Below are 71,479 nucleotides of genomic sequence, written 5' to 3'. Positions count from 1 at the left end.
CAGCATGCATGTAGTTCCTACAGCTAAGTATAAAAGGTGGCCTATATGTCTTCTGCTTTGAAAGAATGCTGTAACATACCACTGACTGGTGTTATCTCACACAGTGCATGTCTCTGTGAACATACAGTGACTAAAAAGAAATGTAGGCTAATAATTCACCACACTTTCCAGTGCCTGTTGGGTGCAGACTGATCCAGTGCTGAAGGAAAAGAAAATCTTTAAACTGACTCTGGTCCAGAGATTTAAGGAGCTTACGGAGGAATCTAGCTGGTATTCTATTGTTTCACATTATGTGAGCTTGGGGATTATGGGGAACATTTTAGATTGCTAAACAATAATCAAGCTTTTATTTGTAACACCCTGCGGGAAAAAAGAACTTACACACAAATAAAGGTCATCCTGAGAGACTGGTTATATGTTCGCTCCTTTTTCACACTCTCACACACAAGACTCTTATTGCCTAACTATTTTGAGGCAGATGATTAGAAACTGCACACCTAATGGAATTTTAGGTTTTGTCCAGTATTCAGTTATATAACTTGTTTTTTTGTTTTTTTTTTAACTTTTCACCTCACATTCTAGTTAATATTAATAATAATATAGGCTAATGATGGCCTATACTCATTTTACAGCTTAGCTTCACTGTAGTTGTTCTTAACGTTGAAAGAAGATTTGAGGCCAGTGTAGTTGAGTTTAAGATGTAGTATGAAGACTTTCCCTGGCTGGGAAATAATAATAGTAACAGTAATAATAATTATAACATTTTTTTTTTTAAATTTCATATGCCTTTCTGTCACTCAAGGACACCTTACAATGAATAAAAGAAAGTGCAGTGAAACAGTGAAAAACACAAGAGGTCGCCACACAACATTAAAAACTGGTTAATACACTACTCAAAAAGTTAGGGATATTCGGCTTTCAGGTGAAATTTCAGGGTGAAGCTAAAATGCATTCTAACCTTTACAGATGAACTTAATGTGACCTTCTCTAAACTTTTGAATGCACAGGTCCAACTGTTCAATGTTTCAGTAATTTTTGCACAAGTTGCTGTTCTCTGACAAGGAGCTTAATGGCAAAATTCACAACAGGTGTCCATGAATCAACCAATAAATCATGAGACCAAGACGACACTTAACAATATTATTGTTCAATCAATCAGCCGTGTAGAGGCTGGTAACTCTGTAACCCAGAACCTCAATGACCTTTGGTTGCCCTTCAAGAAGAGTGGGACATTTCAGCAGACAAGAAGTCCACCTGTGGACAGCATGAGACGTCGTTGTCAAGCTGTACAGTAGTAGCCTAATTGAAGCTCAAGGGCACATGACAAGTTATTGAGACATTTTTTGTTGTGGTGTACCCACCACTGTTGTCGGCTTTTGTTTCAATAAATTGTTTGAAATGAGGAAATAACCAGTGCATGCTTCTACTGAAAGGCTCTACTTAGTAGCGTGAACTTTTCACATTTTCCATAAATTTCACCCGAAAGCCAAATATCCCTTTTGTGAGTAGGCTATATGTATTTAAAAAACGCGCTGCAAACTCCACAACACAACACATTAAGAAAAACGCACTGCAAATGTCACAACACAACACAACGGAAGTGTTTTCCAGGGGGACCATAATCAGAGACGGACCCACATCCTGTTGCCGGTCTGAATCAGAATGTTCAAACTGTATGTAAAATAAGTTCAAACCAAATGTATTAGGACCATAGAGGACGAGTTTTTTTCAAAGAGGTAATATATATATTTTATTAATTATTTAGATATTATTAAATGCTTTACAGAATGAGACAGTATGCACGGACGCTTTTTAATATATCAGGAGGAACTAGTGATCGGCTGCTGTTTCCGCCGGAATTTAAACACTGACGGGACAAACAAATGCAGGGAGTTTCAAAATCGTTCCGCCTGAAGCCGAAGAGCACAACACCTCACACACCTTACGTCTTGACTCGCCGCCACGACTAAACATGAAGTTCCGAGGGAAGATTATAGACGTGGCCTGTCTCAACCACTTCACCCGTGAGTGGCGTTAGCTGTTAGCTGTTAGCTGTTAGCTGAACTAGCTCCAGTCTGTCTGACTGACGCTGCTAGCCTGTTAGCTTCCACCAGCTCACACGGAAACTTTCATGTTAGAGCAGAGAGGGAAATCATATGAAAGTCCGTTGGACCTGTAGTCAGGCTGACATCCTGGTTTAGCTTTTCGTTAATGGCTGTTTCGTTTTAATGTCAAGATATGTTAATATTTGCCAGTCGACTAGTTCTACATCCACTACTAACTAACGATGATAAACGTGAAAAGAAATGAAGGACAGTTTTGAGGACCATGTATCCAGCTGTCCAAAGAGACTCTGTGAAATGATAGAAGACAGTGTATAATAAAAGGACAAAACTAACATTAACTTAAATATTAAATTCAGTGCCTCTCCATCACGTCGGCTGTCTGTCATTTTGTTGATTGAATGAGTGAGTTTTTCAGGCTGTCCTTCTTCATCCTCACCAGGGGTCATCACCACTATCTCCAAGCTGACCAAGATGTGCGTCCTGAGACTGACTCCAGACAACCTGTTCTTTGTTCTGTCTGGTAAAGTGGCCAATGGAGGGGTCAGCATGTGGTGTGAGCTGTCACAGGTAAATACAGTAGCAGCAAAGTCCAATACCAGTAGTGTCAATGAGGAGGTCAAAGTAAATAAGATCAGTGCATGCATGACCCAACTCCCCCTTATAGTATACTGTATATACAGCTCTGGAAAAAATTAAGAGACCACTCCCAAAATGATCAGTTTGTCTGGTTTTACTATTTATAGGTATGTGTTTGAGTAAAATTAATTTACATTTTTTTTGTTTTATTCTATCAACTACCAACAACATTTAGAGTTTTTATTGGCTAATGACTAAACTAGTCTAAATAACAAAAATATCAAGTCTTTTCAGACCTTGAATAATAATAATAATGCAAAGAAATCATGTTCATATTTATTCCTAAAGAACACAGCAAGAATATTTTAACTCGGGAAAAGAAAAGAATGACTGTCGTACATGTAGAGATGCTTTTAAGAAACATTTTGTGAAAGTGGTCTCTTATTTGTTTCGGAAAAAAATAAGAGACCACTTTCATAAAATGTTTCTTAAAAGCATCTGTACATGTACGACAGTCATTCTTTTCTTTTCTTTTTTAAATACCAACACAAACACAACTCATTCTACTTAATGAGACACTGATGAGGTCATCACCTGAACCACATCTGGTTTTATATAAAAACCACTGCTGGGATGAAACATTGACATTATCCCACAAAAACTGATTTATAAACTCTTCCTGAGTTCAAATATTCTTGCTGTGTTCTTTAGGAATAAATATATATAAATATATATAAACATGTTTTCTTTGCATTATTATTATTATTCAAGGTCTGAAAAGACTTGATATTTTTGTTATTTAGACTAGTTTAGTCATTAGCCAATAAAAGCTCTCAATGACATTTTTTTTTTTTCAATTTTGGGAGAAATGTTGTCGGTAGTTGACAGAATAAAACAAAAAAAATGTATTTAATTTTACTCAAACACATACCTATAAATAGTAAAACCAGACAAACTGATCATTTTGGGAGTGGTCTCTTAATTCTTTCCAGAGCTGTATATATACACAGTGCCATGAAAGAATATTTACTCCCTTTTGTTTGTCACACTTATACACTTAAATGTTTAAGATCATCAAACAAATTTTAATATTAGACCAAAATAACCCAAGTAAATATAAAATGCAGTTAAAAAAAAGATTATTAAAAGCAATCCAAACCTACCTGTCCCTGTGTGAAAAAGTAATTTCCCCCCATGTTAAATCATGAACTAACTGCGATAAACCTATTTTTTTAAAGGCTGAGTTCAATTTCACAGTCCACACCCAAGCCTGATCACTGTCAGACCTGTTGAATCAAGAAATCACTTCAATAGATCCTGTTTGAGTGAAGGGAAGTAGGCTAAGAGATCTCAAAAACCAAAACATCATGCCACTCTATGGCTGATTTAGTCTAATATTAAAATCTGTTTAATGATCTTAAACATTTAAGTGTGACGACGAACATGCAAAAAAGTAAGAAATCAGGAAGTATGGCCTTCTCCTCTTTGTCCTGTGGCCTGGGCAGTGAAGGCAGCATCCTGAAGGGAGGGAATAGAGTGTGTGACGGGGTCCTGTAGAAACATGCCGGCTGTCAGTGGGTTCTTCCTGTCATTAGACAGAGAAGAAGCTCATCCTCAGTGTCTGTTCTCCCTGCAGGCCAACTTCTTTGACGAGTACCAGATGGAAGGTGTGTCCTCTGAAGACAACGAGATTTGTTTGGAGGTGACTCCAGAGAACCTTTCAAGAGCCCTGAAGACAGTCCAGAATGCCAAGGCGGTCAAAATGAAGCTGACCAAGAAGCACTGTCCCTGTCTCACCATCGCCGCAGAGCTGGTGAGACTGAAAAAATAAGCTCGGAACTAATGTCACCCCAAAACAACTCTGAGCAATTCTCCTGCAGGACAGTTGAAATGAATCAGTTATATTGAAGTGTTTTTTGTAACACTGATACTGGTAATATCATTTATCTCCACTGTCATGTAGCTCTGGCAGCAGCTTTGTCTAGAACTCTACTGGTGTGTTCTGTTCGCTCTCTTCCTCTTGTAGCGTGGTTTTCAGCCACAGCAGTTGAGTGCCTGTAGAAAACCTCTGTAGGTCAGGTCACACTAGACTAGACTTAAAGGGATAGTTCAGCTTTTTTGAAGTGGGGATGTTTGAGGTACAAATGCCCATTAAGTACACTATCTGCAGTAGAAAGGTCTCTGCCCTAACTAACTTACATACTCACTCAATATTCCTCCACATAGGCAGGCTGTGCGACGCACTGTACTATATCACTATCAGCTGTTTGGATCAGCAGTGTGTGGAAGTGGCGGAGTGATACAGTGCGTCACCCAGCCTGTCGATGTGGAGGAATACTGAGTGAGTTGATTAGTTCCAGATAAACAAACTTTTTTCAGATCAGCTGATGCACTGTGAGTTTTACTTTCTATCCTACTCTTGAACTAGTGTATTATTTTGAGACAGGACTTCTCGTAGGCAGTGAAAATACGCTGATTAATTGTCCTTCGGCGGGAGACCTTTCTACTGCAGATAGTGTTCTTAAAGGGATAGTTCAACATTTTGGCAAATTGGACCATTGCCATAATCGCTATAGTCATAGCAGTAGGTTTGTTACCTTTAATTGTCGGTGCAAGCTATTTTTAGAACGGCGGAGCAGAGCCGTGAGCTGCTCAGAGCTACGCTACGGAGGCTAAAGGAATTTCTTGGTTTCCCTCATCAAACTCATCAAATACACAACCCAACAACTCCAAAACGCTGTCGTGGACAAGTTGTGAGCTGCACAATCACCACGCTATGAGATAATAACACAACGTTACCAGACAGAGTTGTTTTAGAGGGAAATACATGCAAAACCGCTGATGCGTGTTGCCTTCAGGGGCAGTTTTTCAGCAAGCAGTCTCTGTATTACACTGTATTTACCTCGAAAACGGCTCCGTTTCGTAACGTTCCGTTGTCTCATAGTGTTGTGAATGTTCAGGTCACAACTTGTCCACCAGAGCGTTTTGGAGTTTTTGGATTGTGTATTTGATGAGTTTGATGAGGGAAACCAAGAAATCCCATTAGCCTCCATAGCATAGCCCTGAGCAGCTCACGGCTCCGCTCCGCCGTTCTAAAAATAGCTTGCACCAACAAATAAAGGTAACGAACCTACTGCTATGACTATAGGGATTATGGCAATGGGCCAATTTGCCAAAATGTTGAACTATCCCTTTAACTGGCATTTGTAGCTCATACAACCCCACTTCAAAAAAGCTGAACTATCCCTTTAAATTCAACGGATGACCATAACACCCCTCCATCATGTCAATCTGTGACTGCTGGAGATGGAAATCAGCAGCTGTTCGGTGATGATGTGTTACCATGGTCACCACTATTCCAGATGAAAACACATGTCCCCTCTTCGTTCTGTCCAGCCCACCTTATCCAGTGTCAGTCGAGTCGTGACCCACGATGTCCCGGTTGACGTCATCCCCCGGAAACTCTGGCATGAGTTCAAAGAACCAAGCATGCCAGACTTTGATGTAAGTGACAGCTCCAGGAAGTCCCTTCCATGTCTGTGTACATGAACCTACAGACTGGACCTTTAAGAGACGTCTGTTATGTGTCTGTCCCTGCAGGTCAGCGTCTACCTGCCTCCACTGAAGACCATGAAGAATGTTGTGGACAGAATGAAGAATCTCTCCAACTTCCTGGTAGGGTCACATTCCTCGTGTAGCTTTGCAATGGAAAATATAACATTGACATAATTTTTTAGGCCTTAAAGGGATACTTCACCCAAAATTGATAATTCACAAATTGTCTACTCACCGTCATGGCCAAGGAAGGGTTTGGAGAACTTTCAGAGTTATCAAAACGCTTCAGGAGTTCCAGGGGGGGTCCGGCTGGTGACGGATTTTCATATAATGGCGGCGGACAGAGTTCACTTTAGAATCATCCAAAACACACACTATGAAACATCCAGATACCTCCATACTGCTCGTCTGTACTGACCCAAGTGTCCTGGATACCTGATCAATGCTAATGAGCTCGCGTTTCACAACTTCAACAGGCTGAAAAAAGCCTCGAATCTGGATTGAAAACTTTGTTTTCAGGCAAACACATTTACCAAAAATAATGCTTATTACACGTTAGAATATTTAGAGCTGCCTTAATATTCGTTCGAATATCACTTTTTTTTTAAACATTCAAATTATATTTGAATAACGAAGTTCGATGTCAAAGCCCTAATCGAAGGTTTGGAGAGTTTGGAGTCCTGCAGAATTGTAAGGTGATATGTGTAAGATCTCAGTCTTATGTAAAGTGTGTGTGTGTGTGTTTGTATTTCTATCAGGTAATCGAGGCCAACCTGAACGGAGAGATGAACCTGAAGATCGAGACTGATCTGGTCTCTGTGACAACGCACTTCAAAGACCTGGGGAACCCTCCATGGGGTAAAAACAGTGGTTGTGTTATTGTCCCAACGTTTAATGGACAGATTGACATTACATTTAGGAAAATCCCACAGACTTGACCCACAGATCTGCCAAGAGAACTGTCTTCATTCCAGCAAAAGCAGTCAGCTAATACAAGCAGACTGAGATGGTGAACATCAGCATTATTATCATTAGGATGTTAGCCTGCTTAGATCAGATAGGTCCAAACTCTGTCAGAGCTTTTCTTCTGTGAGGAGCAGACAGGTGGTGGAGGAAGAGAGCCAGAGGAGAGACGTGGAAGGATTGTGTCAGTACTGACTGTGCTGAGGTTTAATTAAGAAGGAGGAGGTTACACTTTGTTCAAGCAGTGCTGGTCTGACCTTACTGTCTTTGTTGTCTCAGGATCAGTATATTATATATGATCAAAAGGCATTTCTAATGAGCCAATGGAAGAGCTCATGGTGGTTTACATTCAGTGTTGAGGGAAACGTTTCATGTCCCCCGTCCCCTCCAGGTGATGAGGCCTCGCAGGGCGGCGGTGTGTCTCAGAGCAGGGACCCAGAGGACATGGCCGAGGCCAGAGTGGACATCAGGAAGCTGCAGCAGTTCCTCATGGGACAGCAGGTCAACCCCAGCAAGGCAATATGCAGTAAGTCAGCCCACTGCTCCTCATCCAGATGTACAGCTGGAAACACTCAATGGAAAAGTTTGATCTTGTCATGTTTCCCACTAGGGCTGACGATCTTCCCCCAAATCAGATTCAGATTTCTAATGTTTCTTGTCTTAAATATATATATTTTTTATTATTATTTTAGCTCATTATATAGCCTACACCTATATCATCTTATTATTACATCCCATATCCACTAAAGGGCATTCCAACCAAATCTGTTATGTAACATTTAACACAGTTAAGTTTTACCAACTCAATATAAAACTTCAAGAAGGAAAATCAAAATATTATAAGTAGTGGTGCAACGGATCACAGTTGATCCGTGATCTGGTCCGATCGCTCTCCATCAGCAGGCTAGTGCTCCGCGGATTGATTGATCCAAAAAAAAAAGTAGGTGTGTGTGGTGTGGGAACACGTAGGCGCTGTGTGCCGAATAAACAGACAATTCAACTCAACAAAAACTCTGCTTGTAAATTTGAAGCTGCAGTTCTACGTCACACACAACAACAGAAGAATAGTTTGTTTTATCAACATGTTTACTTCCCCGAACATTAATTTATGGAAGTTGTGGAAGGAACCTGTTGGAACATCAGTTTAAAATGATTTGAATTCTGTTTGAATAGCAAAGTTCCTTCTGACAGCTCTATACTTTATGACATAAGAAATGTATGAAACACCAGAAAGGTCTGATGAAAGTTAATGACAAATGTGGACAGATAGTTTGATCATAGTTATTATGATTAAATCATCTGTGTTCACAATCAGTCTTCACAGAATGTTCCATTGTTATATTTTATTTCCCCACAACTGTGTTCAGGAGAAAGTGGGTACGTACAGATCAATATTGGGCTGATTTGTCAAAAAACACTAAAAAGCCCATTCTTCAAAAGTACAAAGTTGGGGTTTGGATGTTTTCCTGTGCCTGTGAGTTCTCTCCTGGCTCTGACTTGATGGTTAATCTGGAAGGGAGAAAATGGAGCCAGTCCTCTGTTGGAATATCAAGACTGGTAATATTAAAAACAGGAATCAGATCTGAAAATGGATCTTTGCACACTTAAAATCTGTTCTGAATAGTAAGAATGACTTTGCTCTGTGATGTATGCTTAGTAAAGTAAAGGATGAGACTCTTTGCTCCTTCACTCGGCTAACAATGTCCTCTTTGTCCCACAGATATTGTCCATCAGAGAGTCCTCCACCTGATTCTGCTGCATGAAGACGTATCGCTCCAGTATTTTATCCCGGCTGTGGCGTAGACTCTGCAGACCACATGAGCTGTGTCTGCTTGGTGTGAAGGAGAAAAACTGAAAACCTGTTTAAGGTGTTGTCACACAAAGGAATCTTACTTTCTGTGGAACGTAGAATGAGACAAAACCCCTAATGTGTGGACGTCTGTCCTGCTTTTTAAAGAGACTGAGCTTGTTTTCAGTCCTGGCAGTGGACACTAGGAAGACGTCAGCCCCTGACCTGTGGTGAGAGGAAGAACCAGCAGGTACATACACTTTTGTGAAGGAGGATGATGCAAGAGAGACATTTGAACACTTCAGATCCTAAACATACTGAACAAAACTTTTCACAATTGTTGGTTTAAATGTTCAGACTGTCATGTGTTTTGCATTAAAAGTGCTGAAAATATAAATGCATTTCGATTTAAATTCTTTAAAATACCTGAATCACACAGACATATTTCTACACATGTAGTTCAGTTAAGATTGGCTTAAAATATTTTGTTTTAGTTTTTTATTTGTCTTCATCAGTTTCACTTTTGGTGCTTGAAACCTTCAGAGATTGACTTTAAAGGGATAGTTCAACATTTTGGCAAATTGGCCCATTGCCATAATCCCCATAGTCTTAGCAGTAGGATTGTTACCTTTAATTGTTGGTGCAAGCTATTTTTAGAACTGCGGAGCTACGCTACGGAGGCTCATGGGATTTCTTGGTTTCCCTCATCAAACTCATCAAATACACATTCCAACAACTCCACAACGCTCTGGTGGACAAGTTGTGACCTGCACATTCACCACGCTATGAGATAATAAGGGAACGTTACCAGACAGAGTTGTTTTAGAGGCACATGCAGAGACTGTTTGCTGAAAAACTGCCCCTGAAGGCAACACACATCAGTGGTTTTGCATGAATTTACCTCAAAAACAACTCTGTCTGGTAACGTTCTATTATCTCATAGCGTGGTGAATGTGCAGGTCACAACCTGTCCACCAGAGCGTTGTGGAGTTGTTGGATTGTGTATTTGATGAGTTTGATGAGGGAAACCAAGAAATCCCATTAGCCTCTGTAGCGTAGCTCTGTGCAGCTCACGGCTCAATTAAAGGTAACAAACCTACTGCTATGACTATAGGGATTATGGCAATGGGCCAATTTGCCAAAACATTGAACTATCCCTTTAAAAAAATTAAAAGTTTAACTAAGTTCATCTTGTCTATTTCATTGATAATACTGAGTGTTGTTTTCTTTTTAAAGTATATTTTTGGGCTTTTTGCCTTTTTATTTGATAGCTCAGTGAGACAGACAGGAAAGGGGGAGGCAGAGAGAGGGGGAAAAATGATATACCCAACGCCAGTGTTGATGTTTAGCCAACATTGGTAGAAGTGGGGACGGCAGTGGCTCAGGAGGTGGAGTGGGTCCTCCAATCATCAGACTCCCAGAATCCCACTCTCCCCCTGTCTCTGTTGTAGTCCTGTAGTCCCCCAGTCTTTTGCCTTTGGGCAAAACACCTTACCCACCTTGCCCCGTGTGAGTGTGGTATGAATGAATAATGGTTTCTGTACGCTTTGGGTATCGGGTTTAAATAGAAAAACACAATATAAATGTAAACCATTATGGTTCACTAAATGACTAAGAGTTTCCTCCCCTGTCCTGGACCATTACTCCAACCTATCTTTGTTTTTACAGAACGCTTAACTTATATGTAACGCACACAAAAGGGAAGAGTCATGATGAGTCACTATGGAAGAGGGGAGGAACTGAAACTCAACATGTTCAGTCAGTTACTCTGCCTCACTCGGAATTTCAAGTGGACAAAGCAAGATTGGGAGTGGAGGCTGTGGCAGGTGAGTGTTAATACAACATAACTGTCATTATTTTACTGTCGTTAGTAACGTTACTGTCAGTTTTCTCCCTGTGGACTGTGGAGGGAAGAAAAATTAACTCGTATTTACACAGACAGAGAGAACAGGAGGGCTGGTCATCCCTGGCCTCAACAGTTTAACAGTTTGCAGAATAACACATGTGAAATCTACAACTACCCCAAGAACTGACCAGAGGGGTATTCCAATCCAGAAAGGAGGTTCTTTACTAGGTTAGGTTCAGACTCTGAGTGTCTCCCTGAACTGCCAGTTGACTTAATCTGAGAAGTGAAACTCTTGAGTTCCAGAACAGCTGATCTGAGTTAGTTCAGTCGACTTTCAGTAGGCTATAGTTAAGCTTCAGTCTTGTGATTGCTCCTCACTTTGGTTTGATCCATATTCCTCATATTAAACAAAGTTTAAGCTTCTGTCTACACACATCTGTCTCGAGATGCAGCCACAATCCAGCTACGGTGGGTCACAGGTCTCTGAACTCTCTTGAAGTTATCTTACATACGTGTTGTTAATGTAGACCCTGATCCAGTCTTCCAGTCTTCCATCCATCTTTAGGACAACACCCTCAGAAGAACATGTTTACTACCCTACAGATCTTTTCTAACACTGATGGCATGGAGACTGATTCTCATGCAGTGGAAGTCAGTACGACCTCCTCCCTAATTCAAACACTGACTGGGTTAAGGAGGTGCTCTCTATGATTCCACTGGAGAAGCTGAAATATAGTTGTAACAGTAGCAAAAACAGACTTATTAAAACCTGGACCTTTATAGAGTTTATTGAGAACATATCTTTCACCTGACATTGCTCTGTGGTAGCACTGGTACATAGAATGACCAGCTACATGGGATTGGAGTGTCCCCAGCATGTCTTTTGTGCAGGATTGTACTTCAGCCTGCACGTATGGGTGTATCATGTGCGTGAGTTTGAGTGCATCCACATAGTTACGAGTGTGAATATGTTTTTCCCTTTAGGTTGTGAGTGTACATTTATAAGTAGGCCTAGATATGATATACTATTGCTCTTTTTTTTTTCTTTTTTTTTTAATTTAGGCTGCCTACTTATTTATTTTCTCTTTGGCCTTGTGGGGAGTGGGTGGGTGGGGTTAATCTGTTTTTTTATGTTCTGTAACCTGAAAAGGGTGCTTAAAGAAGAAGGGTTAGGGTAGGGGTGGGCAATATGGGCAAAAAAAAAAATCTCAATAATTTTTTTCAATTATCTGATAACGATAATCTGACGATATCCTTGAAAATGTGATTTGTTTTTTTTGTTTTTTACAAAGCATGTTGTAAAACTCTTGTTACTTGCCATCTATGGATAGACACAGCTTTTCAGAACAACAGCTCTTGTTTATTTTCTGTTAACTTAAGCATTCAAGAGACTCCCAGTTAAAGCAGAAGTAAGTAATATATTTGTGTTAATATAAGTCTTAAATAGTTATATCTTCCGACAGCAATCACTTACATAGAGTGTTTGGTCTGAAACACGGGTCTGTCAGTCACTCTGCTCTGCTCTGAGCCGAGGAGAAAACATTTATCGTATCCTACAGTTTTTATCCAATGAGGAGAGAGAACGGCATGCAGGGCTGTGTGTGCAGCCAAGGGACGCCGTGAATGTGGCGACGTAGCGACGAGGACTGTTATGGTGCGTTCAAGGAAACTCGTATTTTTCCGACCGTGAAGTCGTACCAGTTCGATCTGGTACGAGTTCACCGGTCGGAAGTTACGAGTGGCCGTTATAGTGACTTTCACCGGTAAAACAGGTCGGAAAAACACGAGTGGGTTGCCTGGAACGCTACAAAGTCGTAAGTTGTGACTTGAAGCTGTAATTTACGATTTCAAAAGCCTGCCTGGAACGCAGCATTAGCGAAAACGACCGGACCACTTACTTATGCTTTAAATTCCAGTGTGGAGACATTAAATGAGTAAGGTTCTCTGCTCTTAGGTGAATTGTACAGCATAAGCATGAGCAAATAGATGACACATTGTTTCTTAGTGTTAACAAAGTGCAGTAGGTTTTCCCTGTTTTTTTTTGTTTTGTTTTGTTTTTTAGACAAAGGTTGCACATCCTGACAGCTGAGATTATTACTCTAGGTATTGTCCCTCCTCCAGAGGTAGATTAAGTAGATTTTTCAGGTATCTGTACTTAACTTGAGTAATTATTTTTCTGACGACTTTTTACTTTTACTCCCTACATTTATACGCAAAAATACCTACTTTCTACTCCTTACATTGTAAAAACAGGCTCGTTACTTTTTTTTTTTGACACGACGTAAAAGCATACTGGTAAAAGACGTGACGAACTAGAGAGGGAAAGAGGGAGAAGAAGAGGGAGGAGGGGTGGGGGGGGCGCGGTAGAGAGAGAACCGAGTTACCAACTTGTATTGTAGCCTACTGTAGCATGTTGGAGGCAGCTTGCATGGAGGAAGGATGGTGGTCGGACTATCCGAAGGGGGGGGGCGGCTAGATCCGGCCCACCTGTCAATTGGACCGGCCCCCGGCCCATCAACCAATGATAGGTAATAAGAAGAAGAATCATTATCATAAGAATACGAAAAATAAAAACTGCCCGTGCAATTTTTTTTTTTTCATAAAACCCAACATTAAATGTGAGGAGCTAAGAAATTGTGCAATATGGGCTATATGCCAAAAGAAATGTCTGACGCTCCTAAACAATACATTCACACACACACTGCCGACAGCAGACCAGAGAGAGTCTGGCCAGAAGTGTAAATGTCGCTTTCAAATTTTGTCTGCTCCGCTTTGATCTCCATGGTCCTCTCAGCTCCTCTCAGCTCCTCTCACACACACTAGGCCTACACATCCTCATCCTCCTCCCTGCCTCACCTCCGCCATCCTCCCACCGCATGAGTGTTTCCCATAAGTTCATTTATTGATTTATAAATAAATTACGTCCGCCAGGAATAGATTTTTCGGCTTTTGGCTCAACAAACGCAATATCGTTCCATTCATTGATGTCCGCATAGCGCTCTTTCTCCGTTATTAGCGTTCACACACACACATGCATGAGAGCAGTGAGCGGTAAAAGCTAAACTCATACAGTCCGATCTCTCGCCCCCCCACCCCCACCCCCCACCTCCGCTCCTCCGCTCCCGCCCAGTCTCTCTTCTCCTCTCTCCCAAACTGAAGCACCAGTCCTGGGCTACACAGTGTCGACCTGCTCCGCTGTCCTACTAGAGTTTTTCTTTTTTTTTTAGCCAATTTATTTATTTTTAGGGGATGGTACTAGTACCCTACTGCTAATCTAACTAATTACCTTTGAAATAAAGTAATAAGAACTGTAATGTGAGGAGGATTTAGGAGCAGTAGCCTAATCTAATTACCTTTCAAATTTGCCCAACACTGCTGTCAATGAAACGGTAACAAAAAATAGCTCAGAAGAATGACCGGCCCCTGGGCCACAGCCCTCCAACAAAAATATAGTTGAATAGCCCTGCTTGTAAAATCAGCGCAATTAGCGCATTCACCGTTTACAACCTGTCCATGTGCCAGTGTCTGTGTGTTTGTGTGTGTGTGTGTGCGTGCGTGCGTGTGTGTGTGTGTGCGTGCGCGCGCGCGCGCGTGCGTGTGTGTCCATGCGGTGCGACCACATGCGAGGGAGACGGCAGGTGGACTGACTGGCAGAGATGAGAGGTGATGAAACGCTGTTTAAAAATTATTATTATTTTGTGAGAGTCTGCGGCCCAAACGTCGGGAAACACTGTCACACATTATTCTGTCTGAACTTTTTTGTTTAACAAAATTATCAAATGATGTAGGCCTATAGGTTTAATTAACGGCAAAAATTCATTTTTACTTTTTACTTTTTACTTTGAAAGTACATTTCAGAGCCTGTACTTTCTTACTTTTACTTGAGTAAAGGAGTTGAATCAGTACTTCTACTTTTACCAGAGTATTTTATTTACACATGTATCTGTAGGCTACTTCTACTTAAGTACAGAATATGAGTACTTTTGCCACCTCTGCCCTCCTCTGTTAAATATTGTTATGGGATTGGTGTGTGTATCCCTTTAAGAGCGAGTGCAGGGGGGTGACGTGAGTGTGTGCGTATGTGTGTTCAGTGAAGAGAGGAGGAAGAGCGGTAGTTTTGGTGTAAGTGCATGAGAATAACAAGAGGAGAGAGAGGAAAAAGTGTATTCCAACGTGCATATGGTTGAAAATAAAGCTGCTGTTCAAAAGTCAAGCCGAGTCCTGTTGCTTCCACTGCTGTGAGGGAGTTAACCCCGACGACGTCGGCCCTGCAGGAGATCTCCCCTGCGCCCCCGACTACGGTCAGGACGAGCCGAGCAGGAAAGGTTAACACTGGCGACCACGAAGGGACTTTGCAACGTTCCAGGAAGAGAAAAGCAGTGGTGAGCGGACAATGGTGAAATAAACCGGGACAGTTAAGCTAGGCTGAAGTTGACTGTTTGCTATAACCGGCTGTGCAGCTAATATGGCAGCCCACAGCCAATTCCCGGCTGTCGCAGATGTGTGTGGACAAGTCACTAGCCACTTGAACCCGTCCATGATGCTAACGGCAGCTAACGAGAATATAATAGAAGTACAAACAGAAAATGTGAGCAAGAGAAGACATGCTAACCCCTTTATCTGTGAAGAGGAGCCAGTTAACATGTGGCAAAGAGAGACTGAGTCACAGCATGAGCCCCCACACCTCAAGTGGTCGAGCACCAACCCCTTCCTGAAATACATTGAGGCCAGCCACAGCTATGACGGTGCGGATAATGCACAAGACCACTGTTCCCCATGCAGAGTCAACAAGCTCACAGCCAACCATTAAAGCAACAAGGTGTAATTTTGCCCCCTTCTGCCACTGTTATAGCCCCTCACACCAATCCATTTTCCCCTGTGCACCAAAGCAGTTTCGCCCAAAGCACCCCTGTCCCTAGTCACCCCCCAAGTTACACCAGCACCAGACTGCACACCCCCAGCTACAACCCACCAGAAACTGTGCAATTAAAGGGCCCTTCCACTGAAATTGTCCAGCCCAGGTCACATCCATGGCAGCCTCACAGCACATACCAGCCTTCATCTGAGAGTGAGGATGATTATGATCACAGAGAGAGAGTCCCCACCTTACGCCCTGGTCAGTACGACGGCACAACTCCGTGGAATGAATTCCTACACAGGTTCGAGAGCTGTGCAAAAGCAAATCGTTGGTCGGAGAGGACGATGGTGATCCAGTTAAAGTTCTGCCTGGTGGGAGCTGCAGGGGCCATTATTCACAGGAACCCTCGGTCTTCACGGTGGGATTATTGCCGCTTGGTGGAGGAAATGGAAACTGCATACGGCCACTCATCGGAGAATGCAGCTGCAGTGGCTATTGAACTGAGACAGCGTGTCCGCCAAGTGGGCGAGGCTCTTCATGTGTTGAGAGACGACATATATGGTAAAGTGTCTATAGCTTACAGTGACAGAACAGAGGCTGAACAAGACGCCATAGGCGTTGAAGTGTTCACTAATGCTGTGGGGGACGCAGAGATCGTACAGAGACTATTAGAACAGCGGCCCCGCACACTAGCCCAAGCCTATGACATTGCCCGCCGCCACGAAACCACCAAGCGGGCGGCGTCATATGTGACCAGCCTCATGCACACAGGGGCACGCAATATGGCTGAACGGCGGCCCCGAGCAGCTGTAATCAGAGCAGGCATCGAGATGGAGGAACCAGAGCCAACTGCTGCATCCCCGGTAGCCAGCTGGAAGCCTCAATCTCATTCACACAGCCCCAATTATCCAACACGCCGGGGGAAGGGGCGTAGAGAACTTCAATGGGAGGAAGTGCGTTGCCACAACTGCTCAGGCTTGGGCCACATGAAGAGGAACTGCCCATCGCCAAAGCAGAGCACCAAAGCCCAAGCTCCACCAGCCTCCCCTGAAATCCCAGAGCCCGCTGTACTTCACCTTAAACCCCAAGGTCAGGAAATGAGCATTTACATGCTGGTGCATGAACTGGAAGTATGTGCTGTCTTGGACAGTGGGGCAAGGAAGAGTGTGCTACAATACTATTAACCCAGATGTTCGCCCTTCCCTTCAACCATCTGGGGTAAAGACTCTGCTTGGTGTTGGCCCTGGTGACATACCTGTCCTTGGCGAAGCTTATGTTCTTGCTCAGATTAACAACCGACAGGTCAGCGTGCATTTCCTGGTTGCTGATATAGCTGGTGATGAAGTGCTCCTTGGCCATCCATTCCTGGTTCAAGCCCATGCACGCCTTGATTTTGGAAACCATCGTATCGTGTTGTTCGGGGAGGAGGTGCCATACTTCCAGTCACAAAGCAAGCCTAGGACACTGGCAGTGAGAGTGGCCCGGACTGTGCTGCTGGAGGCCGGTGAGGAGTATGTGGTACCAGGCCACACCCACTGTGGGAGACTGGTCAAAGGCGAGGTGTTACTAAGGCCCCGTCCAGACGAATCCGTTTTTTTCGAATCCGGATAAATACTTTATCGGATCGGCCTCGCGTCCACACGAATCAGGGGGGGTGAAAACGGGTCCCAGAGTGGGAAAATTTGAAAACGCCGCCCCAGCGTATCCGTCTGGACGGCCAATACGGATTTTTTCTGAAACGATGATGTCATGCCCCCCGCCGCTCTACCTGTAACCTGAGACACACACACACACACACCGCTGCAGCAGCTGCTGCACACTGACAGTCTATGCACGTAACAACAACAACGGCCGACTAACGTCGCGTCGCTCAGACGCTGCGGCTGAATCACGTCTGTTTAATCATCACTGATCGTAATATTTACTCTGACACGACTCCCTGTCAACATTTAATCCCATGTTTGAGTTTGAATACAGCGGGGGACTTCTTCTATTGAATTACAGCGGGGACTTCCCGTCTTCTTCAGCTGTGTTTATGTGTGGCAGGCAGCGCCGCAGCGCCACACACGCTCCACACACACGCCTGCAGTATGTAGGTACTACAGCGTTTTGGGTCGTTTTCAGGTGATCGTGTAGACACAGATATTTCTGAAAACGATGCCGTGTTTACGGAGATTTTTTTCAAACCGATTAAGAAAGAGATCGGATTCGGTGAAGCCGCGTATTCGTCTGGACGGGGCCTAAGCCCCACCAAAGGTTTTGTGGAAAAACACAAGGTGCTGGTTGCCCGTGCAGTGGTGGAAGCTCAGGCCCTTAAGGTTGTGCCCCTCCGCATCTTCAATCCTGGGAACACTGCCGTAACCATCAAAAAGGGGGCCATTGCTGGGGTCCTTCAGCCTGCTAAAGTCTTTCCTTCAGCGACCACAGCCCAATCTGAACAGACTGTAGAAAATTCCCCCGTCGTCCCCCAGCACCTGCAGGAGCTCTATGCCCAGAGCTCCACTGAGCTCAATGCCGAGGAGCAACTCCAACTGGCACAGCTGCTGTCCACCTATGGCAGTATATTTTCCACGGGCCCCAATGATCTTGGCCGCACCAGCCTGGTGCAGCATGACATCATAACCCGACCAGGCGCTCCAGTCAAGCAGCCACCACGCAGGATGGCGTGGGATAAACAACAGAGTGCTGATCAACAGATTGAACAGAGCCTGGAGACAGGGCTGGCCTGCAGCAGTCACAGCAGCTGGGCGTCGCCTATAGTTATGGTACGTAAAAAGGATGGAACGTATCGCCTCTACATAGATTATAGGGCCCTGAATGACTGTACTATTAAGGATGCGTACCCATTACCGCGCATCCAAGACACATTGGACACCCTCTCTACTGCCAAGTGGTTCAGTACGCTGGACCTCGCGTCTGGCTACTGGCAAGTTGAACTGACCCCCAGAGCACGCAAGGCAGCTGCTTTCTGCACCAGAAATGGACTGTTCGAGTGGAATGTAATGCCCTTCGGACTGTCTAACGCTCCGGCGACATTCCAGCGACTGATGGATCGTGTGCTGGCGGGCATGCAGTGGGAGACATGCCTGGTCTATCTGGACGACATCATCGTGCTGGGCAGGGATGTGCCAGAGATGTTAAAGCGCCTGGGCCTGGTCTTCGACAGGCTACACCAAGCCAACCTGAAACTCAAGCCTGTTAAATGCTGCCTCTTCCACCGCCAAGTTGCCTACCTGGGCCACATCGTCTCGGAGGGTGGTGTGGCCACTGACCCCAGCAAAGTTCAAAAAGTGCAGGAGTGGCCCACACCCACGTCAGTTCAGGAGGTCCGACGCTTCATTGGCCTTGCATCATATTATCGGCGGTTTGTGAGAGACTTTGCCACCATAGCTGAACCACTCCACGCCCTGACCAAGAAATACGCCCGGTTTCAGTGGACTGAACAGTGCCAGGCCGCATTCAACGAACTCAAGCGCCTGCTAACCACAGCCTGAAGGACAGCTTGCTAGGTGGCTTGAGAGACTCGGCGAGTACAACTTTGAGATAATCCACCGCCCCGGTCGGCTGCACAGCAACGCAGACAGCCTCTCCAGGAGACCTTGCCACCAATCCTGTCTGTGTAAGCTGCCAAGTCCCCCTCCCCATCCTGCAACCTTCAGTCACCAGGCCGTGCTGTGTGATTTGGACTCTGATGTCGACCAGGTAGTGCAGAGTCCAGTGGGGGTAGAGAGACACTCTGATTCTGCAGCAGTCAGTCTAGTGGGGGTAGATGAAGCTCCACCTGCTAGCACTGACACGCTAAGCTCCCCAGAGAAAATTTATCTGACGAGAGCTAATGAGACTGAAACTGAGCTGTTTTGTGGTTGGTCGTTAGAGGAGCTGCACCAGGCTCAGGAAACTGACCCAGATATTGCCCCCATCAGAACATGGATGGAGGCCAGTGGAGAGCGCCCTCCATGGGTAACAGTTTCACCACATAGCCCAGCCACAAAAACATATTGGAGCCAGTGGAAACGGCTTTACATCCGGGATGGAATCCTGGTTAGGCGGTATTACTGCCTCAATGACACTCAGTTTTACCCCCAAATTGTGCTGCCTCGTGTCTTCCGGCCTGATGTCATGAGGCAGATGCATGAAGGACAGGTTGGTGGGCATTTTGGGGTAGAGCGCACTGTGGCCCGGCTGCAGACACGATACTTCTGGTACCGGATGAGAGAGGATGTCGCCCTCTGGTGTGGCACCTGTACCAGCTGTGCATCCAAGGCCAGGCCCCTCAAAACACCACAAGCACCTATGGGCACTGTTCGTGTGGGAGCCCCGATGGAGCGCATTGCACTGGATATTATGGGCCCACTGAATGAGACAGAGCGCCACAACATCTACGTGCTCGTCATTCAGGACTATTTCACGAAATGGGTGGAAGCTTTTCCTCTACCCAATGAAAAGGCTGTAACTGTGGCTGAAGTGCTTTCTTCACAATGGGTGTGTCGTTATGGGGCACCACAGTCGCTGCACAGCGATCAAGGACGGAACTTTGAGTCTGAAGTGTTCCAGAAAATGTGCACACTGTTAAGTATCGAGAAAACACACACTACACCCTTCCGGCCCCAGTCTGACGGCCAAGTTGAACGGTTCAATGCTACGTTACAGAAGATCCTGGCCACTACAGCAGAGCGTTGTCACTGGGACTGGGACCTCATGATCCCTTATGCTGTCATGGCATACAGGGCGACAAAGCACAGCGTGACAGGGTTCACTCCCAACTTCATGATGTTCAGCAGGGAGGTGAGTGAACCGGTGGACTTGGTAGCTGGCCTGCCGCTGGACCCTGATGAAACTCCCTCGGCCCCTGAGTACATCCAGCACCTCAGAGAGCGCTTGGAGCTGGCACATCAAATTGCCAGGGATGCTCTTGGAGAGTCCGTGAAACGGGCTAAGAGGCAATATGATAAGAACTGTTGCCGCACACAGCATCGGGTAGGCGATGCTGTGTGGTACCTCATCAAAGGCACAAAGAAAGTCAAGAACAAAGTCAAAAAGTTCCTCCCATCATATGAAGGACCGTTCTTCATCCTGGGGCAGTTGGATGATCTGGTGTATCGTATTCAGAGGAGCCCCAAGACTAAAGTCAAAGTGGTTCATCATGACCAGCTGAAGCCCTATCGCTCCCGCGATCCCCTGGACAACGTCTGGGTCTTCCAGCAGGCTGAGAACTGGACGCCGACGGAGGTGCCACCCCCTGCATTGGACGCAGATCCCGTGGACCCCGGCCTGGGTCTGTTCTCTCTCGCTGACACTGACGGAGTCTCCAGCTACAGCCCATCAGAAGCAGCAGCGGATGTCCTCACAGCTACAGCCATACAGCCCCCTCTCCCTCCTTGCCTAGACTCTCCGGTAGGGCTGGGCGATAAAACGATAACGATATATATCGCGATATAACTTTACTCAATAGCAATATGAAACGTGGTCGATAGAAAGTCGATAGGTTTCATTCATTCATGTTTTGAAACAGCCAATGAAAACGAGAGTTGCGCCGCGCTGAACCAATGGCTGAGCCAGCAGGTTAGGTTGAAACAGCACAGGAAGACTGTACACAGCACAACAACACATGGTAATGTTTGGGCTGCTGCAGCCTGGCGTCAGCAGCGGGATATCGCCAGTAAAAAAGAGAGAGAGAGGAGTGTTGCCCATACATCCATGGTGTTGCCTCGAAAGAAAAAATGGAGGAGAACTAGGACGAGTGACCGCGAAAAGACGTGGTACGTCATGTTTACATTAACCCCGATTGATGGAACTCTGATACAGTACTGTAACAACACTAAACTTTAACCACAGAGGATTAAACTGCAGGCAGTCGGAGCGGCTCGCCGTCACACATCAAAGGGAGCGCAGTCACGGCGTGGCCGCTCTGCTGCTGCTGCCGCTGCCGCAGTTGGAGCGGCTCGCCGTCACACATCAAAGGGAGCGCAGTCACGGCGTGGCCGCTCTGCTGCTGCTGCTGCTGCCGCCGCCGCCGCTGCCGCCGCTGCTGCTGCTCCTCACACCAGAGCGACACTGTTCAACTGTGCTGACCTAAACACTGGCAACTTGCGAAGCAAGCGCTAACCGTGGCGATTTCTCTTCCTTTTTCTTTTTCAGCCGGGTTTAGGCTGAGAATGATCGCTAATTAGACGGGCCACGTCAGGTCCGGGTTTTAATGTTCACGTCCGTTTATAACTGTAGCAGCAGCAGAGAGGTGGAGCAGCTCCTGTATGGGGAGCCTGGCTCTAGTCTGACCTAACTCCTGTCTGATGTAATGTTAAAGAACGCCTGAACAGCGGAGTGATAATGTCTGTAAAAAGACCCAGTGCTGCTGTACTGTATATCAGCACTCATGTATGTCTCTTGTCCAATCAAATTATTTGGTTGAAACTAACTGTATATAATACCAGTTTTATTTATCTGAAACTGTTATTAGGCTACTCATTGCTTTTATATGTTAATCATTACATCTGAAATGTTAAATATTTGACGAAAAATAAATATTTAAATCAGAAATAACCTTCTGATATCTTCAAATCTCACTTGTGAGTATGATGGAACATTTAGGCTTGACAAAAACAGTGACTTGAGTCCTATCGTGATATCGATATCGACTGATATGAAAAAAATTATCGTGATAGGATTTTTTCTCATATCGCCCAGCCCTACTCTCCGGTTCCCGAGGACGCTCCCAATGGCGGGAGTGGTGTGGTGGTGGGACATCAGCAGAACCCACGCCCTCAAAGGCCGAATCGGCAGCGGAGACCACCGGTCAGGTTGGGTGAGTGGGTGGTTCAGTGAGCAGAAGAATTCATGGACAGTTTTCAGAGTTAAAGGACTGTTTCTAAGAGTTAAGATTTAAGGAGATTAGGTTTGTTTCAGTTGGAGTAAAGACAATTGTTGTATACTGTTTGTGCTGTTAAGCTGAGATAGTTTATTAATGTTCAATTCAAAAACTTAACTTAAAACTAAAACTTAAGTTGCAGCTAATTACTGTATACTGTACCCGTCCCATTTTCTGGTAGGGAGTGGTGTGGTGAGTTATACATGCTTTAAGTCAGTGCTCTTGTCAGAATGATGTTTGCACCACCTTGATAAGTACACAGTCACAAGATGAACTGCTTCCTCGCAAGCACCAGGACACTTTTCACCCACACACACGAGCAAATGGACTTGGAAAAATGGAAAATCTGCCTGTTATATTGCTATATTACTGTATTTTTGCATAAATATGTGCTGGATTAGAATTCTATAATAATGTCCATCCAGAGTGGGGGTAGTGTTATGGGATTGGTGTGTGTATCCCTTTAAGAGCGAGTGCAGGGGGGTGACGTGAGTGTGTGCGTATGTGTGTTCAGTGAAGAGAGGAGGAAGAGCTGTAGTTTTGGTGTGAGTGCATGAGAATAACAAGAGGAGAGAGAGGAAAAAGTGTATTCCGACGTGCATATGGTTGAAAATAAAGCTGCTGTTCAAAAGTCAAGCCGAGTCCTGTTGCTTCCACTGCTGTGAGGGAGTTAACCCCGACTACGTCGGCCCTGCAGGAGATCTCCCCTGCGCCCCCGACTGCGGTCAGGACGAGCCGAGCAGGAAAGGTTAACACTATGAAAGGAGGCTGGAAATCACAGGACATGTCTGTTCTGTCCTGAAATGTGTGCTACTGCTATAAAACACATTCTACATCTCGGAGGCAACGTCTTTACACACACAGCTTCCTTCACCTTTGGGGCAGAGCTCCGTGTGAAACAGTAGGAGAGACACAGCCCGAGGGGAAACCGGGACACAACGGGAGAAGCAGGTCCGAGCTGTGCACTGCTGCGGCGGGGTTGTCGTTTTGGGTTGACGCCGTAACGGTGCGCATTCGGTTGGAGAAGCGGCGCACAGCTCGGACCTGCTTCTCCCACCGAGTGCGCACCGTATCAACCCAAAACGCCGCCATAGCGGTGCGGAGCACAGTTGTGGCTCCGCCGCGGCGCACAGCTCGGACCTGCATCTCTCGTTATGTCCCGGTCTCCCCTCGGGCTGTGTCTCTCCTACTGTTTCACACGGAGCTTTGTATGACGCGCGTCCGCATCAAAAGCAATGGGTCATATTTCCTCGGTGCCAGAAGATGTTGGCCCAATTCCAATCCGCCCCCTGAAGACTCAGGCCCTGAGCCCTCACTGACTAAAGTGACGTCAGCTCTAAGTGAGAGAGTCTGTGAGGGTCCAGATGCAGTAAACATGAATGGAACAGCACTTACCCACTCTCACGACACGTTAACTTGACAACAACATGTTGTTGACTCCGGTCTTGGACCGATAATTTACCGTAGCCTACTTTCAATACGCACAAGGTGCGAGGGGGACGGACTCAAAACAAAATGTTCCTGGATCAGATCTGATCAAATCATCATCAATAATCACAAACTGCACATTAATACTGACAGTAAACTTCTTCTTTTTTTTCTTTCTTTCTTTTTTTGGTTGTTGCTGTCCATTAACAATAAAGAGACTGGCGGAGCTCTCTCTGTCTACGTGTGTTACTTTTTTTTTTTTTTTTTTTTTAACACTTGTGTTCCGACGGCATCTCATGTGTTTGACTCAAGGGGGCAGTTGTCGGTCTGAGAAGTGAAGCTCACTTCCGCGTTCAAAAAACTGCAATCCCCTCGGCTGTCGCTGGGGGCTGGCTCCAGAAGGGAGCAACTCCAATTGAGCCCCATGTTAAAATAGCCGACTTTACAGCTTAAAAAAACATATTTACAGCCTGGTACATTTTATTTTTTTGGTCTCAATCGATAGTTTCTACCCCCGCACACACTCTGAGGGGGGTGCATTTTTTTTAACTCTACCGTTTTACTGTTATTAGGTTAAAAGTTCTGGCCAATTAGGGCGCGGAAACGTTGAGTGACAGGTCCGGAGACCGCTGCTTCGAGGCCAGTGGGCGGGCCCTCGGCCGGCTAACCACCGCACCTCTCCAAATATGGCAAGTAGAATCCAACATGGTGCAGCTCAAACCCCCGTAGTAGTGGCACAAAACAGACTCCCCCAAACCAATGGGTGACGTCACGGGTGCTACGTCCATTCTTTTTACAGTCTATGGTTTGACTTCACAACGCTATGAACTGTGGGTAATTCCCCTACCCAAAGTCAGCATCGGTGCTGACTTACGGTAAGGGGGCAGTAAGGGCTCATTCACTGACTCTGACTTGATGATCTGACAATGGAACAGCCCTCACACACTCACGGACTTCCCGTGAACGCGCCTCAGTGAGTCCGTGAGGGGTCGGATTGGAATTGGGCCGTTGCCACCAGACTGTTTGTGGGAGATCACGTGACCACCACGTGACTGAATCCTGGCCACTGATTGGCTTCTCAGGCATGACTCTGGCGAATGAGGATTGCCTCTCCTTTACCGTCTATTGTTTTTTTTTCTAGATAGTATAAATACTCGATAATGGAAAATCGCTCATCGTCAAAACGGCATTTACGATAATATCGTAGACGATATCGCCCACCTCTAGGTTAGGGTAAGAAAAAGCCAATTGGGGGCGGTGCGTGGCGCAGTGGGTAGAGCGGCCGCCCCATGTAGAGGCTACAGTCCTCGCCGCAGGCGTCCCCGGTTCGAATCCCGCGTCGGGCAGACCTTTCCTGCGTGTCGTTCCCCCTCTCTCTGCCTCCCCATTTCCTGTCTATCTCTACTGTCATCACTATCAAATAAAGGCAAAAAGCCGAAAAATATACTTTAAAAAAAAAAAAAAGAAAAAGCCAATTGAAATGTGAATGATTTTCTTCTTTTTCTGACTACTAGAAGGTGATTGATTAACCTGCTGCAAAGTGATAAAAACAAAGTGAGAGCATGTCAGCGGTGATGTGTGGTCTGATATTTGACTGGAGAATATTTGACAGACTGTGATGAGAAGTGGTACCGTTCAGTTCAGTCTTCGTCAGGGAATGAGAGCTCTTGTAAACGGGGATGAATCCTCCTCCCAGGTGTAAACTAGGCCTATGCAAATTATTAGTGAATTATTTCTGCTTCAACATGATTAGATTGAGAAGGAAGGGACAGCCCCTGTCAGACAGCTCAGTTACAATGGTGTGGGTGTGTTATTTCCTGTTCTGTTTTGTCTGCGACTCTTGCTTATGAGTCACAGTCAGTGCTGGTTTCTCTTTCAGACTGACTGGAGATGACTGATTGTGTGAAGGAAGAGGATAACGGAGGAGAGTCTTCAAGATCCACTTCTTGGACCACTGAAGGCCCTGGAGATGATGATGATGGAGATGAAGTCCTCAGTCTTAAATATAATCCTTCAGCTAGGTTTTTAAAGTAAAACAGACTTTTAATGTATTTGTGTGACATTTTGTCTGCTTTGATTGTTGACTGTAAAGAAATAGGTACTCTCCTGTATGAAAGCTCATGTACGCAACTAAAGCCTAGTCACTTGCTATCTAATTATTTGAAAAGAGTTGCTTGAAATAATCTGTCAAAGAAATCTGTTCATGTGCCCACAGATTAGAGAGCAGGAAGCCGGTCTTCTGTCAGAGGCAGCTGTCATGCTGTGCTCTGTGTCAGTACCTCCTAAAGGATCCAGTCTTTACAAGCTGTGGACACGGGTTCTGCAGACAGTGCATCACTTCACACTGGGACCAGTCTGGTCCATCAAGAGACTCCTCCTGTCCCCAGTGTGGACAAGGATCAGCCAGATGGACAGCCAGTAAGTGCAGCACTGTAGAAAGTAAGATCCCTCCGCCAATGTCCTCATTTCTGAAACCAGAACCTGTTTTTTTATACAGTGTTATCAGTCTGAGGTTGTCTCTTGTCTTTCAGCAGGTAGTGGTCTGCAGGAGGTTTTAGATCAACATAAGACCAGTCTGAGGAACAGATGTGAACATGTTATTGAAGGAACTGATGGAACAGGAAGTGGAACCCTCCTCAACAGGATCTACACAGAGCTCTACATCACAGAGGGACAGAGTGAAGAGGTCAACACCCAACATGAGGCCAGGCAGCTGGAGACAGCTTCGATGATGAGGAACCTCCATGAAACTCCAATCAGGTGTCACGACATCTTTAAAGACTTACCTGACCAACAGAGAGAGGACGTTTCTACGGTCTCACCTGTCCAACAGAGCCAGCACATCAGAGTGGTTCTGACCAACGGCGTCGCTGGCGTTGGAAAAACCTTCTCGGTGCAGAAGTTCACTCTGGACTGGGCCGAGGGCTTGGAGAACCAAGATGTCAGTCTGCTGGTTCTGCTTTCGTTCAGGGAGCTGAACCTGATCAGAGATCAGCAGTTGAGTCTTCTCGGGCTGCTCCATGTTTTCCATCCAACATTACAGAAGGTCACAGCAGAGCAGCTGGCTGTCTGTAAACTCCTCTTCATCTTTGACGGCCTGGATGAAAGCCGACTGTCACTGGACTTCAACAACAGGGAGGTTGTGTCTGATGTCACACAGACGTCATCAGTCAACGTGCTGCTGACAAACCTCATCCAGGGGAATCTGCTTCCCTCGGCTCTGGTCTGGATCACCTCCAGACCTGCAGCAGCCAATCAGATCCCTCCTACGTATGTTGACAGGGTGACAGAGGTCCGAGGCTTCACTGACGCCCAGATGGAGGAGTACTTCAGGAGGAGGTCCAGTGATGAAGATCTGTCCAGCAGAATCATCTCACACATGAAGATGTCTGGAAGCTTTCACATTATGTGTAAAATCCCAGTCTTCTGCTGGATCAGTGCTACAGTTCTGGAGCACATGTTGACCACAGACCAGAAAGAAGAGCTGCCCAAGACCACGACTGACTTGTTCTCACACTTCCTGCTGGTCCAGACAAAGAGGAAGAAGAACAAGTATGATGGGGGACAAGAGATGAATCCACAGGAGCTGATGGAGGCCGACAGGGAAGTTCTTCTGAAGCTGGGGAGGCTGGCCTTTGAACATCTGGAGGAAGGAAACATCATGTTCTACCAAGAAGACCTGGAGCAGTGTGGTCTGGATGTCACAGAGGCCTTGGTGAACTCAGGACTCTGTACTGAGATCTTCAAAAGAGAGAGTGTGATCTTCCAGAAAACAGTCTACTGCTTTGTTCATCTGAGTGTTCAGGAGTTTCTGGCTGCAGTCTACATGTTCCACTGTTTCACCAACAGGAACACACAGGTTCTGGAGAACTTCCTGGGAGAAAACTACAAGTACCAGGACCGACATCCAGCTTTTTATACAAGAAATTTAACTATTATAGGAAGGAATGATGGCTATGAACCATCTCTGGATGTCTTTCTGAGGAGCACCATGAAGAAATCCCTTCAGAGTAGAAATGGTCATCTGGACCTGTTTGTTCGCTTCCTTCATGGCCTCTCTCTGGAGTCCAACCAGAGACTCTTAGGAGGTCTGCTGGGTCAGACAAAGAACAATCACGAGATCATCCAGAGAGCTATAAACAACCTGATGGAGATAAGCACTGATGATATCTCTCCTGACAGAAGCATCAATATCTTCCACTGTCTGATGGAGCTGAAAGACCAGTCAGTACATCGGGAGATCCAGGAGTTTCTGGAATCAGAGAACAGATCAGAGAGGAAACTCTCTGTGATCCACTGCTCAGCTCTGGCCTACATGCTGCAGATGTCAGAGGAGGTTCTGGATGAGTTGGACCTGGACAAGTACAACACATCAGAGGAGGGACAACGAAGACTGATCCCAGCTGTGAGGAACTGCAGGAAGGCTGTGTAAGTTCAGACATGATCACTGACAAGAGGTCTGAACATTGACGTTGATAAGATTGTTGACATCGAGTTATCAGATCATTACTGTTTGAATAGCATAACATTAACAGAGCATAGTATAAAAAGACAGGTCCATCTACAGCGATTGAGTTACAATAACACCTGCACAGTCCAGCCCTCTTGGATTATTTAGAGTCAGATCTCAACATACAGGCCCCAACTTTTGTTTGTTGATTGTGTTCATTGACAGCAAATATCATAAAATCATCTGTTATGTAAGACTGACGTTATAATTATATCATTTTAAAGATTTCATGGGTATAATTTTTTCCCAAATTACAGGCTTTCTGGCTGTCAAATCAACGAGGTTCACTGTGAAGTTGTGGCCTCAGCTCTGAAGTCCAACCCCTCTCATCTTAGAGATCTGGACCTGAGCTACAACTGTCTGCAGGATTTAGGAGTGACGGAGCTGTGTGTTGGACTGGAGAGTCTACACTGTGGCCTGGAAACTCTGAGGTCAGTTCACTGCCTGGAGCTTGTCGACTTTAATACTTTACACTTTATAAATTAAATCATGGTCAATATAACTTAGCTTAAAAAAACTCTTTAATCTCAAAGTGAAGCCGTATTTTTTTTACAAAGAAACGTCAATTAATTATTACTATATAATGTGAAATAAATGACTGCATATTAACCCACTATAAAGGGACTGACCTCATTCAATTGAAATCCAGCTACTTAATGCTAGTAATCTCGCAATTAGTGAAATGGAGATCACCTGAGTGCAGGTAATGTGTCTCAAATGATTGTAGTATAAAGACACCTGTGTCTGGAAGGTCCAGTCATTGGTTCATCAATATTACTGCTACAATTCCACAATGAAGATAAAAGAAGACTCCATGCAACTTAGAGAAAAGATTATTGAAAAGTGTAAGTCAAAGGATGGTTACAAAAAATGTCCAACTCACTGAACATCCCCTGGATGATTAATTAACTGTTCTCCTTTGATGTTGATGTTGAATTTAAGAGCAAGTTATACCTTAAAACTGAAACAAATAAAGGATACATACCCCAAATCAGTTATAATGTTCCCTTATGATAATGATGATAACTTATTCTACCAACTGTACATGTAACGTGAAATACTATATAATAACGTTACCACAAATCAAATTCCTTCAATATTTATATTACAAAATAAATATTAAGACTATGAACAAATCTATTTACCGTGCCAATGCCACGCAAAGAGAAGTGATACTGGATGTAGATGGATTGCTCTCTTTTTACTATGCATACTGAAAAAACTGGCAACATCAGGTCTAGTATATCAGTTCCTTCTCCACTACCAAAATAAAAGCTTACATTTCAAAATAAATTTAAGTGTCTCCAATTGCATATTTTTGGACTATGGGAGGAACATGGAGAACCCAGAGAGAAACCACACAGAAGTCACTGTGTGCAGGCAGAGCATGCAAACTACACTAACAAGGCCCCAGAACCTTCTTGCTGAGAGTCAACAATGCGAAGCACTCCATGTTGGTTTTCATTTCACCCATGTTATTTTTCAAACATGATGTGCTCAGATACCTACCGCCATTACATCAAACTGACACCTGTTTCAATGTCTATGCTGAATCTGAATATATGACACAGATATGAAAAAAATAAATGTTACATTTTAGCAGCTGCATGTGGAGACCACATGTTCTACATAGTCATACCACAAACACAGTGTCTGCCAAAAATATCACATTTTCTGTGTAATAGGGGTTAAGCCTGCTCTCTCTGTTTGTTTTCTCTGTAGTGGTTCAGTAATGCAATTGCTAAGTTGCAAATTGCAAATCCAACGTATCCAGCTGTAGTAAGGATGGGGTGTGTGGACTTTTGTGTGAATCTGTGTCCATTTGAGAATCAAGATGGAGTATAAAGCAGGCGAGGCAGGAGTGATGGGCCCAATCCCAAACCATTCCCTATCCACTTGTACTACACTCCCTCTGTCACTCCACATTAGGTTACAGTTACAGCTATGGAGGACGCTCCTGATCAAGTAAGAAGGTATAAAAGAGAAGCCATGTATGGGATGCCTGCACTCTTCCTGAATTTAGCGACCCTTCCTCTTACCAATACGAAAATATATGGGCTGGTTGAGCAGGGGTTTGATGATGCAAGCAGAAATGAAACAAGTTTCCAGAAGAAGTTTCTAACAATGACTAAGATTTACTTTCTTTTTCTCTCTTTGTTGTTACTTTTAATAACAAAAACTAAATCCTTTGCAACAAAAGCCACCTATATTGTCCAATAACCTTAAAAGAATAGTTCGACATTTTAGTAAATTCGTCTATTGCCATAATACCTATAGTCATAGAGGTAGGTTCATTACCTTTAATTATCAGTGCATGTTGTTTTGAGATGCGCGGGGCAGAGACACGAGCTGCTCAGCTAACACGGTACATGATCCCCTGTCCCTCAAAACTCATCAAATACACAATCCAACAACTCCAAAACACTCTGGTGTTGTGACCTGCACTTTCACACGCTATGAAATAATAATGTAACATTATGAGACTGAGTTGTTTTCGAGGCAAATGCATAGCCTTTAACTAATTTGTAGACATACGCATAACTGTTTTCTTGTCTGTAACAACATCTATTGCACGTCTGTCCATCCTGGGTGAGGGATCCCTCCTCTGTTGCTCACCCTGAGGTTTCTCCATTTTTTCCCTGTTAAAAGGGTTTTCTATGGAGTTTTTCCTCAGTGGATGTGAGGGTCTAAGGGCAGAGGATGTTATGATGCCATGTAAAGCCCTTTGAGACAAACTGTTTGTAAAAATGGGCTATACAAATAAAATTGCCTTGCCTTGCTGCAACACAAAATACTATGTAAAGACTAGGGGAGTGGAAATGACAGTTGTTTGGTATGAAGCAAAAGAGTTTGACTCAGTTGGTTGTACACACACACACACAGATAAAAATGGAAGGAAATGAAGAAAAGGGAAGAACAAAAAGTGGAGGCATGGTCTCCATGGTCATGTGACGGTTCACCAAGTTGCCAGGAGGGTGAAAGGAAAACAAAGCTCACGGATAAAAATGTGACCTGAAGGCCCTGACTTGTTTTGCAATAATGAATTCCTGAACTAATTTGTTTTATTTACAGCTTCCTGTACAGACTGTAGTGTTGGTGTCTATGTGTAAAAAAAAAAGAGCCACTACAAGTAGACCAATCAAATTGCATATGAGAAAGAGAACTGAAAAAACAGAGATCTGAAACTCTGTCCTGAACGAGTGTTTGTTTCTGGTTTGTAAAGCCAGAGGTGAGGAATCAGAACATCATCATATGACATAATGACATTGTACATCATATGAGACAGACTTTCTAACTGGTCGCAGTGTTATTTCAAACGCACCTATTGATTACAGATTTGACCGAGCTCAGCAGCATGTGATGAATATTTGTTGATATGAACCAGTGTCTGAATGCTGCGCTGACATCTGGATGATGCACAAAGTCACTTTTCATGTTTTAGAGAGAAGTTTATTGTTTAGATTACTAATCGTTTTATCTGCATGTTTTATTCTTTATACAGACTGAAATCCTGCAATCTGTCAGCGATCAGCTGTTCTTCTCTGGCTTCAGCTCTGAGGTCCAACCCCTCTCATCTGAGACACCTGGACCTGAGCCACAACAAGCTGCAGGATTCAGGAGTGAAGGAGCTGTGTTCTTTTCTTGAATGTCGAGACTGTAGACTGGAGACTCTCAGGTCAGACACCACCTTTAAGTTCTGTGTTATGGCTCATGTTGTACCACTCCACACTTGGAACTATGATGTTTTCTGAATTTTTTTTATTTTGATGCTACCCAGCTAAAAGCTTTCAATTGCCTGGTGAAATCTACTTTTATTACCATGGGGCCCATTACTGTTCATAACACTGTGAGCTACTCCACAAAAAACTTAATGGAGCTAATGCATCCTGATACACAGTTGGACACTTTCATAACATAACATTTTCATAACAGTTACATGTTTCTCCACAGGCGACTCATCCTCTCACAGTCTATCAGTGCATATTATGTTTGTAGATCTGTGATGTTTAAAGATCCTGTAAAGCAAATTTGAAGTTTTGTTTGCACTATTCCTTAAAGCAGAAGTAAGCGGAATATTTTTGTTAATATAAGTCTTAAATAGTTCTATCTTCCGACAGCAATCACTTCTATAGAGTGTTTGGTCTGAAACACGGGTCTGTCAGTCACTCTGCTCTGCTGTAAGCCCAGGAGAAAACTTTCCTTGTATCCTACAACCTTTATCCAATGAGGAGAGAGAACGGCATGAAGGGCTGTGTGTGCAGCCAAGGGATGCGCATGAATGTGGTGACGTGGGGATGAGGGCGGAGACTGCTAACTCCATCTGCTGACAGAAAGTTAGCCAAAACGACCGGATCGCTTACTTCTGCTTTAAGCATTAAATACTGAATTCATCATAACACATGAATACTCATTAGTATGTAGTTTATAAACAAAGTTAAAATGTTTTACTCATTATTGATCAACTGTATTTATAAACTACATACTAATGAGTATTTGTGCGTTATAAATGAAGAATTCAGTATTTATTAATGCTTAATTAATGCTTAATAGTGTGTACTTATTATAAAGTGTTACCGAGAAACTTATCAATCTGTTGCTGCCTGATTCCATTCTTCCATTATTTCTATTCATTTTGTCAGAAGTTGTCATAAAGAATGGTTGTCATGAATATTGTTGTGTGAAGTCTGCTGCAGACTGTTAGGTAACTGTATTTGCAGCAGTTCTCTCCACATTTCTGACATTTCCTCTCTCTGGAAAGTTAACCGGGTAGTGATGTATCCTTGTTTTATGCTCCAGCTCACAAAGGAAGATCAAGGCAAGGCAATTTTATTTGTATAGCCCGTTTTTACAAACAAGATCAAGTCTGTTCATTTTCTCATTCAAGATCAGACTCAGACAGGCAAGTTGACCAATCAATCAGAGTACACTGTTTTCTGCTTGGTCAACCTCAGAAGTCTGAGGACTTATTTGAATGTCTTTAAGAGGCATCCTGTTGGTTCAAGTGTTGGTGTTTCCATTTTAACCCATGTCTTTAAAATCTTCTAAAACCCTTAACAGATCATGAATAATTGATTGTTTCAAGCAGGAACGTTGTCTCTTCAAGTCACATCTTTTATCCTTCATTCAGATTGGTGGACTGCAGGTTGTCAGACATCAGCTGTGTTTCTCTGGCCTCAGCCCTGATGTCCAACCCCTCTCATCTGAAAGAACTGGACCTGAGTGAAAACTGGGACCTGCAGGATTCAGGAATGCACGAGTTGCATGTTTTTCTGGAGAGTCCAGACTGTAGAATGGAGACTCTGAGGTCAGACACCATGCTTTATTTCTGTGCCAAGATTTATCTGATGTGACAGTTGTGTTGACACTTAAAGGGATAGTTCACCCAAAATTCAAATTTCACTCATTATCTACTCACCCTCATGTCGACTAAGAGCTTTGAGAATTTTCAGAGTTCTTGATGCCTTCTCTGAGTTACGGGGGGGGGGGGGGACCGCGCAGCAGTATTTGTCCATATAATGGTTGTCAATGGATACCAACTTTCTTTGTCCAAAAAGACACACCAAAAAACATCCAAATACCTCCATACTGCTCGTCTGTAATGTCCCTCTTGTATTGAAGCCCCGACATGAGAAATTGTTCCGCCGTCAGGAAGAGCAGTGAACTGAGACACTGGGAGCTTCCGCTACAAACAAGCTTAAAATATAGATTTTTTAAATTTTTTTCGGAACAATTTCTCATGTCGGGGCTTCAATACAAGAGGGACATTACAGACGAGCAGTATGGAGGTATTTGGATGTTTTTTGGTGTGTCTTTTTGGACGAAGAAAGTTGGTATCCATTGACAACCATTATATGGACAAATACTGCTGCGCGGACCCCCCCCCCCCGTAACTCAGGGAAGGAACAGAGGACTCTGAAAATTCTCACAGATCTTAGTTGACGAAGGTGAGTAGATAATGAGTGAAATTTGAATTTTAGGTTATCCCTTTAACCCTACCATATATATATATATATATATATATATATATATATATAGAGAGAGAGAGAGAGAGAGAGAGAGAGAGAGAGAGACTGTTGATGCTGATTACTGTTCATTGGATTAAATCATTGAAGACGTAGAAGTTTTACCAGAAAGAATAAACATCATATTTTGATAATTTGTCAATCAATATATCAATGTTATGCTTAAAGTTGAATTTGAATTGGTATCCACATGAATTTGTCAATTTGGATACCAAGAAATTACGAGAATTTATTCTCTCAATTTTTGGCTCATTAATGTTAATGTGGATATGATCTGTATTACTTTGATTTCTGATTGAATGTATTCTTTTTCATTGATGTTGAGTGATGATTTGTTGCATTTGAACCAAGTATCCACTTTCTCTAGCTCCATGTTTGCTACTTCCTGAAGCACAATTATACTGTAACAATGTCAATGTAGCTGAGAAAAGGGATTCTGGGGCTCAATGGTAGATCTGTTGCCCCGGTGACCCAAACTCAGATAAGTAGTTGAAGATGGATGGATGGATGGACAATAAGACTCTTGTGGGACAGGAGCTTGAGTTTGTGTCATCAGCAAATAGGACAATATACGATGTCAGACACATTCACAAAATCATTTTCAATATAAGGGACCCCAGAATAGAGCCCTGGGGAACCCCGTGTTTAATTAATTTATGCTGGGATTCCTGACCGTTTATGTAGACATACTGTGCTCTGTCCTTTGAATAAGTTCTGAACGAACTCAGAGTAATGCCTCTAACACGTATGCAACATGCTGAGCAAAATCAGTGCTGACAAATGCTTTTGACAGGTTAATATATTCCAATCTCATGTTCACCGTTGTCTATAGCGTCATAGATTTTTTTGATCAAGTCAAGAACCGCCATGGAAGTAGTATTGTTTTTCCTTAAGCCATATTGCGATGTGACAAGAATCCCTAGTTTTTCTAGGTATACTACAGTACATACACCACGGAACCGGGGGGGCCAGGGGGGCCATGGCCCGGGTAACTTTTGTGCTCTGATTATTTTATGAAGCTGTAGTAAAAAGTTGTATCAGTGTTTTTAAGAGCCAAGTCACCACCACCACACACCTTCACTGCTGCCGATAAAAAAACTGTCACCGAGTGCTGCATTTTGATTTGAATTTGTGAGTCTATGAAGTGCATTGTTTATCAATACAGCATGCGTGAGTGTCTGAGGCGTATCACGAAGCGAGCTCAGCCTACCCGGGGTTACTGTCAGCCTATCCAGCTGAACCTATCCACAACACTGTCACTCCTGATCAGCGGTACCACGACGCTGGTTATCAACTCGGTAACTCAACCCCGGCTTGTCTTGCTGTGAATCTGTGAACGTGCACGTATAAAGGGCGGATTCAAGGCAGCAGACAAATCACAAACAGAGCACCGATGCGTCAGAGAGAAGTGAGGTGAGCGCAGCGCAGCGCACACCTCATTTCTCCTGTGAGGAAGAAAGAAAAAAAGAAGCCTGTGGTCCGACCTGACCCAGTTATTGAATGTTTATGTTTATTTAGAAGAAGTTTAATTGGTTCTGATTAAACTTGTAAATGAATGCTGCTCTGGATCGATCAGATTCTTTTCTCTAACAACAGAACCATTTTATTATATTAGACTATATATTTTCCATCTTTGCTGAGCATAAGTTTTGTTCTAAATTAAATAAAAGCCTGTCTCATATAGACGCATGTCTCTCTAGACGGGTCCGCTCGGCACACACACACACACACCCTCCCCCAAAAAAAAAAAACTATTACTACTACTACTACTATATCCGAAGTCCGGGCCGTGACAACCGGCAGCCTACCTCTGGTATGGATAATCAGCGTGATGATCCAACGGATTTGATCGATCCCAGAAAATCCATTGTTGTGATATACTCATGTGTTTTCATAATGTTTCATAAACTGGATACAATCACCGCAACTCTGTCCGGAGCTTCGCTACTTTTATTTCCTTATCCTTGGTAACAAGCCCCCCCCCCCCCCCCTCCCCGCTTAACTTGAAATTATGGCCCCCCCTTGTCCAGATGCGTTCCGCGGTCCATGCTACAGTATACAGTCCTTTTCAGTACCTTGGAGAGTGTAGGCAGTATGGATATAGGTCTGTAGTTGTTTCAATCGTTTTTGTCACCGGACTTATTGATTGGGAGAATTCTTGCGACTTGTCATTTTTGGTACCCTCCCAGAGATTAAGGATATCTTTGTGGTTCCAGGATTCATTCACAATGGCCGTTACGATCATTCATCAGATTTCATCTGAACCAGCCGTATGTGAGCTTTTCATGTTCATGATGATTTTATAGAGCTTGTCATCATCAGTAGTCCTCAGGAAAGATGAGTTGGAATAATTCCCTTAGGTATCCTCGTGTGTTGTTCCAGGTCATTTATCCTTCTCTCAGGAACTGTGATTTGGATATCCCTGTCTTTATTCAGATGTTTAACTTCATTCATCAGTTCCATTAGCGTCTTCTGCTGTCCTGCAATCCTGGCCAGCTACTCCAACTTGAAGTTCAGAGAGTTGCGTATCTCCTCCATGTTGTCATCCACTTGTGGATTATTGAAAGCTTTCGTTGGCTGCATTGTAATTTCTTTTCAGTCTTATTCTCATAGAGAATCATAACCAAGCAAGTGGAAAAAAGAGGCTTGAGATGTTTTTTGTGCTACTGCATAAAAGAAACATGTCTGGCCTGAAAGATGTTCCTGTCACTTTCTCCTGAAAATCTACCCACATATCTTAGTCTGATGCCCAATGTTTGGTCAGGTGTTTGAGTTTCCATTTGCTAAACTTTCTGTCTTTTTCAGCTCTGAACAGATGATGAAACACTGTACACTTCCAAGCAGGAACTCTGTCTATTAAATCATATTTTTTATTCTTCACTTAGACTGAAGAACTGCCAGTTTTCAGAGAACGGCTGTGCTTCTCTGGCCTTGGCTCTGAAGGCCAACCCTTCCCATCTGAGAGAACTGGACCTGAGTGACAACAACAAGGTGCAGGATTCAGGAGTGAAGGAGCTGTGTGGTTTTCTGGAAAGTCCAGACTGTGGACTGAAGACTCTGGGGTCTGTTCACTGATTGTCTGTTACTGTTGTAGGTCCCTTATCTTTAATTCATAACTTAACATCATGGACATTTAAGCTTTCCCTCAGTATTTTAATTTTAATCAGTATTAAATCTCTGGAAAATTGGGAAGATGGGGAGGTCCTTTTTTAAAAGTACCTTTTCATTTATTGTTATACCAAAACATGCTTTCACAAGAAGAGAATGAGAATTGTTTTCAGGTTCCAGCAGCCAATAAATTGACAGAAAGCAACGGACAAGGAATGTCCTCCACTCCCATATGGCCTGATCTCCAGCAGCTACGCAGAAAGCCTCCAGATACTTGTTTAGGGAACAGTTATTGTGTCAGCCCCTGTTGATTTACGGACAGCAGCTTCTGAGATGATGCAGAACTATCATGAATTGTTTCTCTCAACACATTTCATAATTAGCTTTTTGAGTGAAATCGAGAATAAGAATAAAAATCTCTGATTAATTATCTATTGTTTAATCTACAGATTGTCTTATTGCTGGTTGTCAGGGATCAGCTGTTCTTCCCTGGCCTCAGCTCTGAGGTCCAACCCATTCCATCTGAGAGACCTGGACCTGAGCTACAACAACCTAAAGGATTCAGACCTGAAGGAGTTGTGTGTTCTTATGGAGAGTCCACTCTGTGCTCTGAAGACTCTGAGGTCAGTAGAGAGGTGGGGTCATATCATTCAGTGGTGCTGTACAGCTTCAGCCATGGTTGATCATCATTATAACTCTACACGAGCATTAAGCAAGAAAACAAGCATGGTATGTGCAAAATATGACACCCTGGTCATTACTATGGTGATGATGACTCCTTCCCTGGTATTGGTCTGGTTGTTTTCTGATTAATCCGCCAACCAAGCTCATTGTTATAGAATCACTTGTCTCTCAGCTGCTTCAGACTGATCTGGGATCATCACTAGGTTTGGATAAAAAAATGAACTCAAACACAATCTGATTATTCTGCACACAGTTTGTAAATGTTGTGGCTGTGTTTGTTCCTACAGGGTCGACTGCAGGGTGATTAAAGCTTCTAGAGGCAAAATCTGTGAGTACTCCATCCATCCATCCATCCATCCATCCATCATCTGTACCATCCATCCATCCATCCATCCATCCATCCATCATCTATACCATCCATCCATCCATGTAGGGTCGGTGGGCTGGATCTGATCCCAATTGACTGGACAGGTCACCAGTCACAGAAATTACATATAGTGACAAACAACCCACACACTTACAGGCAATTTAGAGTCTCCAGTCCTCAAAAAGGAGAGACAACTGGAGAACCCAGAGAGAATCCACACAGGCGTAGGGAGAACATGAAAACCCCACCCAGAAAGGCTCCAGGCCTGGGAATCGACCCTTCTTTCTGAAACACAACTGTCCTAACTACATCAGCACTGCACTGCCTGGTTGTAGGAGTTGATTGAGTCAAAGGAAACCAACTGAGGCTGTCATCATGGCAATATTAGCATGAGCTTAATCTAATTATTGATGAAAAATGTGGTCTGTGACCCATGAGTTGATCATGATGGAGTTCTCCACTCTGTCTCTCGTCAAGTTCAAGTCGCAGCTCCGTCTTTCTATAAAATGCTTATTAATGAATATCCTGCTGCCTTACGTTTTATCTCTACAGAGTTTCTTTATTCTTTAACCTGAGCATCTTCATTACAATTGACAATCGGCTCACACTTCAGATTTTGCCTTGTGAATTCAATAAAATGATTTGCCTCCAGAGGGCAATTCTAAGGCACATAGAGCATGTCTGGACAGCGAGTAAAAACAATAAGAAAACAACAATGACATCAGTGCAATATCCAGACATTTAAAACAGTGCAGTAGCTTTGAGGAAAAAATGTATAGCATATAGGACAGATGAGTAATTTATGGATAAATTCAACAGCAATAAATCTGAATCTTCAGCTTCTTGACTTGGGATCAATTTTCTCCAGAGACTCCATCACTGATGATGTTTTTCTCTTGGTGGTGGCTCTGCACATGCTCTGACTTTACCGAGCGTTCATACAGATGCAGAGCGGCACAGTGTTGAGAAATGTTCTTTGTTCAGGAGTTCAGAGGCTTTAGATTAGATTTCAGAAAGTCTGCAGACCCTGTGCTTTTCTAATGGAAACGTACTCATGCTGATCATTTCCTCACTAAGCTGAGTGAATGTATTCCTGCCACTGAGGCTGTGAGCAGAACTGGAGGATCAGAAAAACACATTCAACCAAAAGCAGAGGAAAGTTTGTTTGTTTGTCAGCAGGCACATTCAGGAGTGTAAATGTGGTCAGAATGGAGAGGATATTTTATCATCTATGAAATTGTTTTTAAAGAAAAAACAATAGACTGAATTTAACAATTTCCTGCTCTGTAAATCTTGTCAGTGAGTGTCCACGCTGCTGATGAAGATCTGTGCTCAGACGATCTATCACCGTTAAATACAGGTAAGATAAACTGTTGAAAGGTCATTTTGATCACAATGATTGTGTTTTTAATAGTTTTTCTTTAGCAGGTGAATTTCACTGGCTCGACTCTGGTCAATAAGCAGGAAATAAAACCGAGAGTTTGTGACAGTTAAGTGATGACAGGAGGGTCTGATCTGCTCCTCACTCTGACTTCATCTATGCCTCAGTAAACCTTGATTTCTGATTTGTTAGATATATGTCCTCTCCTCCAATCAGGTGACTCTGATGTAAAACCAGCCCCAAACACAGAGACAAAGATGGATGTATGTGAGGACAACACAAAGTTGATGGAGGTAGGAGAACAACCAGTGTGTCCTGATGTGTAGAACAAACTTTTTAAATTTATCTTATAATTTAAAACAATGGCTACTGGATAACCAAAGTTGCCAGCAAAGCATGGCTCTTGTTACTCAGTTAGTCTCTTAAAAAAAGTATCTTAGTACCTCTTAATGCATTCAATCTATGGAATTATTTTAAAATCTTTTTAAATAGGAACATTCTCACATTATCCTTGGCTCTGTGGAAACCTGACTTTTTAATCCCATTTGCATAAACAAGGGAAAAAGTGGCAGATGTAAGACTTTGGTGATTAGTCCCCATTTTAATGTCATCATATAGTGGTGAGGCTGTGTGTACTGTGGGGAATCTTACCTATTCATGGATTATTAAATATGATATAATATTAATATTATATTAAAGGGACAACGAGGAGTTTTGGAAAGCCAAGTGTTTTCACACTATATTTCCCATGAGCCTGTGTGCATGGTGAAATTCTTGGACCAGCGCAAGACGGACAAAAGCCAAAACATTTGCCAAGAATGTTTTCATTCATCAAGAATGAAAGCCGGAGGTTTGAAGACGATCAGATACCGTCGTAGTTCCGACCAGGGGTCGCGTTAACCGGATATTTTCCGTCATTGACCGTTTTTTTAAAACGGTGACGGAAAGATTTTGAGGCCATCCGTCATTTTGACAGATTGCAATTCACAGCCATGGCTGTCTGGCCATGTGCATTTGTTTACAATGAAGCCGGCGGATAATCAATAAATGGAGCAGTGGATAACGATATATAACATATACAATGTCACGAAGTCACTACGTACATACCCCAGGCCTGTGTGGAGCGTGTGTGGCGCTGTAGCGCTGCCACACATAAACACCAACAACAGAGAAGAAGACAGAAAGCTTCCCGCAGTATTCAAACTCCTTCAAGTGGATTAAATGTTGATGGGAGTCGTGTCAGTGCAAATATGACGGTCGATAATGATTTAACGGGCGATATTCAGCTGCAGTGTCCGAGGGACCGACAGTAGTCAGCTGTTAAGTTACGTAGCTGTAGCTACACAGGTGTGTCTCGGTACAGGTAGAGCGGTGTGTCTCGGTACAGGTAGAGCGGTGGGGGTAGGACATCACCGTTTCACACACTCGCCGCGCACAACTCTTCCAAAGGTAACGTTAAGCCTTATTTTAATGTATTTTGCCCGCCGTGGCATTGTTTATAACACTTAAAGCTGAGAGGGTCTTGTCCTGTCTGAATTTGTGCTGCATCTGGCTGTGTGGTCTATAGCTTCAGTTGTTTCAGTGATGCGCAGTGGCTGCGTGCGTGCTGCGTAAAAGAGAAATGAGAGGCACAGAGAGAGAGAGAGAGAGAGAGAGCTAACGCCGGTGCACTATGCGGTGCCTATGTGAAAACGTGCTCCTTTGGATGTTTTGGTATAACACATGGGTTAGCATGTTGATTGTTGACAGAAAACTGATGTCATCATCAGGTATTTACGTTGTGTTTAGATGTTGAGTGGCAGAAAGTGACCCCCGCATTCACTGACTGACCCCACAGTTAGATGTGCTCTGACGCAGACTCTGCTCCCGGAGCATTCTCTGTTCAATTTGTTTGGACTTGATATGAATTAAACATGAATTAAAATTCAATGCTATTGAATATGGCATTATCATTTTAAAAAAATTTAAGTGACCGTTAAAAATAGATTATGACGGAATTTTTATGACCCCGTCAGTCAAAATGACCGGCGACGAAAAAGTCTAGCGCAACCTCTGGTTCCGACCATAAACGACGATTTGGCGGCGTTATTCTCATGACTCGCCACCACTAATAATATCAAAATATAATGACAAAATTATATTGAAAATGCACCCATTATCAAGTGTGGGTAACATAGATTCATCCACATTAATATGAGACTCTTTTAAAACCAAAAGCAAACTCCTTGGGGTCTCTTTAAGTTAAAGCAGAAGTAAGTGATATATTTGTGTTAATATAAGTCTTAAATAGTTATATCTTCCGACAGCAATCACTTACATAGAGTGTTTGGTCTGAAACACGGGTCTGTCAGTCACTCTGCTCTGCTCTGAGCCGAGGAGAAAACATTTATCGTATCCTACAGTTTTAATCCAATGAGGAGAGAGAACGGCATGCAGGGCTGTGTGTGCAGCCAAGGAACGCCGTGAATGTGGTGACGTAGGGACGAGGACTGTTATGGTGCGTTCAAGGAAACTCGTATTTTTCCGACCGTGAAGTCGTACCAGTTCGATCTGGTACGAGTTCACCGGTCAGAAGTTACGAGTGGCCGTTATAGTGACTTTCACAGGTAAAACAGGTCGGAAAAACACGAATGGGTTGCCTGGAACGCTACAAAGTCGTAAGTTGTGACTTGAAGCTGTAATTTATGATTTCAAAAGCCTGCCTGGAACGCAGCATTAGCGAAAACGACCGGACCACTTAATTCTGCTTTAAAGTCAGCTATTTCATGGAAATGTAATGTGAGAAAAGGTTTACCTTTGTTGTGTTTTTTCATAATCCTCAATTGCCTCCTTTCTCCACAGACACAGAATCTGCCGCTTCAAACCACTCAGGTATCACTGTGGCACCTTTAACTATCAGTCTGTCCTGACCTGTGCTCTGTGCTTCACTTCACTGTTGCCTGTATTTGTTTACTTCACTGAATACAAGTTGATTTATCTAATATAACAACTGATGGTGTTTCTCTGAATCACAGTCTCCATCAGGCTTCACCCCTGAAGCGCAAACTGAAAATACAGAGGTCTTGTACAGGTAATTGTACAGTAACATCACTCCACACTGTTGCATTTGGTGCCCACTTCCACCCCCATTTAAAACAGATGCCCCCATTCAAATGGACTGTTCCAAACAGTTGTGTGGTACATAACCCTAATGTACACATCACCCAGAGCCTACAGAAGAGCAGCTAAAGTTTATTTTATTTTATTTTATTCATATGCACAATGATAAAACAAGAATTTTATTTAATAATACAAAGACAAATAATTGTGCAGGAGAGGAAAAGATAAAATCATCCCCCTCAATACAAAATCACTAAAACAAATCAACCAATAGAAAAAGAAACAAAGAAAAAACACAATAAACAAACAAACAGAAAATATCCATAAAATTACAAATGAATTTCAATTATACTAGACATAGAGTATTATTTTTGCCTGGATAGAAGATACCTCACCAAACTAATCCTAAACATTTTAACCTAAGTTGACCTCAGCATCTCACATGGGTTAGTGTGTTTACACCAACCAGTAGCCTGGAAGCTTTCCTGTCCAGACGCCTGAAGACGTTCAAATCTAATGCAAATTGACTGATTGTTGTGCCTAAATGTATCCTAAGTGTGTGAATGTGTGTGTGTGGTACAAATACCGTAAATTCCGGACTATTAAGCGCACCTGAATATAAGCCGCACCAGCTAAATTTTAAAAGAAAATAGATTTTGTACATATATAGGCCGCACCTGAATATAAGCCGCAGGTTTTTCATGTTGTAACATGAGACACAGAAAGACAGTAGGCTACACGGAAGATGTGTGGAACTATACAAGTCCGCTCGCTTTTCCGCTGTTTTGGTTACGCTCCTAGCCATGTGCATTTGTTGACAACGAAGCCGGCGAAAAATCCATAAATGGAGCGGTGGATAACATTACATAACGTACGATGTTACGCGTGAGTGTTTGTGTAGTACCGTCATGAACAAGAGATTATGGGTTATGGAGCGCGTTTGTGTTGCGGTGTGCAGACGAGAGCTGGGACACGGGGCAGCGACCAGGCGCTGCAGTAATGTTGCAAAGTTGGTTTTCAGCCGTGAGACGCCAGGTGAAGACGGAGAGCCTCCGTTCTCACTCGTAACAAGTCATGTAGCGAGTTAAACCATCACAATTACTCCGGAGGCACCAACACGGCATCAACACAGCACCAACAGACAGTAACATGACTGGTTAGAAAATAAAACACTGCACCAAAACCATCAAAACGCAAAACTAGTGTCTTCTTCGGCGCATAATCCTTCCCCACATGTCTGTCTCACTTGTGCTTCCTGCTAGAGCGCCCCCTGGAGGCTGTTAGCCAGTAAAAATCTATAAATTAGCCGCATCGTTGTACAGGCTGCAGGGTTCAAAGCATGAGAAAAAAGTAGCGGCTTATAGTCCGGAAAGGTATATAGAAAATTGCTTTAAGTGTTGGGGAAAGTCCTGTGTGAATGTAACTACTAGTGTAAAGCAGTTTGAGTTATACATTTGTGTCCTCTCCTTTTCCCTCAGGTTTTTATGTCAAAACTCTTGACCTCAGATTGAACAGGTTCTGGTGCTCATTCAGCTTTCTGTGTCCTGCAGGTTCAGGTGTCCTGGTCCAGGTGGGTTCAGGTGTACTTCGACTGGACTGGTGTTTGTGATGGATCAGGAGGCGGAGCTGCTCTACAAGATTGTCCAATGGGATGAGAGCCTCCTCCTGTCAGTTGGAAAGACCCCAGCAGGGCCACTGTTCAGTATCCAGTGTGGTGAGGATGCTGTCAGTGAACTCCACCTCCCACACTGTGAAACAAAGACCGGTGAGCAAGTAGGATTTGACATTGCATTGTTAATTGTGTGTGTAATATTTAAAGGGACAACGAGGAGTTTTGGAAAGCAACACTACATTTCCCAAGAGTGCAAGACAGACGAAAGCGAAAACATTTGCCACCAATGTTTTCATTGATCAAGAAGTCTGAGGTTACAAAAATGATTGGGGTTGGAATGACTCTGGTTTAAAATTGTTTTATACAATACAATTATACTAATTCCAGTTAATAAAACTGATGTGGTTAATGAGAATCAGGCACATTTCAATGCAATAAATCATCACAACAACCACTATTCAATGCAACTATTTGAATCAGCACATACATTTATTTAATAATTCCTGTCACCATGGGCGTGGTAGTGGGGGGAAAAGGGGACCTGACTACCCAGGGCCCGAGTAGGGAGAGGGCCCATGAAAATCCTGAAATTATTATTTTTTTGTGTGATGTTTTTATTTCGAATGAATTGGGCCCCCCAATTAATTGGTGCAATAATTTATTTCAAATATATTGATAACATCACAAGAGAATGAAAGCTGTGTCAAAGTCCTCCCAGCATATTGGAGATTCTGGGGGCCCACTCTTGGAGACGTAAAATGGTTTAGTCCGCCCATAGACAGCGGCCGGCGACAAGTGTAACTGTCACTGAGCTCAGATTGAATGAGGCTTTCATCATGCCACCCAAAAAACATAAATCGGGATATCAGAAAAAGAAAGAGCGGAAAGAAAAAGAAAGAAGGCAGAATTAGGGGAAGCAACTGCTAAAGGGATAGTTAAACATTTTGGCAAATTGGCCCAATGCCATAATCCCTATAGTTTTAGGAATAGATTTGTTACCTTTAATTGCCAGTGCAAGCTATTTTTGGATCGGCGGAGATATGATATGAGATAATAACTGAACGTTACGAGTTGTTTTCGAGGTAAATGCAAAGCCAGTATAGTGCCGAAATGAGATTGCTTGCCGAAAAACTGCCCACGACGGAAACGCGCTTTGGCGGCTTTGTATAAATTTACCTCAAAAACAACTCTGCGCTTCGTGCACTGGCATGGGGGCCCACTGACATTACGAGTGTACGGGGCCCAGAATTTGGTGCTACGCCCCTGCCTGTCACATCTGATCAAAGGCGGTTGGCACACGTAATGGAAACTCAACCTGACTGAATTAACACAGAAACTGTGATGCAAACTAACAAGTTTACATCTCTCTCAGACAACCACAAACAGCCTCGGCATCACAGATAGGGAGTATTCGGCATCTCTCATCTCAGAAAATTCAAAAGAAAAGAGAGCAGCACACGAAACTTGCAAAGTGCGACTGCACATGCCCCGTTGGCACGGCCTACTTGTGCTGCACGTCACCTGCGTCTGCAAAACTAGAGCCCAGAGACTGCAACTGAAATGTCAAACAGCTTTCTAAGAATGCTAATACAAGTATGTAGAAATGAATATTGTTTCCTATAGGCTTCCATACAATGAAAACAATATATGAATTTCCATATGTTTTCATTCATTTTGATACTTTACCCCCTTGATCTAGAAAAACAAAAGGCCTCAGACACAACATCTTACAGTATCTTCTCTTGACCTCACCCTATTGAAAAGGACTCTGACTTACAGCAGCACACACACAATCCCTCACTGGCTTCCCATCCACCAACACTGACAGATGTTCTGGATGAATCTGGGCAACTGTGAGACTAAGTGTCCCTGTCGTAGAATGAAATGACCACTGCTGTTGCAATGTGGCTATTGACAATAAAGCGGATGTTGACTGTTTCCACAGCTCTGCTCGCTGAAGGCCTGCTGTCTGTCGTCCACATCACTGATGATGGAATGAGTGTCCTCCAACCCCTGGAGATCACAGACACTCATGTGATTGTCAGTGTCCCTCATCTCTCTGCCTTCGGCCTCGCCTGGGCTTTGGAGGTTTTATGGAGGATATGGAACAACATTAAACCAATTCATGGCCAGGTTTTGCTGTTCCTCCGACCACCAAACCCAAAAACACAGAAGCAAAACCTCAATGTGCATCTGCTGCCAACCAACATCCCTCTGGCAGAGGTAAAGATGTAGAAAATGTTACACCTTCTCTTTCAGTCCAACTTGTATCTATTAGAGTCCTCACCATATCAGTGATACCTGTTACCTGTGTTAGTCATTTGTGACAATGGTATGTCAAACCAACAAGTTACCTGTACCATCAAAACCATTGACACATTGACTTTTTATTTTCTTTCTTTCTTTAAATCTGAATAAAATACACCATCAGTTTGGATAAAAACAGAAATACCATGAAGTGAGTAATGTTTAATGCTGAGGATGAAACCTCATGGAGTCATGTCTCTAAAGGTAAAGGCGAAACAAGAAAACTCTGTGTACATCCAGGCGTCTTCCCACTGCAAACTCGTCAAAGATCAAATTTACACTGTTCACTGTGTGAGCGCCTACAAAATACAGCCTAAGGTGAGCATTTAAAAAAACATGTATTCTAATATTCTGACATGATTCCTAAAATGTCAGTTTTAGTTTGTTTTGGATGGTAATCAGGATGATGACATGGGTGTTACTGGTTTGCAGAAAGCAGAGTTCCACCTGGAATATGGACCAAATTACCATCCGACGTTTGAGATCCGCCTGCCATCAAACACAGAAGAAGTGACTGTAACGGTCCGAGACCAGACAAACACAGACGTCTGGGAGTGTGAAGTTGAACTGACTGGTAAAGCCTCTCTCTACCTGCAGCACCTCGACACCTGAGTACACCAGTAGAATAGAGGAGAACAGACCGATCAGACAGAACATTCTGACCACCTGTCTGATATTGTGTTGGTTGCTTTTGCTGCCAAATACACAACAAGATAGATAGATCCTGACCACTGCAGACTGAGAACAGCCCACAAGAGCTGCAGCTGTTCAGAGGAGAGACCCAGTCGTCCTTGGAGAACTGGATCAGATCCTTAGGCTGAACATTTTTCCTGCTTCAACTTTGATGACAACATGTTCACCTGCTGCCTAATATATCCACCCACTAACAGGTGATGGTGAAGTGTTTTCATTTCACCTGTGAGTGGTCAGAATGTTATGCCTGATCGGTGTAGAGTGATGGATATGGATTGATCCATGGTCCCTTCATTGTTCTTCCTCAGTTCATCTTCAGTCTCCCTTTATTCTCTAATCCCCTTATCACATTATTGGCTGTGGAGCTCCAGGACCAGTGTGTGCAAAACTGATAAGAAATTGTTTTAGACTTCAACCTGTGAGTTTAAACATTAGGACCAATACACTTTGTGTAAAGACGCTAACAGTTACTTTAAAGGGGACATATTCAGCTCATTTCTGCTTCTTGACATGGTACCTTGATGTCTAAAAGTTATGTTAGTAACATGCTTTGGTCAGAAAAAACAAAAGATCGAGCACAGCTGGTTCTCTACACACCAGTTTCACAGCCCTGCTCAAAACGGTCGGTTTAGAATCTTCGCTCTGGTAGCCGAGGTAACCATGGTAACCATGGGAGCGAGGGCTTGAATATTCACGTCACCCGGCTTGTGATGTAATAAGCCGGGTGAAATTAAAATGGCTTGTTAAGAGACACATTTTCTGACTATGGCAGTTTACAAAATGTTGACGTAGTTGTCAAAACTTATGTTTAAGGAGTGAGGAGGCACTCCGGATACACAAATACACATACTAATGGTGCGTTCCAGGCAACCCGCAACTCGCGTTTTTCCGACCTGTTCCTATGGTTACCCGTTAGAACGTACAGTCAAACTCGTAACTTCCCACCTGTGAACTCATACTAGATCGATCTACTCCCAGTTCCCAGTTAGTAACTCGTAACTTGCCTGGAACGCTACAAACTCGTAACTGGTGACTTGAAGTCGTGACATACAGGTTAAAAAGCCTGCCTGGAACGCACCATAAAGCAATGAAAAAGTGAGTTTTGCATAATATGTCACCTTTAAACAACATAGGCAACAGGTTAAAAAAATAAGGATAACTATCTGTGTGTCTACTCACAGCCCTCCAGAGTCAGCCAGTTATCATCCTCCAGAGTTGTATCACAGTGTTATGCACACCTTGACCCTGTTTACTGCTACCAGTATCATGCAGTGTATATCTGCATGTCCTGCCTAGCTGAGGAAACACTGGTCAGTGCAGGTAAAAATGTTGCAGAACATGAGTGAAATGTGATCAGTTTGGTCATAACATCTGGAGGTGGTCAGGCCCATATTGTAATCTCATCAGTAGTAAATGGCATACAGAGTGTGACCACTTTCTGAGTTCCTTTCTGGAGTTATCACTAACTGTTAAAAAACAAGTAGTAAGCAGCAGAAACCTGTAGGCTACAAATGGTAGAATTCAAAAGTATGTTCACTCATTAGAAGTCCTTAGGTATGTTTATTGCTACTTTACATTTTCAAAGGGGAAATGTTGAACTTTTTACTGCACGTTTAGTAGCCTAGTCAATCATAATTAATAGGTAGACATGAGTAATCATTTCGTGACATGTCATCAATGAGACTTTTCTTCTACTCCTTCTGATACTTAAAGGGATAGTAGCATTTTTCTAAAGTGGGGTTGTATGATCTACAAATAGCCCCTAAGTACTTTAATTGCAGTAGAAGACTCTCTGCACTCCTCCCGTTAGCAACGCCAGCCCATAATAGCCCTGCCCAGAGATTTACAACATACAGTGTTGTGAACAGACCCAAAGAAATGGCCTATTTTCGTGGCCTAAAAGAGGTTTTACCTGGAAAAAAAAAAATACACAGTTCCATTGTTCGCTATAATATATTTTTTTTCAGCCTCTCAAAGTGCAGGAAAAACAGTTTTTATTTGGACCAAACCAACTGCTGATCGGCGGGCGCTAACCCTGGGCGGAGGTCCAAATAAAAACTGTGTTTTTCCTGCACTTTGAAGGGATGGAACAATGGAACTGTGTATTTTTTTTCAGGTAAAACCTCTTTTAGGCCGTGAAAATAGGCTGTTTCTTTGGGTACTTTAACTAGATAGTTGACTGTTAAAAGTCTTTCTCCTGGTTTTCCTCCAGGCCCAAGAAGGGATAGTGGACATTGGAGCGTCCCAGCGGAGTACGGCCTTCCAGCAGACGACAGCCTTCCAGCAGAGGACAAGTTGCTCCTGGTCCGGACACAGTTCATCAACAGAGTGTCTGAAGCTGTTCTAAACCAGCTTCTGGATAAACTTCTAGAGCGTGGTGTGGTAACTGATGAAGAAATGCAGTCCGCCAGAACAAAAACAAGAGCAGAGAAGGCACGAGATGTGATCGACACTGTGAGAAGGAAAGGGACTGAAGCGAGCTCAGCTCTGATCACTGCTCTCTACGAGGTGGACCAGTGCCTCTCCAGAGTGCTCACTTTAAGATGAGGCAAAACCAGGAGCTGTGAAGTGACGGGAGGAATTTCTGTTTTACAGTCTCACTTTACTGTGGCTGGGTGCAGGGCTGTGGTGGACAAGACAACTGTCACCTGGTTTGAACTGAACCATCTACAGCTCACTGTGACAAACATAAAAGACTTGGATGTAGACATATTGGAGGACAACAAGTACCTAGGGCTCTACTTAAACATGGCCAGAAACACACATGTCCTCTACAGGAAGGTTCAGAGCCATCTCTATTGTCTGAGACGGCTGAGGCAAGGCATAGCCCGTTTTTACAAACAGGGAAAAATAGGAGAAACCTCAGGGTGAGCAACAGGACGGACAGACGTGCAATAGATGTTGTTACAGACTCTTCCACTTTGTACCACAGGAAACCTTTCATCAACCTGATCAATCCATCAGTTGAATGATCCCAAGACAGTTTTCTTCCATGTGCAGTTACAATCATATGCAATAATGTATTGATGTGATATTGACTATGGCCATAAAATAATTGGTGTTAAAGGGGTAGTTCACCCAAAATTCAAATTTCACTCGTTATCTACTCACCCTCATGTCGACTAAGGGCTGTGAGAATTTTCAGAGTCCTCTGTGTCTTCTCTGAGTTACGGGATACCTCCATACTGCTCGTCTGTAATGTCCCTCTTGTATTGAAGCCCCGACATGAGAAATTGTTCCGCCGGTCAGTGCAAATCACGTGAGATTTGCACTGACACAGGAAGAGCAGTGAACTGAGACACTGGGAGCTTCCGCTACAAACATGCTTAAAATATAGAATTATTTCATTTTTTTCTGAACAATTTCTCATGTCGGGGCTTCAATACAAGAGGGACATTACATACGAGCAGTATGGAGGTATTTGGATGTTTTTTGGTGTGTCTTTTTGGACGAAGAAAAGTGGTATCCATTCACAACCATTATATGGACAAACACTGCTGCACGGACCCCCCTGTAACTCAGAGAAGACACAGAGGACTCTGAAAATTCTCACAGCTCTTAGTCGACATGAGGGTGAGTAGATATTGAGTGAAATTTGAATTTTGGATAAACTATCCCTTTAATGATGCAAGGTAGTAATAGCCCTGTTTCTACTCAGGTTTTTGAGATTCCCCCTTGATGAGGCAGAAGACGAGTCAACCATGAACCTGATCTCTGCTTTGACCCAAGGAGTTGGATCAAGATCATCTTTTATTTTAACTAAGATTCTGACCCATCAATTCATGAATGTTTCTATTTTTCACCAATTAAAGCAGAAGTAAGCGATATTTTTGTGTTAATATAAGTCTTAAATAGTTCTATCTTCCGACAGCAATCACTTACATAGAGTGTTTGGACTGAAACACGGGTCTGTCAGTCACTCTGCTCTGCTCTGAGCCGAGGAGAAAACTTTTCTCGTATCCTACAATTTTTATCCAATGAGGAGAGAGAACGGCATGCAGGGCTGTGTGTGCAGCCAAGGGATGCGTGTGAATGTGGTGACGTAGGGACGAGGACTGTTATGGTGCGTTCAAGGCAACTCGTAACTCGTGTTTTTCCGGGTCGGAAGTTACGAGTGGCCGTTATAGTGACTTTCACAGGTAAAACAGGTCGGAAAAACACGAGTGGGTTGCCTGGAACGCTACAAAGTCGTAAGTTGTGATTTGAAGCTGTAATTTACGGTTTCAAAAGCCTGCCTGGAACGCAGCATTAGCCAAAACGACCGGATCGCTTACTTCTGCTTTAAAAACATCATAGTTAAAGGTTATAGCTACAACTTTTTCATCAAAAGGATAATTTTTTTAGAAATAATGCATTCACAGAATGTCTAGAGGGGTGCAGAATAAAAGTATTAATTTTACTGAATTTTATATGAATTTTGACAGGTCTGAAATATATAAATATTTACATCTGGTTACGTTGGCAACGTCAGCATGGAATGATCTCTGTGGCAACAGCATTGGTACGTTGATGTCATGTGTCTACTGTTTTAACTGGCAACCAGTAAAACTGAAGGTTGGAGCGAGAGCAGGCAGTGTGTGAGTGCGACACCTACTGGCCAAGAGGAATTAAACTTGTAGCTAACACCTTTAATTTTGAATTAAAAATACGACAAGAGTTGTGTAAAAGCAGAATGTTCCCCACATGAAGGAAAATTATGTTTATTTTGTAAAGGCAGACACACAGGGATATAACATGCAATGAAGTGAAGTTGAATTGAAAATACATTGCAATAAAAATGTAAATACACAATTACAGGAAATGCTAGCATACAGAAAAATAATGAATTTAGAAAGTTCAAAGTAACAAATGTGATAATTCATGACTATCATCTCAGATCAAAACCTGCAGCATCCTGAACCTTCGATTAACTCCAAGGATGAAATGACTGCAGCTTAGATTTTTACAATAAGCATGTTCCTTTGTCACTGTTAATTGATTAACATTAGCACCAGTATTTCAAAGGAGGTTAAATCGAAAGCAACTGGACTTAGTTATTTGTCTAGGAAGACGTTTCACCTCTCATCCAAGAGGCTTCATCAGTTCATGTACGCAACTGACCAGGGGCCTCATTTATCATTGTGGATACACCTTTTTTTACACCCTTTTCCCCCCGTTTTGTGCGTACGCACTTTTCTCCGCCAAATTTGGGATCTATCAAGCCAAAACCTGACGGGGAAAAGTGCGGACATTTACACCCATTTTGACCCTGGCGTACCGTGATCTACACCTTTTTTGAGGAACAGGAGGAATTGGCGACACCGTTGCTGAGTCAGAGAACTGCAGTGTGAGAGGGAGAGAGGAGCGGAGTACATTTAGAAGAGCACAGAGGATTTTTTTGAAGTAATTGTGGTAGTGGTGGACCGTTGATGCTGGCAATCCAACCCGCTCTATAATAACACTAGGCTATATGTTCATTGATAAACAGACAGTGTTGCCAACTCCTCAGTAAGCAAAGTCGCTATTGGCTGTTGTAAAAGTCGCTAAAAGTCGCTAAATGACGTCATTATCTCGGGGGGGGGGGCGGCCAGCGGCGCTCTTTATGTCTGTGGCGTGGAGCAGTGCGTCTCTGAATGCAGCGGAGGCAGCTCCGTGACACTACTGTGTGTAGGCTGAATACCTGCGAGTGCCCGCGGCAGCGCCGCTGCTCGTTGAAAACAGCTGTGATAACGTGATTTCAGGTCCAGAAACGTTTGTAATATCACGGGGAAAAGTCGCTAGATTTGTCGCTAGTCGCTTTTGACAAAAAAAAGTCACCAAGAGGGGTTGGAAAGTCGCCAGATTTAGCGACAAAGTCGCCAAGTTGGCAACACTGTAAACAGAGCGGATTGAGGATTTTGCTTTCTTGCTTTTACACACTCTAGTGTGACGTCCGACAAGGATCAAACTCGCCAAGTTTAAAAACACACCGGCAGCAGCGCACACTGATCTGCAGCTACTGAGATTGTTATTATTCTGTCACCTGAGTTAACGAGGTGCACGTGTGTTTGGAGCTGACGAGAGAAGAGAATAAAGAGTGAGACAACGTAACGTTAATGGAAAATGACCTAAACCGAGTCCAGTAGAGCTGTAACTGTGTAGTGGAAAGGCGTTCAAAGTAATGGTAACTATCGTGGAAATCCTGTTTTAACATCTAGGTGTAAAAAAAAAAAGTAAAAAAGTTTTTCTGGGATAAAGGGGCAGATTACATAAGATTATTCTTCTTTCTGCTCCCTTTTGTTGAGATTTGGGAGGTTTTGGTTTTTATTGTAGCTTATTAAAATGCAAGATCATTTTTCTGACTGATTTATTGTCCGATGTCAGCGTGTATGTAGTTCCGCTTCTTTCCCCCGTCCTCCGCCCGTTGTCTCCGTTGTCTCCGTTGTCACTTTGTAGCCGCTCCACAGAGCGCACATGGCTAATTAAATATGCACGTGCTGACCATATATAGTTGTATATAGGCGTTCCGGGGGTGGAGTAAGAGGTGTGTTCACGTGTGCACCATTCTTGGGTCCGGTGTGATTTATCAAAGGGAAATGCGGAGAGTTGTGCGTAAGCACAGTTTGATTGATCTGAAAAAGGTGTAAATATTTCGGGTGTACGCCATTTTTGTCTTTTCGCCGTACGCAAAACTTTAGTAGCAGTTTTACACCCTCTTTGATAAATGAGGCCCCAGGCTGGGACTGGTCCAACTATCTGGTGTGGAGACTCACTATTTAACCTCTTGTGTGGGCGTTCACAAGGGTGATGATGTCACTGGTTCCCTTTTGTTTTGTTTTTTTGCTCCAAGTGCCAACGACAGTCGTTTAAATGACTGTCTTTGATGGAAAGTTGGTTTCGACTTTGTTAGTGCCCTATTGTGTTCTAACGACAGTCGTTGGAGTCACTTGCCACTTGTGAACAGTGGTTGTTCTTTGAGGCTAGATTGTTGAATCTCCTGGGAAGGGATGAAAGGGCAGCATTGTAAATTGGAGATAGGTGGTGTCTGAGGCCACCTCCCCTGTTGAGGGATGGTTTCTCTACTATTGCGTATTGGTTTCTCTACTATTGGTTTCTCTACTATTGCGTACATGAACTGATGAAGCCTCTTGGATGAGAGGTGAAACGTCTTCCTAGACAAATAACTAAGTCCAGTTGCTTTCGATTTAACCTCCTTTGAAATACTATGACCTGGGCAAATGAGAATATGCACCGGCTTATTAGCACCAGTAAACACCCCTCCAGTTACACTATGCACAAACTCATTTAATCTTATATGTTAGTAGAGTTTTTCTTTTCGAGTTTGATAGTTCCAACTCTTTCTACATCCATCTCTCAGTCCTATAAACAACCATGAAGTGTGTCTGTCTCATCTGTAATATCTAATCTGAAAACTATGAAAAATAGGCAAGATAAAGTACAGCCAACCACAGTGATCGTATCAGACAAATGAATGTTTAGTGTCTGAGACAAATCTGTCCACAGGAGAAAATCTCAGACCTGCAGAGGACACAGAGACACTGAGGACCCATGACTGATCCAGAAGCCAGGATACAGATGTCCATTGAATTTGGTCTTGAATGTGTGGAGGTGGTTCAGTCTGTCAGAGGAGACTCTGTAGAAGGACAGAGTGCCAGCAGGACAGTCCACATACACTGCTACTCTGTGAGAGACACAGGAGGAGATGGGTGTTCCTTCACCATTGTGGTACACATTATAACCATCTTTAAAGCAGATCAGACTCCAGGACTGATCTTTTCTTCCAAACAGACAGTCATCACTGTCTTCTTTCCTTCTGATTTCTCCGTAACTCACTGATATATGAACCTGTCCTTGCCACTCCACCTCCCAGTAACAGCGACCAGTCAGACCAGTTGTACACAGCAGCTGAGGCCAGTAGTCAAATCTGTCTGGATGATAAGGATATGGCTGATCCTCTGACACATTTGTCACTGTCCTGTCAGACAACTTGAGTTTTCCATTCACTGTGTTCATGTCCAGCTCCAGTTCACAGGCGTCTGATGGAGAGAACAAGACACAGTGATGAACACATAATCAAGGTACTGACATGAACAAACGACATCTTATTAGATGAGATTCTATCTCTAAGAGAGCTTAATTTACAGCAACTTCAGAAAACATATTCAAATAGACAAAATGGAAACTAATTCAGAAAACACCTTCATCAATTTAACAAGACATGTTCTCCTACATGGGGACAGACGTCCTAGTTGCTGCTGGATGTCCTCCTCCAGAGGATGATTATTCATTTCATACAGACAGTGGAAAAGATTGATGTTTTTCTCTGGAGACAGATTCTCAGTAATCTTCTCCTTGATGTACTGGACTGTTTCTTGATTGGTATTTGAGCTACTTCCTGTTGTTGGCATTAGACCTTGTAGGAGAGTTTGATTGGTCTTCAGTGAAAGACCCAGGAGGAAGCGGAGGAACAAGTCCAGGTGTCCATTTGGACTCTGTAAGGCCTTGTCAGCAGTCTGGTAGAAGTGTATTGGGTCAGTTTGTGTTACTGTCTTTCTAAAAAATGGTAAACAGAACACTGTTTGTTCTTCTGACAGCAGACTGACTTGAGTTAGATGGACATGAAGAGCAGCCAGAAACTCCTGAACACTCAGATGGATGAAGCAGAACACCTTGTCCTGGTACAGGCCTCTCTCCTCTTTAAAGATCTGTGTCAACACTCCTGAGTACACTGAGGCTGCTCTGGTATCGATGCCACACTCTGTCAGGTCTGATTCATAGAAGATCAGGTTTCCTTTCTCCAGATGCTCAAAAGCCAGTTTTCCCAGAGACTTAATCATCTCCCTGCTCTTTTTACTCCAGTGTGGATCTGTCTCAGCTCGCCCATCATACTTGATCTTCTTCAGTTTCAGATGAACCACCAGGAAGTGGATGTACATCTCAGTCAGGGTGGTGGGCAGCTCTCTGGTCTTCGACAGCTCCTCCAGAACTGTAGCAGTGATCCAGCAGAAGACTGGGATGTGGCACATGATGTGGAGGCTTCGTGAGGTCTTGATGTGGGAGATGATCTTTCTGGCCTGCTCCTCATCTCTGGACCTCTTCCTGAAGTACTCCTCCTTCTGTGGGTCAGTGAACCCTCTGACCTCTGTCACCATGTCAACATACTGAGGAGGGATCTGATTGGCTGCTGCAGGTCGTGTGGCTATCCAGAGGCGAGCAGAGGGAAGCAGTTTCCCCTTGATGAGGTTGGTCAGCAGCACGTTGACTGAGGTGGACTCTGTCACATCAGTCAGGATCTTAGTGTTGTGGAAGTCCAGAGGAAGTCGACACTGGTCCAGACCGTCAAAGATGAAGACGACCTGGAACTGATCAAACCTGCTGATTCCTGCTTCTTTGGTTTCAGAGAAGAAGTGATGAACAAGTTCCACCAAGCTCAACTTTTTCTCTTTCAGCATGTTCAGCTCTCTGAAGGTGAAGGGAAATATGAACTCTATGTCCTGGTTGTCTTTGTCTTCAGCCCAGTCCAGATCAGAACTTCTGTGTTAGGACTGTTTTTCCAATGCCAGCCACTCCCTTCGTCATCACTGTTCTGATTGGTCGGTCTCTTTCAGGTGAGGCTTTAAAGATGTCTTCATGTCTGATGGTTGTTTCTGGTCTGTCTGGTCTCCAGTATTTCAAAACTTGTAATCTGGATCAGAATAATCCGGATAATGAAATCCTCCTTTTCTCAGTCATGGATCACGGTGATCCTGCTGACTTTATCTGAGTATTTCAAAACACTGGCAGGATGGATCACCTTGATCCCTACCTGGCCGGATACGGATTTCCAAATCTCAAGTCTCCGCCTCCGGATCTGAAACATGGCGGACTACTTCACCAAAGGAGCAGCTGTGAGCACGACTTTCACGTCAAAAGTGTAAGTTTACTGCCGTCTAATGTGTAGCGGTTTTAAGACCATACGAACGCCAACCAACACATCATGCAAGCCAACTATTTGATTTGTCACCTACTTGAAACGAGAGCATAACGATCCCTAATTGATCCACGGCCGTGCTAACGGGAGCTAACTCGGCTCCATTCACTTGTGTGTTAAGGAGCTAGCGGGCTAGCGACGTAGCTGCTATGTTGATCAATTTTGTGGTCTGTGGTTTAATTTACAAGGGAATTAATCTGACATACATCATACCTTAACTGTTTTACACTTACACCAACTTGTTCAAAGTTTATTAACGTTATGCAGCAGACTTTTTTCTTTTTAAAGCTACCTGTGCTGCAGACCAGACTGCTGTAGTAATTAGGAAACGTAACATTAACTTACACAGCACGTTAACAATACAGTTCATTCAGAAGTGTCAGTAATGCTGGTGATACCATGTTTTTGACCATTTCTGTGACTATTGTTTATATTTTCTGACTATGACAAAGATATACTCATACACCTTCTCTTTTTACTTTCAGAGCCCACTCAGCAATACCACTGCTAATAAGGACAACAGTGCAACAGTAAGAGTGTTGGAAATCCTTGGAAACCTGTTTGGATTTTGAATAAAGTGCTTGAAACTGTACTTGAAATAAAGCCATTGAAACTGCTTGAAATTGTGATTGCATTATTTTTCATAGCATAAGCCTATAGCTTGGTCAGTGACCCGATTAGAAACACACGACAGAGATCGGTCGGTGCGCATGCGCTTGGTGTACAAGCTGCAGTCAGTTGCTCTCGCGTGTGTGTTGAGTTTGTGCGTGTTATTGTTCTTTCTATGCTAGTTTCCTTGCTCTTCCTGCGGATACGTGCAGGTCTAGCTCTTGTGTATGTATCCTATGGATATGGAGACTTTTTTCTCGACCAGTAACCTCGTTTATTCGAGAGAAGAGCTGCTGGCGCTGAGGAGCAGGAATACGGGCACACGTCATCCCATCCCCCGTGAGGTGAAGCGGAAGTACCGGGGATGTAGAGCCGGAGCCAAGGTAAAAACTGGGCTAACGAACAAGAAACGCCGGCGGTACAAGCCATGTATACCTTCAGTGCTGATGGGAAACGTTAACTCTCTGCTAAACAAAGTGGACAAACTGGCGGCTCTGGTTAAAAACGAGCGGGTGTATCGCGAGAGCAGTTTGTTTTTCCTCACGGAGACATGGCTAACTAGCCTCACGCCGGATGCTAACGTGGATCTGCCGGGATATACCATCATAAGGGCCGACAGAGACACACGAGCATGCGGTAAAAGCAAGGGCGGGGGATTGGCGCTGTATGTTAACAAGAGGTGGTGTCACCCTGGCCATGCCACTGTGAAAGAGACTGTCTGCAATAAGGACATTGAGCTGCTAGCAGTTAGCCTCAGGCCTTACTATATACCGCGAGAGTTCACACATGTGATTGCTATGTGTGTTTACATCCCCCCGAGAGCCGACGCGGAGACTGCATGTGAAACCATCCACTCCACCACAGCAGGACTGCAGACCCAGCACCCCCAGGCCTTCTTTCTCATATCTGGAGACTTTAACCATGTAACTCTGGACCACACACTGGCTGCCTTCTACCAGTTTGTTGACTGTCCAACTAGGAAAAACAGGACAATTGACTTGCTGTATGCCAACATTAAGGAGGCATACTCAGCTACACCCCTGCCCCCACTAGGTAGATCAGACCACAACCTTGTACAGCTACAACCACTGTACAAGCCATTAGTACAGCGGCAGCCTGTAACAACCAGGTCCTTCAGGAAGTGGTCTACGACCGCGGAGGATGCCCTCAGAGACTGTTTTCAATCTACGGACTGGGCGGTACTACAGGGGGGGCACGAGGAGAATGACATCAACGGGATCACTACCTGTGTAACAGACTACCTTAACTTCTGCATGGATACAGTGGTTCCAGTGAAGAAAGTACACTGCTATGCAAACAACAAACCCTGGATTACCAGCGAGGTAAAGGCTGTCCTCAACAGGAAGAAGAGAGCTTTCCGGATGAAAGACCAGGAGGAAATGCAGACGGCACAGTGTGAACTCAGGCTGTGTCTGAGGGACGCCAAGGAGGCGTACAGGAGGAAGCTGGAGAGCAGGCTGCAACAAAACAACGTGCGTGAGGTGTGGAGGGGTTTGAAAACCATCACCGGCTACAAGCAGGCTACAGATGGAGCAGCTGAGGGGGACGGAGAAAGAGCCAACGAGTTTAACATCTTCTTCAATCGTTTCAATGAGGTGCCTGCACTCCATCAGATCCCTCCTCCTCCTCCTCCCCCCTCACCTCTCCCTCTCCCACCCCCTTCCACCTCCTCCCCACCTACATCCCGCCACTCCTCCATGTGCCTCTCCTCCTTACCATCGTGCTCCTCTGCATCGCCTCCTCCCCCTCCCCCCCTTCCCCCTTCTGAAGCCCATCCTGCCATCACCGCAGCCCAGGTTAGTGGCATGCTGAGGAGACTACATCCCAGGAAGGCGGCAGGACCGGACAAAGTGTGCCCCAGGATGTTGAAGGCCTGTGCTGCGGAGCTGGGCGAGCCCCTGCAGCAGCTTTACAACCTGAGCCTAAGCCTGGAAAAGGTGCCCACCTTGTGGAAAACATCATGTATTGTCCCAATACCGAAGGGGAGGAGCCCCAGTGACATCAGTGACTTCAGACCGGTGGCGCTCACCTCCCACCTCATGAAGACACTTGAGCGGCTCATCCTCAACATCATCCGCCCCCAGGTTCAGCATGCCCAAGACCCTCTTCAGTTTGCCTACCGGGAGAGGGTAGGAGTTGAGGATGCTGTTCTCTTTCTCCTCCACAGAGCATACTCCTTCCTGGACAAGGGAAATGGCTCACTGAGAATCCTCTTCTTCGACTTCTCCAGTGCATTCAATACAATCCAGCCCCCTCTCCTGCAAGAAAAACTGACCAGGATGCACGTTGACCCCTCCATAGTGGCCTGGATCACTGATTACCTCACCGACAGACCGCAGTTTGTCAGACTGAGAGGCCGCACATCAGACACAGTGACCAGCAGCACCGGAGCACCACAAGGGACTGTACTCTCTCCTCTTCTCTTCACCCTGTACACAGCCGATTTCCAGTACAACACGGACACATGCCACATGCAAAAATTCTCAGATGACACTGCAATTGTGGGGTGTATCAGGGGGGACAGTGAGAGTGAGTACAGAAGCACAGTGGAGGACTTTGTGGAGTGGTGTCGGCTGAACCAGCTGCAGATCAACACCACCAAAACAAAGGAGATGGTAGTCGACTACAGGAGGAAAAGTCCCCAACCCAAGCCAGTGTCCATCGGGGGGGCGGAGGTGGAGGTAGTCGGCTCCTATAAATACCTTGGCCTGCAGCTGGACAGCAAGCTGGACTGGACTGTGAACACAGACCACCTGTACAGGAAGGGGCAGAGCAGGTGCTACTTCCTGAGGAGGTTGGCCTCCTTCAACATCTGCAGGAAGCTACTGCAGATGTTCTACCACTCTGTGGTAGCCAGCGTCCTATTTTATGCTGTTGTGTGCTGGGGGGGGAACATCAAAAAGAGGGACAGTGGGAGACTGGACAGGCTCATCAGACGGGCCAGCTCTGTGGTGGGCCTGCAACAGGAGTCGGTGGTGGCAGTGGCAGAGAGAAGAACCATGGAAAAACTGATGGCGATCATGGACAACACCAGCCACCCTCTGCACTCTGCCATCACCTCTCAAAGGAGCAGGTTTAGTGGCAGATTGCTGTCACTGACCTGTTCCACAGACAGACTGAAGAAGTCCTTTGTGCCCAGGGCAGTCAGACTGTACAACAGCAGGGGGGGGAGGAGGATGGAGGGACAGGCACAACACCTACACTAATTGACTTTTTATGAACTGTATTTCTCCTATATGAGAGTGTGTGTGTATATGTGTACAATACATATATATGTATGCATATATATATAGGTGATAGTTTGTATGTGTGTATATATGTATAGGTATATTTTATATATTTTTTTATTTTATTCTTTTATTATTGCTACATCTGTCTACTTTAGCTGAGTGCTTTTTATTTTTTGGAATGTTTGGAGCGGCTGACAGATGAATTTCCTTCGGGATTAATAAAGTATTTATCTATCTCTATCTATCTATCTACTTTCCTCTTAATTTGTCTTCCTTATGTAGAAGCCTCTCACTAAACATGATACCGTATGTTCATTTATCGCACAATAACATTTGATTTGATGAAGTAAGATAATCAGTTTGTATACAAACACGTTTTGAAATACATTGCTGCATGTTTTAAAATATCATTCACTTTACAAACATTGTAAAAATGCATTTTCAAGTTTATTTTGAAGTCAAATTTGTCTTCGTTAAATCAGAAGCATGAAAATATGCCTTGTAAATGCTTGGAAGTGCTTGAATGTGATTTAAATTAATAAATACAGCAGTTTCAGAATGTATGGCCAAAACATTTTTTTGCTATGTTTTAAATGTCTTCAATTACTTCAATTATTTGTTAAAACTTAAACACTAACAATTTAGATTAAGTGTAATGAACATATTGAGTAACAAAATCAAGGAAAGTGGAGCTGAGACTTTGTCAATCTAAGTCAAATCCACCTCTGAGGTGGGATCAGAATGATCCTGAAATTTTGGTATCAAGTTGATCCTGATATCTGACTTGACTTTTGAAATACCCAAATCAGCCTTTTATCTGGATTCAAGGGAGGATTGGATTACCAGATCTGAAACCCTGGGCCCAGTTGTTCAAAAGGTGTAATCTGGATACAAATTATCCGGATTTTGAAATCCCCTTTTTTGCTATCCAGGATCACGTAATCTGTTTTACTTTTATCCCAGTTGTTCAAAGCAAAGTTGGATTGGATCAGTCTGATCCAAATCCAAATTTTCAAGATTACCAAATCCGGATAAAGAGTGCTCTAGATGGGACTGTGCATCACACTGAAGGCTGATTGGTCTGTTAACAACAGGTAGAACAGCAGCATGAGGTCTCTCAAAGTGTGTTTATTTGAAAACGGAGTGTATGTATTGTTTTCTGTGCTCTTTGTTGTTTCTTCAATGTCTTTTAAACAGCCAGACTTCATCTGGTTGGACTGTTAAAATAAATTGAAAAAAGCAAATATACAGTTCATTAGTGAAATTGTGAATATTTCCCCATGTGTTTCAAATTCAAACTTCAAATTTCAAAATTCAAACTCCAAATTTTAAAATTCAAACTTCAAATTTCAAAATTCAAACTTCAAATTTTAAAATTCAAACTTCAAATTTCATTAAATTCAGTTTGGGGAAAAGTAGTTGCGGAAAAGTTTTTCAGTTGTAGAATATTCAAAAGTTAACATTATTTACTAATCACTGTTGTACAGTGTTCTACACTGTTCTACTTTATGAATATTGTTTATTTGACCAGTTTGAATTTAATTTAAATCACATTTTGTTCCTGTAATCCCCCCTGAATCCACCAAACTGCTGGGATCAGAATAATCCTGATTTTTTGGATCAAAGTTATCCCGATCCTACTGAAAAGTTTTGAACAACACAAACTGAGGGTTTTATCCAGATCAAAACCAAGATTGGATTACGTGATCTAATCCGATCTCAGAATCCGTTTTTGGTTTTGAACAACCCATTTTCAAGATTTGATCCGATCCATTATCCAAAATCCAATTGGATTACCTTTGAACAACTGGGCCCTGGGCCCTGATCTTCAGGATCAGGATTCTCTGGATCTGTGTTGAAATACCCAGTTTTCAGATCAGATCTAGATTTAATCCAATCCGACCAGGATAATCCTTTCAGATCACGTTTGAAATACTGGGCCCTGGATACTGTTTCAATCTGTCTGACCTCTGACCTCATGTTCATCATTGACTCCTTCAGTCCCTCCCTCTGTGATGTAGAGCTTTGGGTAGATCTGGTCCAGAAGAGTTGGGTTTCCTGCTTTAGAGATTCCCTGGAACTTCTTCTTCAGGTTAGATTTGAGTTGATGTGGACAAACTGCAGTATGACTTTCTAAATAGAGAAAAAAATAATAAGACCAGTTAATAGATTATTAGGAACAGTTGAAGAGTTACCAGTTTTATTCCAATAGAGGAATGTTCGGAAAAGCTCGGTCGCGCTATCTTCACTTTAAAATCGAGTGCCTGTCTACATCGTCTCGTACGGTAAAGCGTGTGAGCGGCTTCATGGTGCATTCAAGGACACCCCGTAAACCCAGGAATCTATATCGAAGTGGCTTTTTGTTCTTATTTTCATAGGCTACACCTGTCGTTACTTGGTTGTTGTTTTACCACATTCTTTTTAATGATCAAAACAACTTGATCATCCAGAATCCCATCAATTTAATTAATGCATAGTCAAATCTAAAAAAAATAATAATAATAAATAAATAATTGATTTAAAGAAATAAATTGTTTTCTGCAAACTCCAACAGATTCTTATTCTACATGACCACAACTACCTCTGTGGCGATTTTCAAGATGTTTCACTGTACAATTTTCTGATAATCTGATGTTAAATTCATAGCAAATACAATGTCTGCTCCCATTGGCAGATTAAAATATTAATTAAAAAAAAAATCAAATTGTTTCCTGCAAAGTCCAACGGATTCTTGTTCTACGTGACCACAACTACCTCTGTGGTGATTTTGAAGTTGTTTCACTGCACATATTTTTGATGATCTAAAGAAGTCATAGACAGTATACAGTAGCCTAGCCTACAATGTCTGCTCCCATTGGCAGATTAAAATATTCATTAAAAAAAAGAATCAAAATGTTTTCTGCAAACTCCAACAGATTCTTATTCTACATGACCACAACTACCTCTGTGGCGATTTTCAAGATGTTTCACTGTACAATTTTCTGATAATCTGATGTTAAATTCATACACAGCATACAGTACGTCTACCTCCATTTGCAGATTAAAATATTCATAAAAAATAATAATCAAATTGTTTTCTGAAAACTCCACCAGATTCTAGTTCTACATGACCACAACTACCTCTGTGGTGATTTTCAAGTTGTTTCACTGCACATATTTTTGATGATCTAAAGAAGTCATAGTATACAGTAGCCTACAATGTCTGCTCCCATTGGCAGATTAAAATATTCATTAAAATTAATTATCAAATAGTTTTCTGCAAATTCCACCAGATTCTTATTCTACATGACCACAACTACCTCTGTGGTGATGAAGTTGAAGTTTGAAGTTGTTTCACTGCACATATTTTTGATAATCTGATGTTAAATTCATACACAGCATACAGTACAATGTCTACCCCCATTGGCAGATTAAAATATTTATTAAAAAAAAGAATCAAAATGTTTTCTGCAAACTCCAACAGATTCTTATTCTACATGACCCCAGCTACCTCTGTGGTGATTTTCAAGAAGTTTCACTGTACCATCTTTTGATAATCTGATGTTCTGATGTGTGTGTGTTTGACCATATTCCAGGTCATCCAGACATCCCTGCAGCAGCCCAAATCAACCCAGTCATTTCAGGTTGAAGGGGTGGGCGGTCTGCCTGTCCCCTAACCCTACTGTGACATACTGAAGCAGAGCATGATCCCCTCCCTTCAGAAATTGGGCCCAGGGCAGTATTCCAACGTGATAATGACCCCAAACACACCTCCAAGACGACCAATGCCTTGCTAAAGACACTGCCAATGGAGACAGACACTGTTCTATGCTGTGTATGACTTCAGCATCAGATTATCAAACGTTTTACAGTGAAACATCTTGAAAATCACCACAGAGGTAGTTGTGGTCATGTAGAACAAGAATCTGGTGGAGTTTGCAGAAAACAATTTGATTATTATTTTTAATGAATATTTTAATCTGCCAATGGGGGTAGACATTGTACTGTATGCTGTGTATGATTTAAGCATCCAATTATCAAAAATATGTACAGTGAAACAACTTCAAAATCACCACAGAGGTAGTTGTGGTCATGTAGAACAAGAATCTGGTGGAGTTTGCAGAAAACAATTTGAATATTATTTTTAATGAATATTTTAATCTGCAAATGGAGGCAGACATATGACTTCAGCATCCGATTATCAAAAATATGTACAGTGAAACAGCTTGAAAATCACCACAGAGGTAGTTGTGGTCATGTAGAACAAGAATCTGGTGGAGTTTGCAGAAAACATTTTGATTCTTTTTTTTAATTAATATTTTAATCTGCCAATGGAGGCAGACATTGTAGGCTACATCAGATTATCAAAAAGTTTTACAGTGAAACAGCTTGAAAATCACCACAGAGGTAGTTGTGGTCATGTAGAACTAGAATCTGGTGGAGTTTTCAGACAACAATTTGATTATAATTTTTTATGAATATTTTAATCTGCAAATGGAGGTAGACAATGTACTGTATGCTGTGTATGATTTAAGCATCCGATTATCAAAAATATGTACAGTGAAACAACTTCAAAATCACCACAGAGGTAGTTGTGGTCACGTAGAACAAGAATCCGTTGGACTTTGCAGGAAACAATTTGATTATTTTTTTTAATTAATATTTTAATCTGCCAATGGGAGCAGACATTGTATGTGCTGTGTATGAATTTAACATCAGATTATCAGAAAATTGTAGGCCTACAGTGAAACATCTTGAAAATCGCCACAGAGGTAGTTGTGGTCATGTAGAATAAGAATCTGTTGGTGTTTGCAAAGAAAAACAATTTATTTCTTTAAATCAATTATTTATTTATTTATTATTATTTTTTTTAGATTTGACTATGCATAAATTAAATTGATGGGATTCTGGATGATCAAGTTGTTTTGATCATTAAAAAGAATGTGGTAAAACAACAACCAAGTAACGACAGGTGTAGCCTATGAAAATAAGAACAAAAAGCCACTTCGATATAGATTCCTGGGTTTACGGGGTGTCCTTGAATGCACCATGAAGCCGCTCACACGCTTTACCGTACGAGACGATGTAGACATGCACTCGATTTTAAAGTGAAGATAGCGCGACCGAGCTTTTCCGAAGCGTAGCTATTTCCTCGTGTGAAGGTAAGGTGAAGAGTCTGAATGTTTTCCTCGTTAACACCTGTCGTTGCCTGAGTTCTCTGCCCTTCAAATTGCCGTTGTGTTGTTGTTGTTACGATGCCATGTAAAGCCCTTTGAGACAAACTGTTTGTAAAAAACGGGCTATAAAAATCGCCTTGCCTTGCCTTTGTGGCTGAGTCAGAGCTGTAACTGTAAAGTCTCGACCGACAGAACCGTGTCCTCCATGTTGTGTGGATGTTGTGGGTAGAAGCGCTGGAATATTGATTCTATTATTGGATAATTTATTTTCCAGTGTTGATCAATGTTCAGCATTAGGTTCTTCACAGTAACTGAGTACATTTAGTGCACTACAGTTGTGAGGTACTTTCCTTGTTGTGCTACTTCCTGCTTGTACTGCAGCTCATGTACCTGACAGGGTCACTTTCCAGCTGCAGGTTGTAGATTAAAAACACCTGATGAGCTCAGAAACACACGATTAAAGTTGAAACCACAGCATGTTTGTCCTGTGACTCTGTAGGCTACAGCAGCTCACTGACTCTTTAGAATGAATGAAAAGAGGAGCAGCTGGACACTGTCTCTGTGTCCTCACCATTCATGTCTGTGGTTACACACACCAAACACTCTGGGTTATTGATTATTGGAGACAAACCATCAATATTGTTGTGGAGAATCTTTTAGAGCTGCAACAGTTGTTCAAACATTTTTCAAGCAGAAATTTTTAGTTTTGAGCCTCAAAAACTGAAGATTTCCTTGTTTTCTCTGTTTGATTTGACTGTAAACTGAATATTTTTGTCTCTTTGATTGTTGCTGTGACAAAACAAGACATTTGAAGACATGGCCTCAGACTGAGAGGAACTTGAACGCGTCTGTATTTTGTGACATTTGATGGAGCAGACGATGAATGGCTCGACAGAGACAATAACCGTCAGTGGCAGCTGGAGAGTGTTTTTCTCTCTTTGACTTTCCAGTGTGAGTGAAATGAGTGAATGTTGTGATAGTGGAGCTGTGAGGTGAAATAAGTCTTGGCCCAGTTGTTGTGTGTGTAATAATCAGCTGTAGCTTGTTTGATCCAGTGGTTTTCTACAGGGACGCTGTCCACACAGAGACTGTGTCACATCAACTCAGTGGATCTCAGTCCTTGTGTGTGTCAGTGGATCCATGGATCATGTTGCTGGGCTGCAGCTTCATGACGCCATCTAGTGGACTGATAGTAGAAGTACAGCAGCTGATGGCAGCTTCCTCTTCCTCACTGCTGTGTGACTGCATTCAACTGACACTGAAGAGCCAATCAGTGGAGGAGCAGCTGGAGACATGATGGACATGTGAGCTGCTGTGCAGATGAATGATGTGTGTTTCCTCTGCAGGTGAAGCTATAAAGTGTGTGTGAGCTGATGTGGATGTGAGCTCAGCAGCATGGATCAGAGTGAGGACAGAGAGGAGGGAGCCCCTCCCTCTAAAACCACTCTGTGTGGGGGACGTCAGAGCCAGACCACAGCTCAAAGGTCAGAATTTAACAGTCAGAAAGACTTTTCTCTCTAAAAGTCAGTTGTTTATTAAAAGACTGAAGATATTTTTCATCAGCTTTTCTCCAACATGCACATTTATCAGTTGTGTTGTTGTTTCAGGATCCAGCAGCAGAGACCAGACTCTCCTGAACCCAGCTGTCTGTCTTTAAAGAGCAACCGGTCAAAGGACTGGATGGATTACTTTAAAGGAGGATGTGGATCAGCTGATCAGATGTAAGAGTCAAAACTACATTTCAAAGTTTTTGAGTTTCTGTTGAACATTCTTCCTGTGGAGTCACATTTCAATGATTCTCATTAAAAACTGAGTTATAACTCAGACACATGTTCAGTGAATGACTGACAGCATTTTTCTGTTATTGCATCCACTACTACTAGGGGTGTCACGATTCTCCAAATCCTCGATTCGATTTGATTTTCGATTTTAGGGTCACGATTCGATTCGATTCTCAATTTTTTTTTCTTTTTCTTACAGCACAGACGCCTATGCTATTTTCAGACTAGTCTAGTCTACGATCATTGGTTTTATTCATCAAATTTTGTACAGTAAATCTTATCTCAAAAGATGGGATACATATAAGTGATGCAATTTCCATAATGTATCACATTAGGCACTAATGGTCACATTTAAATAATTTCTTTACAATATAAAGGTAACATGCCCCCAAAAATCATGATCCAGGGGCCAAAATTGCCCCCAAGGTTTTGAAACAAATATATTTATATCTGTACATTATCATAATTTTATTTTCATTAATTTACCGTCGTGTCTCATTATTCTCCTGATGTCGGCTTAATGTAATGTAAACGAGATTGCACTGATACGGAGAATCATGTGACAGCGGGGCAGAGCTGCAGCTGCTGCAGCTGCTGCAGCTGCTGCGCTGCGCTGGACCTCAGATCCTGATCAGACTGGTGGTGGTTCACAGTGCATCAGTCCCGGATCCTCCACCGTCACAGATCCCCAGAAAGCCCCCGCAAATAATACATCGACAAAAAGTGGCAAGTTGCACCTTTTCGTCGGCTTATTATTTGCGGGTTGTTGTTGTTTTGTTTTGTTTTTTAATCTTATAACGTCTCTGCAACATGCGGCTCTCAGTGCTTGTCGGTGTTGTGTAGTTAGAGCTGTGTCTCCCTCCTGTTTCCCAGGTAGGAGGGGGGCAGTAGCCCACCAGGGCTGGGTGATAAAACGCTATAAATTGTGAAAAAACTTTTCTTCGATAGAAATATGAGACGTGGTCGATAGTTTTCATTCATCCATGTTTTGGCAAATAGCCAATGATATTGAGAGTTGCGCCGTGCCGAACCAATCATGTGGCTGGAATAGAGCCAGTCAACATGTGCATTTGTTTGGGTTGCTGCAGACTTGCACAGCAGCTGACACCGCCGGTAAAAAAAAAAAAAAGAGAGAGAGAGAGAGAGCGAGGGAGAGAGAGAGAGAATGAGTGAGTGTTGTCTCGAAATAAAAAGTAAAGGAGAACTCGGACCAGTGACTGACAAGACGCTTGGTGCGCAATGGGGACAACAGGCAGTTGTAGCTTTGCTGGGGGGCGGGGATCGTCGATCCTCTCTTTGACTTCGATGCTCGAGATCGTGACGTAATTTCGATCGATTTCGATAAAAAATCGAAATCGTGACACCCCTAACTACTACTAAATATAACAGCTTTTTGTTCACTTCCTGCAGCAGTCGCTCCACTTCAGCACTAAAGTTCTAAAGTTTATGTTTGGAGTCCGACGCTCCCTTTAGATTTTTGTTTGGACATTTTAACTTCCTTTCTCAACTCACCTTCTCTGGCATTCTTGATTTAACGACACGTTCATGAATCTGACGTAGAGTTTGCATTAGGGCTACAGCTATCGATTCTTCTTGTAATCGATTAATCTAGCACTTGATCGATCGATTAATCGGATCTTTTTTTTTTTTGCGTTTTTAAACAACCAAAAAAACAAAAATGATGTGGCTTTGAATGATCAAGCATTTGGCTTTTTTTATTGGCTCCAAAAAGTGAGTCACGGAAGTGTCATGGCGGCGGAGTGGATGCCTCGCGGACTCCACTCCTTTTGTTTGATGATCAAAACTTTCAGATCAAACTTTTCTAAACATTAGAGTTCCCTTTCTGACCTGTCGGTTAGGGGGGAATATCTTTATTGAAGACTAACATATCCCACGGCAAGCGCAACAGCCGAGATGGACGAGGTTAAGAAATCACTGGACGCCCTTACGGGGAAAATTAATGTGATGCAGGACAAAACACTAGTGAATTTGCTGAAAGAAGTGAAAGATCTGGTGAAGGAAGAGGTGAAGAGTCTGAAGAAATTGATTAAGGAAAAAGATGACAAGATTGCGGCCCTGGAGCGGAGAGTGGATGATTTGGAGCAATATACACGCAAGGATAATGTGGTGATTAGTGGATTGAAAACCAGACACCGCTCTTACGCACGGGTTGCCAGCGGGGAGTCAGGAGGAGAGGACGCTCCGCTGAATGAGCTGCAGACTCTTGAGGAACAGGTGATTCATTTCTTCCATAGTAAACAAATAGCCATTGAAAAGGAAAGTATATCAGCCAGTCACCTACTACCAAAGAGAGCCTCAAACAGAGCAGGACAAACAGAGCCAAACATTATCATGCGGTTTGCAAATCGGAAACACAAGACGGATCTTCTGAGACAAGGACGTAAGCTCAAAGGGACAAATGTCTTTATGAATGAACATCTAACGAAAAAGAACACGGACATGGCCAGATGTGCGCGTTTATTGAAAAAACAGAAAAAAATTAAAGCAACGTGGACCAGAGACTGTAAGATATGGATTCGTACGAATGGATCATCCACCGAGGAGGAGAAATCCATTGTTATTCGGGAGATCGAAGACCTGGAAAAATTCCAATGAAACTGAATGGACTAACTGAAACAAGTACAGTGAAGGTGAGCTGGGGACTTGGAGCGACGTGGAGATGCAGGCCTGTCGTGAGTAACAACAAGGGAGTGTGCCCTGGGCTGCCTTTCCCCCCTCTCTCTCACTCTTTTTCCTTTTTTCTCCTTTTCCCTTTTTTCCTTCTTTCCTTCTTTTTCCTTCTTTTTTCTTTTTCCTTTTTGTGATGCTGGACTGTAGGGACATTATGGAGGTACAAACGAGTGGAACTTTGGATACGAGTGAATTCTTTTTTTCAGTACTTTGGATTTTGTATTTTTTACTCTTATTTTTTCATCAATGATGGACTATGAGAGTGACGATCAAGATGTAACGACAGAAGGAAACAACGGGACCACCCTTCTA

General features: G+C 43.3%; 3 protein-coding genes across 4 annotated transcripts; 2 read left to right on the top strand and 1 right to left on the bottom strand.

The window, feature by feature from the left end:
- The first annotated feature begins 1,860 nt into the window (after positions 1 to 1,860).
- On the top strand, positions 1,861 to 9,391 carry hus1 (HUS1 checkpoint clamp component). The gene is made up of 8 exons (XM_085763405.1): positions 1,861 to 2,024; positions 2,506 to 2,633; positions 4,279 to 4,455; positions 6,039 to 6,146; positions 6,243 to 6,317; positions 6,956 to 7,055; positions 7,552 to 7,686; positions 8,881 to 9,391. The coding sequence occupies exons 1-8, from the start codon at positions 1,973 to 1,975 to the stop codon at positions 8,961 to 8,963; spliced, it is 858 nt and encodes a 285-aa protein (XP_085619531.1). The 5' UTR covers positions 1,861 to 1,972; the 3' UTR covers positions 8,964 to 9,391.
- A 16,781-nt stretch (positions 9,392 to 26,172) lies between these two features.
- Positions 26,173 to 50,409, top strand: LOC146967015 (NLR family CARD domain-containing protein 3-like). Of its 2 annotated transcripts, XM_085763741.1 has the most exons (16): positions 26,173 to 26,385; positions 26,478 to 28,374; positions 28,714 to 28,887; positions 31,959 to 32,132; positions 33,585 to 33,761; positions 37,365 to 37,541; positions 38,037 to 38,210; positions 38,559 to 38,599; positions 39,939 to 39,998; positions 40,236 to 40,312; positions 43,034 to 43,089; positions 44,669 to 44,883; positions 46,676 to 46,953; positions 47,242 to 47,355; positions 47,470 to 47,611; positions 49,943 to 50,409. In XM_085763741.1, exons 2-16 carry the CDS (start codon positions 26,675 to 26,677, stop codon positions 50,275 to 50,277), a joined length of 3,894 nt encoding a protein of 1,297 aa, XP_085619867.1. In that variant the 5' UTR covers positions 26,173 to 26,385; positions 26,478 to 26,674; the 3' UTR covers positions 50,278 to 50,409. The 2 variants fall into 2 exon arrangements, with proteins under 2 accessions (XP_085619867.1, XP_085619868.1); XM_085763742.1 differs by lacking the exons at positions 28,714 to 28,887; positions 31,959 to 32,132; positions 33,585 to 33,761; ... (9 more) ...; positions 47,470 to 47,611; positions 49,943 to 50,409 and having other exon boundaries at positions 26,196 to 26,385; positions 26,481 to 28,378.
- A 4,744-nt stretch (positions 50,410 to 55,153) lies between these two features.
- Positions 55,154 to 57,386, bottom strand: LOC146967014 (protein NLRC3-like). The gene is made up of 2 exons (XM_085763739.1): positions 55,940 to 57,386; positions 55,154 to 55,745 (listed from the first exon to the last, which is right to left on the bottom strand). Exons 1-2 carry the CDS (start codon positions 57,159 to 57,161, stop codon positions 55,222 to 55,224), a joined length of 1,746 nt encoding a protein of 581 aa, XP_085619865.1. The 5' UTR covers positions 57,162 to 57,386; the 3' UTR covers positions 55,154 to 55,221.
- Between the last annotated feature and the right edge of the window lie 14,093 nt (positions 57,387 to 71,479).

Source organism: Trachurus japonicus, chromosome 20, assembly GCF_045865225.1.
Source record: "Trachurus japonicus isolate A0001 chromosome 20, Traja_1.0".
NCBI classification, from domain to species: domain Eukaryota; kingdom Metazoa; phylum Chordata; class Actinopteri; order Carangiformes; family Carangidae; genus Trachurus; species Trachurus japonicus.
Note: the sequence above shows the minus strand (reverse complement) of the source record. Positions and strands in the feature narration are given on the sequence as shown.

Bases quoted from the DNA above. Each gene is read 5' to 3' on its own strand.
- hus1 (XM_085763405.1), top strand. From the start codon at position 1,973: ATGAAGTTCCGAGGGAAGATTATAGACGTGGCCTGTCTCAACCACTTC. The intron at 2,025-2,505 runs GTGAGTGGCGTT...CATCCTCACCAG, and splicing joins CTGTCTCAACCACTTCACCC to GGGTCATCACCACTATCTCC. The intron at 4,456-6,038 runs GTGAGACTGAAA...CGTTCTGTCCAG, and splicing joins TCACCATCGCCGCAGAGCTG to CCCACCTTATCCAGTGTCAG.
- LOC146967015 (XM_085763741.1), top strand. From the start codon at position 26,675: ATGATGAGGAACCTCCATGAAACTCCAATCAGGTGTCACGACATCTTT. The intron at 28,375-28,713 runs GTAAGTTCAGAC...CCCAAATTACAG, and splicing joins AGGAACTGCAGGAAGGCTGT to GCTTTCTGGCTGTCAAATCA. The intron at 37,542-38,036 runs GTCTGTTCACTG...TTTAATCTACAG, and splicing joins TGTGGACTGAAGACTCTGGG to ATTGTCTTATTGCTGGTTGT.
- LOC146967014 (XM_085763739.1), bottom strand. From the start codon at position 57,161: ATGCTGAAAGAGAAAAAGTTGAGCTTGGTGGAACTTGTTCATCACTTC. The intron at 55,746-55,939 runs GTAGGAGAACAT...TCTCTCCATCAG, and splicing joins ACTAGGACGTCTGTCCCCAT to ACGCCTGTGAACTGGAGCTG.